Here is a 72089-nt window from a genome sequence, read left to right as displayed (position 1 = left end):
GATATTATCTCATAAATGCAACAGTATGTGCAGGCAAATTGAGCAAATTGTGTTAACTCCTACGAATAAAGTATGTTCTATTCACAGATAAACATTTTCAGATTATTTACACTGGAGTTAAATTTTTATCACAAATAGTCTATATACGTTTTGACAAATTCCAACCTAAACAAAAAATGATTTCTAAATCTACGTACAAGACACTTGTTAAAAAGTATGCTGTATTTTCTAATGGTTGTTTTTAATTTGATTAAATGCCCCGAGAAGAACACATGTTCATAGAGCGAGGTTTAAATTAATGAAAGCAGTCATCATTATCATTTATATTATAACAGTTAAATATACACTGCTCAAACTCATTTCATTAAATTTACCCCTTTGGGTTTGTTCGAGCTGTTTACAAAACAAATAAGATTAATTAAACGTCAAAAGAACGTATAATTCAATCTATCAATTATCCAAACACCTGGCAAAGTAGAGTAACATGTACATATAATTTTTCGTCACTATATACATGTACCATTGAAATACTGAAATCTAAAGCCTTCTTAAATGTTTTCCATGGCTAGTAACACTAAAGATGGCATAGATATGAAACTTTTGAAAAGAATATTTTTAAAGAATGCAATAAAGTTTTCAATAATTCATACCTATCTCCAACTGGAAGAGAGTGTGGCCCTTCATTTGAACAGACGTGAATTCCCTTCACCCAAGAATACTTTGTAGCGAATTTGATTAGAATTGATACAGTGAATCTTGAGAAAAAATATAAAAATGTGGAAAGTTTGTGGTTACAATGCCAAAAATGACAACAAAAACGACAGATAACGAAAAAAATTTATAAGAAAAAGCTAATAGTACACATGAGTCTTCGGTTCAGTTGAACTAAACATTATATCATATACATGTATGCTGCAGGTTTGTTCATACAGAAGTGCTATAAATCTTGAAGTTCTGACTGGATGTTTCTTCAATTCTTTTTTTCAACTTAAATCGTTTGACATTCTTTGGCTTCCAATTGGTATGATTCTGATTAACACGCAGGTCTTTCATAGCATCTCGTTTATAAACACTTCAGTCATTTTGACATATGGCCGAAATAAATACAGATTTTAGCATTTATACTTGCAGTTTAGAGGTCATCTATATATTTCAATGTTGCAAAGACATAACCAAGTTTAAAATCTTGGTTTAATTTATAATCCTTTTCAAAACTATATTTAGTTTATGAAAAGTGCTGCGAACCTATGTAGACATGGTAGATTCCTTTTTTAATTTCTAAAATTAATAAGACGGCAGGTTTAATATTTTGCTGGTTAACTACATTAAATATAGCTTTAATTTATTTATTTGCAAGATTTCTTGAGGTTTGCAGCACTTTTCAAATATCTTAATGCTTCTGGAGTTTATGTGTCAAAATTGACAAGATATATTGAGGGTATGCCTTTGCAATAAATCGATTTATTAGGGCCCTTCCATTACTTTTTCAATGAATCTGCATAAAAACACACGACAGTATTACCTGTCTGGAAAATGTACGGACAGTTTATAAATAAAATACTTATATAGACATTGCATCCAATTTAACGGCCTTTTATTCAATTGCAAATAATATTTTATTTGAGAACAAAAGACATTTTTCATTGTACAAAATGTGACTTAATTAATTAAGAAAGTCGTAATTTTAGCTAAATGATGAATAGTTGTATAACATGCAAAAAAAGTTGTATATATCTTTATACTACCGATTTATGAGAATTTGTTTTAAATGAACTCTAGAACTAGACGGTTTCGAATAAATATCTGATTTACACATTTTCTATAATATTCTGCAGAACATTGCGTGCCGTTTGGGGTTCTTGGTGAAATTCTTTAAAGAAAATACTATTTTTGTCAGGAGGAAGGTTGGAAGCTTAATGGAGCATATTCTGGATCCATCAATCTATCTCTGTTGAATTTATTCTCATGACTCTTTATAATCAAAGCAAACCTGGTAAAATCTTATGGTAATTTTTATTTTTAGGTCATCTGTAAGTGAAACAACAGGGAAGTAACAATAGAGACTTTTCCTATTCTGAATTTTGCCTAGGAGCTATTCCCTTGGCCGCAATGTTGTACGGCAAAGTAGTGAATTTACCGCTTTGAGCAACCAATTTTAAAACAAGCATGCATGAAATATATAAATATTTAAAATCTTTGAATGAAAAATGAATTGAAGCTTTAACAAAAGTATATTCATAAGGAAAATCGTGTTTTCTTTACCTCAGAAACCATTGAACTTGGTTGAAAAATGAAGAAGGGATCTTTGAATGTTGTCCTACAATATGGCGGCCATGGGGTACAACTCTTGCTTAAGGAGGCTTGGAGGTCAACAAATTAACCGTTATTAACCATAGAATATGCTAAATATGGACTAAATAAGAAAAGAATGTCCTGAAGGCAAACATATATTTAAAATATTTTTTTATTACTGAAAGACTAAAACTAGTGAATGGTGAAACTTTAAACTTTTCAACCAGAACTATGTATATACCGGTAAATAATAATCAATAAACGAAGAAATAAAATTAATAATGTGTTAGTAGATTTTCCAATCACTTTTAAATCTTCACAGATGTTTTAAATTATACGGGTTTCCCTTACAGCAATCATTATTCATTTTGATGAATAACATTTGTGTTATATCTACAGGTGCTAGAAAACGACCGAGCGAACTGTTGTTAAAAGAAATTAAATGTTACCCTGCTGTTAACATATTTCGAATTTAATTTCTATTTTCATTTTAATAACTCTAATTTAAATTCAAATAATCTCCTTACATTGTTATAAAATCAAATGCTAATTTCCAACAAACCATATTGATTTTAAGGCAATTTTGAATGAGTAAAAACTTATACATGTGCATGAATATAATAATTAGCTGTATAAGTACATACAATGCGTTGCATAGTTCATAGGGTGGGAATGGGAAGGGAAAATGTCCTTAAGATCTTGTAACAAACTTTACAATGACCAAATTCACGCCTGGAGCACTATTTAAAGTAAGCGCCAAATCACTTTTGCATGTAAATATTACTATGACTAGATCGTACATTTCCGTATTACGGAAAGTAAACAACATTTTAAAAATCAATTTCTTTAAATATGATATCTTAGATTCTTGATAGCTATAAAATTTATTCTTTAAATATTGTTTTTGTTCATTTTATTTTAGAAATAATTTTTTTAAGTTTTACTTATAAATAATTCTCACTTAGGCAACCAACTTATTTGAAAGTAAATTTTATCAAATATGTTTGTGTGCTGTAAACAGACATGGGTATTTTAGAATAAAAATAAAATAAAGTAAAAATCAGCTCACAAAAAATGATTAGGATAAGAATATTGACGATTTTATATGTAATTGATCTAATATTTCTCTCATGAAATAATTTATTCTCATCATTTGATGTTTAATGTTTATTTTAAATTTAAGGCATTAGAATTAAAAGTTGTACTATTGTTGTATAGTGATTACTTAATAGAAATAAAGAAAAAAAAGCGATGATATGAAAAATTATAATAATATAATGGTAAATAACAAAAAAATTAAGCACTTAATAATTTTTGTCTGTTACGATTTTCTGTCTAAATATAACAAAAAATATAGCTTTCTTATCCAAATGACTTGCATTCGGTAAAGGTTTTGCATCTGATTCAGTAAAAAACTAAAAACAAAAAACCCTCATCTTGCTCAAGGAAATAGAACACAGTAAAATAATTTAAACAACCAATGAAATGTTTGCATTATCAATATAATAGGACGAAAGTGATTAAAAACTGAAACATAAAAAAACAATCGATCAGTGAGATAAAAAGCTGAATTTAGAGGTAGGGTATTTAGATTTCTTATTTCTCAAAAGTAAAATTTAAACATATCTTAAGTAAAAAGTGTCAGGAAATAGAACGCTGACTGATGGTTTTATTGATGGTTTTAATACAAATTGCTGGTCTATTATTCACAAGTTCTATTGACGACGGATTTTTCCGTTATTTTCCCAAGCACATGGAGGGTGTGACCGGTCGGCAGGGGATGCTCACTCCTCTATTACACCTTGCAAACCTCTTGGTTTGGAAGTCCTTATTTACTCTGTTCCTATTTTGTATTGTTTTCTGAACTTTTTCGCTAAAACACTGCTCAAAATACTGCTACATTCTATACATCATGTTTGATTTTTCAAGTCCTATGAAATAAAATAAGATAACAATAATTTTTTCCAGTTCGTTTTTAATTTGACAGAAAAAATCACCGTAATTATTGTTGTGTGGGAAAATGACTCTTTTATTTTTCTTCTGTAAACTGTTATCCTGAAAATCTTAACGCTATGTTTGAGAATTTTCATATTCGGAATAAAGTGATTTTTGTTTGCTTAGGATACTTCAAATCGAAAACAAAATCCACAGCTTTTATATTTATCCTTACCGTCCAGTTCAGCTCAGTCGATAGAGCGCTCGCTCCGTGATAGAAAGTTTGTGAGTTCGAATCTCGGCTGCGAATGGTCTAAGCAGAAAATAAACGTAGCAGCTGTTAGCATGTGATCGGTAAATTAAAGTGACATTTTGGGTCCTTTGGATGACACGTTAAAAACTGAGGCCACATGTTTCGACAAGTGTTGGTACGATTCAGATTCCTCAGAGCTCAATTCTAAAATTTCACACCGTTCACCGATATATGCTAATATCTCTGTAAGTCTGAAAAATTCTAGAAAATTGTAGTAAAAGAGACATTCAAATAATAAATTATATAAGGCCGTCATCAATGTCGCTCTTTGCCTTCGCCCCCAAACGTGATTTTTAATTAGAATACTTCTTTACACTATGAATATTAAATACATCTCAAGATTATATCATTAAGACTAGAATAATGTTTAAGAAATTCATTAACCTAATGATATTTAAACATTTTATCTCTATCGTATCTAGAAGATATGAAAATATTTGAACATCTTGTTATTTTTTTTCAAATAAAGGATTAAAATTTATAATTTTTATGTAAAGTCACCTAATTCCCGGGATTCGTTATAATCATATGGCTTTCTTATAAAAAAATATTTATATTTTGCAGATGAAGACCTGTACCTTACTTGTTGTGTTTTGCCTTCTAACATTATTATTCATGGAACCTGTGTCCTGTCTTGGGGAGCGCTGTCGTCGTCGATGCAATAACAGGCAATGTATGAGGGAATGCCGAGGAAAGGGTTACATAAGCGGCGCATGCTCAAGATCACTACTCTGCCCAAGAAAAAGAAAATTCAAGTGCAAGTGTTATGGACGGTTTCGAGGTTGAAAAAAAAAAATCTTTTAAAAAAGGTTTATAAATAAATAAAGGATTAAATCATAAATCTTTCCAGTTTATTATTTTTTTCAAAAATGTGTATTCAACATTAAAGTTACTGTCTTTGCGTATTTAATTCAAATATATAGTGATGCAAGCATTATTCTATGTTTTATTTATATGTTCCGTAAATGAAGTTAAAAACCATGTTAAAGAGCTGCGATTGTTTAAAATGCTTAATAATCAGAATTGTATTTCTAAAATGTTTGTCCAGTAAAATCGTGGACAAGTTGTCTAAAATGGAAACAATCATGAATGCCGTGTAAAATTTTGAGCATTATTTACTACATATTTTACCAATATACATAACACGTTTCTATTAGATATACACATAAATAAACAAATTATTGCGCAAGATTTTAAAGTTAAAGTGTCTATATCAGCATTACGTTTCTTTAAAGAAGTTAAATAGGTTTCACGTACATTAAGGATTTCATTCAAATTAAATTATAACTAGCATAAAAAATAATTTTATTTTCCTAATCTACCTGAGACATGGTCGCCCGCGTGAAGCAGTGGATAGAGTGTCTGCTCAAGATTCGCGAAGTAAGGAATTAATCCTACGTCACGGGTTCGAATCTCACTCTAGCTTGTGGGGCGTTGTGAACGAGGTTCCGTAACGTAGAAGTTCCTGGAACGAAAAAGATCCTTCCCTACTCAATAGCCCTGAATGTTAAGTATAGGATAAAAATTTTAGCTCTCCACCGGCAAGCGATGACGTCTAAATATGATTGAAAAATTGTGAATTTACTTAATTACTCACTGTTAAAAAATCTTTTTGAACATAACTGTAAACATGGTTATTTTCTACTTGATTTCTTATTGATACCAATTGCATTTCATTATAAGCAGACTTTTTTTCGTATTAAAGTGAAGCAGAATTTTCCTATATCTTATCGTATAAAGGAGAAAGAACTTGCCTTGTACTGGACACTTCTGTACTGTATACAGGGCTATTTTGACTTCGTTGGTATTTTCTCCTTTTACTTTTGCTCACGTTTCAAATTCGCCCAGTCCAAATCTGTTTAAGAGTGTATATTGTGTTTTTGAATTTGCCCCGTTTTTAATAAGCCCAATTGTGAGAAAAGTGAAAGGGGCGAAAATAAAATGGGGGTGCAGTATTTATGAATAATTAATACAGTAACTATAACCTTCGTATTTCACAGGTGGATTTAATATGATACTTGGTTTAAAGAATATTGTAAAATGTAAAAAAATAATTTCAATCCAAATTTATACAGTATCAACCTTTAAAACACTCCAAATTTAAAAAATAACAAATCGCCTATCCCATGTTGTAAGTTAATATTCATGTAGTTTCAGTTGTCCACTCAATTTCACTAAGTACTGCATTAGAGATTAAAGGTAGGACAAGAATGATTAAAATATCTTTCGAAAACATATTCGACCAATCATTTTTAGCCTAACATGGAGATTTCCAAAATATCGGCTGTTCTTGCCGTTATTTACACATTGAATTGACAACACATTATTAACGTTATTAAATTCAAACTACCCCCCCCCCCCCTCCCCTTGTTATAGAGTCAATATTAACCACAGTCGCAATATTTATTTTGAAAAAAAAAGAAAAAATATGATTTTTAAAAGGTAAATGAGTTCGGATTTTTTTTACTTATGTTGTAACGAAAATCAAGGAATCTCAACCAAAATATTCAACGAGGCCGAGTGTAATTATTTCTGCCCTAGGGATTTTGATTATTTTTTGATAAGTAATTCTAAGTGTTATATTTATTGTTTTAAGATTAAAAATCGAATGTTTATCATCCCGATTTCTTTAAGGGTCATCTCAAAAGTTGTCGAATTTTACTATTGGACCCAATGGGAATTTGTTAGAAAAGTGCCAAATTTTCACATTTTCCCCTTATTTTTTGTATTTCTACCCCAGAGATTTCTTTTTCATTCAAGTAGATAAAAATTATCGTGAAAAGTCACCAAAATGCGAAATTTTGAAAAAGTTCTCCATCTTGTTTGCTCTAGGAATGAATTACTAAGTTTATTTTTCAATGCCCAATACCTCTAAAACTGCCGTATACCGGTATAAATACATATCACTGTAGATGAATTTTCGGCGCATGTGATTTTTATGCGCCCGGATCGATAGATCCGAGGCGTTTATTGTTTTTGTCCTGTCTGTCTGTCTGTCTGTCTGTCTGTTTGTTTATTTGTTAGTTTGTTTGTTCCCAAACTTTAACCTTCGCCATAACTTTTGAACCAGGAAAGGTAAAAACTTGATATTTGGTATGCATACTTCACTAATAAGGTGCTTTCCAATGACACCAATATTAATGACCTTGTGACATTGAATGTGACCTATATGCTAAAAATAGCATTTCTGTCTGCACACTTTAACCTTCGCCATAAAATTTGAATCATGAAAGATGGAGACTTCATATTTAGTATGCATACTACATTAAAAAAGTTCTTTCAAACGACACCAAGGTCAATGACCTGGTGACCTTGACTGTGACCTACATGCTAAAAATAGCTTTTTCGTACCTTTCTCCATAAAAAATTGCAAACTTACTATGATTTTCAAATTTTTACCTTTCTGTAACCATTCTTATTAACCTATACATTTTTTGTCATATTAAATCTCCTTGAATCCTATCTTTGTGAAACTTTTAATTAAGAATTCTTTCATATTTAATATGTGTATTTCAAGATTTTTCATTAGGTACCACAAAATGTAACCTTTGACCTTGACCTTGGATTTTGACCGACTTTTACACAAAAAACTTTTTTCTTTGGCTTTATCTTTTGAACAGTAGTTACCAGGACATTCAAACTTCAAACATGTATATGTTGTGGCAAAACCTTTCATTTGATACCATCAACCTTTAACTTTTCACCTTTACCTTGGGGATTTCCGTACTTATGAAAAGTTTTTAACTCTTGGCAATAATTGAATGGTAAGGGCTAGGGCTTTCATACTTCACATATGTAATTCTTGTGAGAAGACCCTTCATTTTAATACTAAGAACTCTGACCCTTTGACTTTGACCTTGGACTTTTAAATTTTAGAGCTAATGCTTTCATACTTAATTTTTTTTAATTTCTTTTGATTTGACTTTTCATTTAATATCAAGACATTTGACATTTTGACCTTGGATTTTGACCTACTATTAAAATGTTTTAACCTTAGCCATAACTTTTGAACTTTTAGGGCTAGGACTTCCATACTTCACATATGTATTTTCTGTGTCAAGAAAATTTATTGGATACCAAAAACATTGACCTTTTGACCTTGACCTTAGATAATTCCGGACTTTTGAAAAAACATTAACCCATGCATGACATTCTAACGGTTAGGGCTACGGCTTCCACAATTCACTCGTGTACTTTTTGTGGCAAGATCTTTTATTGGTTATCAATAAATTTGACCTTTTGACATTGACCTTAGAGTTTTCATGACTTATGGAAAAACATCAACCTTTGCAATAACTTTTGAACGGTAAGGGCAAGGGCTTTCATACTTCACACATGTAATCCTTAAGACAAGACCTTTTATTGAATACCAATAACTTTAACCTTCTGACCTTGATCTTAGAAATTGACCTTTTCTTAAAATGTTTTAACCTTGGCCATAATATTTTTGTGTTTGTGACTTTGGAAAGTTAAATAACGCAAATGACATTGCGGGAAGAAAAATGGCATATTAATTTTTAACGCACATTTGTTGTAAATTAATTTTTAACGCACATTTTTGTAAATTAATTTTTAAAGCACATTTGTTATATTTTTACTGGGTTGTTTGTTTAATCTAACTGTGTCAAAACAATAATTGCATTTACCGCCATGTGCGATACATGTTATTCCGTCTGAGTATTCTTCCGCGCCGAGACAAGGTTTCTCAAGTGTTATCGAAATTTGAACATCGTAAAATTCTAGTGGATTTCATTAAAAAATTCACTAAATGTTAATATATATTTATAATAATACCTGAATCAGCAAATCACTATAAACAGTAAAATTCTATTTAGAATTAACCTTCTTTTAGTGAACATTCTGCTTTGAACGAACAAAAATTACTACAGTGAATGTATTACATGTATAGTCGGCGTGTACGATATTTGGCGGAAATTGATCTTTGAACAATTTAGCATAGATATGATTTTGTGCATTTCTCAGTGTCGTTATTTATGTGTTTGTGTGCAATACATGTAGCGTTATACTTGAATTAGCGGAAGATTCAAAAGCGCTAAAAAGAAGACTCAGTCAAATGTAATAAGTTTACAGTATATTACATATTATATATAAAAAAAAATGACATGGAATCTGTTTACATAACGAAGGTTTGGAACTCTAAATTTGTCTTGTATCTTGACAACAGAAAATACCTAAATTATATATTTCTAAACATATACAAATGGAAAATGAATTTGGAAGTTATTGGCTGCAACTATGCCCATGTTTATTTAAAAGGAGCAAAACCAAATTCTGGGTATTTTTAAAATCTTTATTGAATAATTAAATTAAATTCCGTAAATTTTTTTTTTCTTTGAAGTGACAAATTCTCAATATCACTTCAACAACATCTCTTTCTAAAAGCATACACATCTATATCCTCCGGGAAAGCAAGGAATACAAAATCCAAAGCGGAATCCCCTGCGTCTACAATTCCTGGAGCACTGGGATGTCCTGCATGACCTCATACAGGGGCCAACGGAGTCCTGACTGACAACGTGATCCACCACTCCAAGGGTGAGAACACACAGCAAAAGAGCCAAAACACATGTCCTCATCTGAAAACAAAACAGCAGATAAGGATCTGTTCTAGATCTGCGTGTTGTATTTGATTTTCATATCCGTTTTCCTCCGTCCTCGTGCGTTGTGCATCGTGCCTTAACATTTGAACATTTTCAGTTTCTTCTCTACAACCACTCAACCAATCTCAACCAATTTTGGCATAAAGCATCTATGGGTGAAGGGGAATGACAAATTATAAAGTTTATTGTCCCTGCTCCCCAGCTTGGGCCTGAGGGGTGGGGCCAATCCCACTAAAATGAATGCAATCTTTAAAAATCTTCTTCTTTACACATGGACATCAAGCAGTCAAATTGTTTGCATGATTGTAGTAAGAAATGAGTCCTCCACCAAAATTGTGAATTTTATGGCCCCGTGGTCAGGGTTTCTAGTACAAAGGCGAGGCTATATGGATAATATAGTGAAAATGCATTGATAATCTTCTCTGCTTCTGGGAATTAAATAAACAAACCATGTTCATAGTTTTGTTAATAACGCTGCCTCTTACAAAATTTGAATTTTATGGCCCCAGGGTCAGGGGTTCTGGTGTTAGGGCGAGACTATTTTGATTATATGTTACGCGCCATGAGAATTTGGGCCCAAGTGTGGCATTAGTAAAACAATGAATCGACGTCATTAACAATGCACGCTTTTCTCCAGCTATTCCTTCATATTTTTACTTCATAATCGTATAAAGAAAAATAAAATAAAACTCTCAAACATTATCAGCTTTTTGGTTTCCGTAAACAAATTAAAAGAGGAAAAATTTTGAATCTTAATTCATTTAACATTTAATACTAAATATTCTATTTGACAAAGAATTATGTGGAAATCATGACGAACTTGAGTACACATAGATTCTTTTTTGGTGAAAAGCATCGAAAATGAAATCAAAAGTGAAACTTAACTTACTACGATGAGGTTTTCCTAAAACTCGGAACGGAAAACGGAACAAGTAACCGAAAGAAATTAGAAAAATAGATTTTTAATTATATTTTAAAAAGAAACAAGTTAATTCTTTCTTAGCAGCATGATTTACAAATTACATTGAGCAATGAGGGGGTTAAATTTGGCATGCCTATTTAGGCAATCAAAAATTCGACGGTTTTGGCGATTTTTTACGTTCATAAATCAGTTAACAATTTCTAATGAAAAGCTTTTGCACAAAAAATGTCTCGCTATAAAATCTTTTTAGCTTTTTTTTCTTTTTTTCAGGGGGGGGGGGGGGGGAGGGGGTACCTAGGAGTATATAGTGAAAATGCATTAATTCTTTGAAAATCTTCTGCTCTGCTGTTGGATGTTGAATAAACTAACTTAGTACAAAGTTATGATGGGCATGAGTGCCTCTTCCAAAATTGTGAATTTTATGGCCCCAAGGTTGGGGGTTCTGGTGTTAAGGCGGGCCTTTATTGATTATATTGTCAAAATACATTAATTCTTTGAAAGCCTTCTTATCTGTTCCTAGGTATTAAATAAACTAAGTACAAAATTATGATGGGAAGAGTGCCACTTCCAAACTTGTGAAGTTCATGGCCCAAGGGTCAGGGGTTCTGGTATGGGGGGAGGGCTCTATTGATTAAATAGTGAAAATGCGTAAATTCTTTGAAAATCTTCTTCTCTTCTTCTATGTATTAAAAAAATTACTAAGTACATAGTTATGATTAGCAAGAACGCTTCTACCAAAATTATGAATTTCATGGCTCCAGGGTCATTGGTTCTGGTGATAGGGCGGGGCTCTATAATGATTATATAGTGAAAATACATTTAATCTTTAAAAGTTTTCTTCTCTGCTCCCCCTGGGTATTAATCAGATGAACTACCTATATAGATATGATGACCAAGGCCCCTTTCCTCCAGAATTGTGAATTTTAAGGCCCCAGGGTCAGGGGTACCATGGAGGGGGGAGCTCTATTTACATACTGAAAATGAATTAATTGTTTGAAATCTGCTCCTTTGTATGAATCAAACATTTTGATAAGAAAGGGTGCATTTTACAAAATTGTGCAATGTGTGGACCTAGGGTCACGTTTTTATGTGTGTTAGGGTCACTACTAATTATTGCTGAATATTACTGATTAGTTGAAATGCATTTTTGTTCCCCTACCCTATGGGTATTAAGTAACCAAACTAAGCAATTGCTAAGTATATCAGTCCGGGAAATAAATGTTGAGAAAATAGTGTATAGTTATGATGAGCAATGGTGCCTCTTTCAAAATTGTAAATGCCATTTCATCTAGCTTAAAACATGAATCAAATTCAATCACTTTAAAGTTGTTACATGATGTTCAGGTGACCTATAAGGCCCATGGGCCTCTAGTCTCCGCTCCTTTCGCCCTACCTATTCCAAGTTCGGCGAATTTAAAAGGGAAGGATCTTGAATTATGTTTGTTATTTCTATATGTTTCCTTACACAAGTTAGTCACATGTCTTCATCAGCGTGTTAATATAAATCATCTTGCATGTCTGGGGGCAGAAACATGTCATTATAATGATTGTATATTAGAAAATAAAATACTAGACACTGAATAGTGCATTTATTTGATTGAAGTTTAATGTAATGAAAAAAGTCGACGATATGGTTATACTAGTTAAGAGAAAGGTATAATTAAATTTGGGGCTTTGATTCAAGATCATAATTCAGAGATGGCTCTTTATTGTGCAAAATCGTGAAAATGAACCCCGGTTTTCAAAATCTAATTCAAAAGCCCCATGACTTTGATATGATCCCATTCCTTTGATAAAAGATTATTCTTAGTTTTTATGTTTACATTTAAGGTTTGATGGAGCGCAGCATAGTAACTAAAACTTAGGACTCCCGATGAGGAAACGTTAAGCTTACCATAATGCTAAAGTGATAGTTATAGCAAAAATAATAATAATAATAATAGTATATAAAACAAATCAATGTTAAATCGATTTGTTCTCATATTACGTTTTGCTAACTAGAACATAAGGCATGGATTAAAAATTCAAAGGTTTTAACATTTTAAAAATCTTACCTTGAAAGGCCAGTGATTTTAAGATAATTATGATAGAGATAATAAATACCCCTGTGAACAACCTAGAATATCAATCCTTTATATATCTATTGACCTTTCATTTCATTGATTTAGCAAAACAAAAAAAAATCCTTCACCTTTTCATCTAAATAAGATTTTGATCAACATGCACATGCATTTTCCATGTTCGTTCGAAATCAATGATTGTAAATCAAGATAAATGACGATACAAAACATTGAAAACATACCTGTCTAGCATTATTCTGTTTGTTTAAAATAGAAAAATAATGTGCTTCTGAAATGCAAAATCATACTTATTAAATTTCTCTCAAGTCGTTCTTCTAATAAACAAAACATATAAATGGCAAATGGCAGTGTATACTTGTATTTTAAAGGAAGATTTTAAATGAAATAAATATAACAAATATTTACAATTTTGAATTTATTTTTTATGCACAGAAACATCATCCGAATGCTCGATGATTATCATATTGTTGCCATTTCAATGCCTTCTTTTAAAAAACATCAACCAATAAATAGTTTTTAGCTGATGTGCAAAAGCATGTTTTAAAACAAGACAAACTATTGAAAAAAAGATTAATGACATAGTGTGAAATTACCCATTTTTGTGGAGGGTTAATTTTCGTTGTCTACGATGTATGGACGAACCCACGAATTTATGACCACCACGAAATCTTAAATTTCATATGCATTATTAATTAACATTCTCCAACAACAAAATCAATTACCCACAAACCAATGTTTGTTTCCTCAAACCTCGAAATTTTTACCTCACGAAAATATGTGATTTTTCATTAAGCATGCAGTCTCGTTTATGGTCAATATGAAGGCTTTCTCGGACAATGCAATATTTTAATTTTGATTTTGATCGCTGACTGATTTTTGTTCTCATCAAATTAGCTTGCCTTTGTTTTTTTTATATAACTATCAAATCATAAGGTTTTCTTTAATGCGTTTGATCCATCCTCTGTAATGATAATAACTCCGTCGCCGTTTAATCCTATATGTCACATTTATTGTTCTAAATTAAAGAATATTGGAATTTTATTGCTTTTTTTATCGTGATATCTTTTTTGGAATTCCGTTTGAAATTCTTACGATAGCTGGAAGTCTTTTCTAATTGGAGCAGCTTTAAAAAAGTATTAATAACTTGCGACGTGGAAATTAAAATTGATAGGAATATCCTTATTTAATTTGACTAAACTTATGTTTCTTGACAAAATCGTCGTTTATATTTAGAAATTCTTTGTAAATCGATTTATCTTTAAAGAAAAGCATGTTTTACAGCAATTGAAATCTTCGACAAATGCTCATTTAAATAGATTGTTCAGATCAGATTGATCAGACAAGCGAATACAGTCAAAGGAAACCCTGCACTGGGCATAAACATTTTTCAAGGTTTGCTAATATGCTAATAATTGTCATTCGTACAAATGTGATCTAATTACACAACAGGATATAATACTACAAATATTATTTACATCGTAAATTCAAGATACGACCGCTATTAACCCATTTCTGGCAGGTTGGAACAAGAACGACTAAATGTCCAAAATGCCCAAATACGGGTTACCGCACTAACTTTTTGTCAAGATATTATGTAATATTCAACTTTTTCTTCAGATAGATAGACACATTGACAAGAACAGGAGTAAAAACCTATTGATGTATGTAAAATATACAAATGGACAGATTTGTTTGGCAAGTATTTGGTACTAGTATTCCTATTGTTTATTCCATGAAATATTTTCATATTTTTTTTCAGTGTAAAATGTTTTCAATTTTATAGTAAAATGAAGCTATTGATTACTTAAAAATTAAATAAATAACTCCATTGCTAACAAAAAAAGAATAAAAAAAGGAGACAGTACTTATTATGAGCAGAATTTCGTTTTCTTAAAATATTTTTTGAATAATTATTATCTACAGACTGGTAAAATATTAAATATGAATCATTACTGTAGTTCAAATGCAAGCATTTGGTATCATCGACAGCTGATTTTTAATAAGAATGGAACAAGTTACTTACCTTGTCACTGGGCATTTGATTCTTTTTTTTAAATTCTGATTGTACACACAAGTACTTTGAAGTTGAAATGAAAAAGATGCTTGAGTATTTGATTGACATTCTAATATTGATGCGACATATCCTTGTGAGGTTGAAATAAAAGATACCACAAAGTCTGACACATCTGCTTCATTGTTGGATATGATACTCAAAAAACGTTAATGGTAATCTAACAATCAAGCTCTTTGATAAACTAATGACTTTAACTTCTCAATAGTCAACTTTCCTTACTTTTGTATCAATATACCTATATCACCTGCTTGCGGGGTTTTTATTTCTTAATTGATTTGATATACAAGGGCATTTCTAAAAGGAGGTAAATTATTGACAAACACGTTTTTGAAACATGAAATGCAACATCATTGAAAATAATCATTCCTCCGGTTTTATTGTCGATACCACTGCTTTGTTAGCAGTTACAATTTTTCTATGATGCTGACTTAGGTTTTTCTTACTAATTGTTAATTCATTATTTACACGCAAACTTGATGACCCTGATGTCCACGTAGTCAGGCGGCATAGGCAACCTATTGTGCATTTTGTGATAAAATGTTTGTACAAATATAGACATTTATTGTCTGAACAAATCTGGATATTGGACCATCGCGGAATCATGACATTGCAGAAAATATATAAACGAGGTTAAACCGGATGATAGTGGCATATGTCATGTTACGCATTCGTGAAAAAAAACTAGAGAGTTCGCCCCTAAGACAACTTGCCTTTTGAATTATTCGCACCAGAAAAATTCGCCCTCTCTTCAAAATAGAATATGCCAGTCACTTGCAAATCTCGCTTTCAAATTGCATATTATATTTTTATAATAATTGACTCAGTCGAATTTATTTCTTATATATATACTCTTAAATATAAAGTAAACATCGATTCTATGACACATGCATTTCTAAAAATAGTAAGAACTTTTAGAATATAAATAACTTAACAACTTGAATTAGAAAAATATTCTAAAATTAGTTCTAGGTTTGAAAATAAAGAACCAAGTCTTTACCGGTATTTCTTTTTTGCATCAGGGCTCGCAAAATATACAACAATCTAAATACAGCTTGGGACAGGCCTGTAGTAACAGTTTTTCATTAGGAGGAGGGAAAGGGGAAGTCTGAAAAAAATCTTCTTACTACAGAGTTGCGCGAGAAGTGTACCATAAGATCTATATTTCCAATTATCAATTTCTTTCGTATAAATCCAGAATAGATGTCAAATCCAAGTCATAACTTATAACATGTACATGTATCAAAATAGCCTTATTTATTTCAAAATAACAGAGGTATTGGCCAATTGGAGACAAAATTTGACAATTTTGTTATGATAAAACTATAAGTCAAAGTGGGCAGATCATAAATCAAAAATGCATACGAACCTACATGAATATTCACTAAACTTAGAAATTATCTTTAATTGAATTTCGGTTAGAAACACATGCATATGGTCCACGTATTGTAGTCCTTTTTTTAAAGGACATGGACATGTTCTGTTATTTCTCCATTATGACAAGGGGCACACAATTGGTGTGATTGGTCAGCAGAGGATGCAATCTCTTCCAATGCACCTGATCCCACATCGTACTAATATATACTTAATGCATAGTTAATATAATAGTATACTATTTTCCCTTGTAATATAAAATGAAAAACTTATTCCTATACAGAAAAGATTTTTTGTATATATTTTTAAAATTATCATAAATGATAAAAATGACATTGTATTCTTTTCTTTGTTTATCCTTTATAAAATGTACTGTGAGTTACATGGAATTTTAATTTTGATGCTACGATTAATAAAAAATAGGTGTTATGACATTTTTGTCTCAGAAAAAGCATGCAGTTCTAAGTCATTATTGATATTGCATATTACACATTAAGATAGAAACTCATGAAATGAGGTCTCTATGGCCGACAAAATCTGAAATCTTTATGTTAAAAAAGATGTATTAAAAGGATTATCCATTTTTTTCCCCTTGTATAAAAAGGAAGTACTGGGATTTAGTACACTGAGGTTGTAGATATATTAAAACATATACAGCGTACATATACATCAGGAGTAACTGTTTTTGTAACTGTTTTCGGCAGGGGATACTCACACTACTAATTCCACCTCTGATTCCACCTCTTTCGTCTTTGAGGCCCGTTTTTGCTCTGCTCTTATTTTAATTGTTTATTTACTTTTGATCTTGAATACTGTTCGGTTTTATCTATATATATCACATGACAATACATTGTATGCTATTTTTACACGCAAGTGGAATTTGTGTAGCTATGGGGGTGTTCGTGTGCTGTCTTCAAGAGTTTCTTTCAAAAATGATATCTTTTTGTCCATTTTAGATATTACAGAGAAGATCAAGGGACGATTGCCTCCCAATGTCATCAGATCATCGGTATTATTATTCGAATTTCGTGTTACGTGACTTTCATTTTAAAATGTTTGAATTAATTTTGACCTTTTTTATTGTTACTTAACAGCATACTTCTTCAATAAATGTCCTTAGATATTTCAATCAACAGCTGTTTTTCTATTTTTCTGGGTTTTTTTTTTTTTTTGGTCCTTTTGATTTAACTTTTATTTATTTGTGCATCTAAAATATGTGCAGGAAAGAAAAAAAAAACATTATTTAATAACCTCGGTTTTATTTTTATGAAGTAACGTCATTCCTTCTATTTAATCTTTAAGATGCTCTAACCAAAAATTATAATCAATCAGTGTAAATTGACCTTTGCTTTAAAATTGCATTCAGATTAATGCAATACAATAATTGTTTTTTTTTTTTAATAATGAACACTAAGTTCATTATGTCTGACGCCGTACAGCAAGGATATACTGGTCGGTTATAATTACTATATATTAATTTCTTATTATTCTTTTCTTAAGCAAACGGAATTCAGGATTGATTTTACGAATTTCACACAAGCAATTATGAAAGTTTATAATCGTTGGACAAGATTGGATAAGGTGAATGCAAAAAAATAAGGCTTCTTAAAATATAAGACAGATTTTTGTTAACATGAATTCTTAAATGGATGCTAAGAATGTTAATAAATTTATGCATGAATTAAAATGTTTATTTTACATGCATGTTATTTATAATGCTGAACATATCGATTGACATAATAAAATTTCGACAAAAGATGAACATCTTTTTACGCATTAGAGGTTAAGAAAAAAAAATTTCCATTTAATCTAAATTATGTAAAAAAAATATTTGGTTGATTCATATTTTAATATATTTACATTTCCAATGTCTCTGCCCGAGATAAAATTAAAATAGCTAATGTACTTTATTTCTCCATCAATGTACTGGCTCATCAATTAAAAAAGAAATACACGCGCAGGGGGGTCAAATAGCTAGTCAGAATCAGGACTTGTAGCACGTGGATTGGCGGAATCAAGAGCATGTAAATATAAGGAATAACTGTCAGATTTTTCAATTTCATGACAATGATCAATCGATTGGCTTGTGTAAATTATCATGCAAGCCAATCGATTGATTACATCATGAAATCGAAAAATAAGACAGTTATTCCTTAATTAAGTAAATGTATTAGGTGTTTAACAAGATCATATTGGTCAATTTCTGTGTACTCATCTCTAACATTTTAAACATTTATATGGACAACATAAGATTTTACAGTTTCTATTATCGTGTCCGCGTACCAACCTCTGGAATATAATGAGATCTGTATTTAGTGTCCAGCTTACGACTTTGAATGATAGGTCAATTTTTTCGATCGATCAATCCTCGTTACTAGTATAATAACCCTTGAATACTAATAAAATATTTCAATGAGCTTTTGATTGCATATTTTTTAGTTATTAATACATACAGTCCCTGAAACGTTCTACTTTCCAATTTTTCCGTTCGCTCACCGTTCGTTCAGCATTCGTTCACCGTTCGTTCAGCGTGCGTTCACCGTTCGCTCTTCGTTCACAGTATTGCGTTCACCGTTCACCGTGCGCTCGCGTTCAGCGTTCACAAAACGTTCACCGTTCGCTCTTCGTTCCGTTTACTTGCGTTCACCGTTCACTTATCGTTCAGTCTTCATTGTCATTCGGAACTCCGAAGTGAAAGGACTTATCTTTTTGATGGTAAGGATTTACATGTTTTTAATTAAATAACTTAAATATCGTGTTTGAAGAATAATTACTTCATTGCAAAAATTATCTATGATATTTATATTTCTATTATTATAATTCAGCTGTTACTTATTTCCTGAATTTTCCCTGGAAAATAATTAATACATTAAGTTCCTACACGTATGTAGAACGATGCTTCATGTTAAATATTAAATTCAAAAAAGGGCAATGTACAAATGCTTCACGCACGGCATCAATTTGATGTAATTTTAAAGAGGACAAATTATTAATGGATTTATAATAGTTAATCAATTTTAAATTGGCAGGGAATATGTTTCACATTCAATTTATACCTTAATCCTACCATGTATATATTCGAATTATTTTTTTTTCTGCAGGAATGCAAAAGTCAGATCTAGAAATGATAGGGAAAAATATTAAAATTTCTTCTTTGCCTTCGGCATGTTCGGTGAAACGCGATTTCCACACCTCCACTGTGTCGAATTATTTTGATTGACAGCACAAGCACGCTACTACAAATGTAGCACGGACTTCCTGTGAAATGTGAGAACTTGATGATGGAAAACAAAAGCTAATGATTACTGTCAAATGGATTTGTTAATCTAAAAAAAAGATTACCTTTATTGCTTGGAATATTTAGGGAAAATAATTAGAATTTTTATTTGATACAACATATATCTGAGAATCGAGGGGGTTATCTCTCTCTCTCTCTCTCTCTCTCTCTCTCTCTCTCTCGTACATTTCTCTGTTCAATAAAAACTATGACAACACATTACTTATTTAGTTTTGAAAATTTAATCTACACATGTGCATGTATTACAAATAATTTGAATGCCTCTTTCCAACATCTTGACCGAGTATAATCACGGCCGGGAAATGTCTACAGATACATGAAGAAGTTAGCTAAAATAATCGTCATAAAAGAATAAAAAGGCACATAAATATAAAATATTTTGCAGTAGAATTTAAATAAAATGAGAATTTTTATGCAGTACGATAACATTCAATGTCAACAGATAATTGTGAATTAAAAAAAAAAATCCGTTATTTTACTCAGAATCGCTTTGGCACGGAAATACATGTACGGTTGTTTCAACTCCGTACATTGTAATTAATTCATTCTATAAGTAGTAGTTTTATCTTCAGAAGTCCACATTATTTTATTAGTGAAAAGAATAAGCATAATTACTTACTATATAAGTAGATTAATTTATTTTTTAAGTACACGCGGTAACAACACGTTTGACGGCGATTAAAATCATGTTATTAGAATATCGATTTAAAAACATAGGTACAGTGTATGTGCAGAAAAAATGTTTTTATTTATTTATCTATTTATTTATTTTTCTATTGTTTATCTCAGTAGTAGTTTTATCTTCTAAAGTCCACATTTTTTATTAGTTAAAAGAATAAGCATAATTTTTTACTATAAAAGATTAATTTATTTTTTAACTAAACGCAGTAACAAATACACGTTTGACGGCAATTAAAATCATGTTATTAAAATATCGATTTAAGCATACGTATGTGTAGATTTTTTTTTTTTTATTATTTATCTATTTATTTATCTATTTATTTCTCTTTTGTTCATCTATTGTTTATATATATTTAATTTTGACATTTGAATTATAGAATAAAAGAATAATTTCAATACAAGGAAAAGACCGAAGGCATTCCGAATAATTCGTTCATCTTGCGTTCACCGTTCGTTCACCGTTCACTTTGCGCTCGCGTTCGCGCTCCGTTCGCGTTCTGCGTTCACTCACCGTTCACCGTTCACACATCGTTCACCAAGTTGCGTTCACCGTTCGCACATCGTTCACTCACCGTTCGCTCTGCGTTCGTTCACCGTTCGTTCAGCGTTCGTTCACCGTTCAGGTGGGAAAGTAGAACGTTTCAGGGACTGTATACATGTTAATAAACACTGTAATATCGACACATGTGTATGAATTTTTTTCGTCAAATCTTCAAATCAAAAACGTACATCCTAAATGTCATGCAATAGTTCTCTGACGCCATACAGTGTACATGTCATATCATTTTATGTCATGCAAAGCACATTGAGTTAAGAAAACAAGAGTTTTTAATATTTAGAATTAGCACTCTTTTCCACAGAACTTATTAATATTGAATATACAGGATGAGCAAGTTTTCAAAACCTTTTACACATTTAAATTACCTAGACATTTTTTTTTCGCCGATTGTAATTTTCGACATATATAAATTTAAATTTTGCGCCATTTGAGAATAACAAAGCATGAGGGTACAGCAAAAGAAGTGAAAAAAGAATATAGGATTTTCTTGCATACACTCTGATCTGCAGAACCCCTTTTTACTTGTGACACAGGAGTTTAGGACATTGAGTTTTCAAATTAGATCAAAGGCCCAATTCTACGAATATGAAGCATTTTTAATTGCCAGTATTTCCGGGAGAAGAGAATTAAGAATGCATATGCATTAATTTTGAAAGCCTCTCATTTTTCAGCATCACCTTGATTTGTTGTTTTATTTTTAAATTAAAGTAGAAAGCATGGTAAAAACATTTTCTATACAATTGAAAAAAAGATAAGATAGAGAAATAATCTTAATTTTATTTTACATTTTAGTGAAAGAAAATAAAGCAAAATTTGCCGTAGTATTCATTCTTAAAAACAGACAGCCAATTAACATCAAACATACATGTCACAATAGAGTAAAATGACCTTTGTTTACAGCTTAGGGTTGTCATATCGGGAAGTAACGGGAAAATCTGACGAAAATTCAGTTTGATAAGATAAGTCTAACAATAAGGTTTAAAAGTGTCATTCGGTATTTGACTTAATGAAAGAATATATTTGCTGAAAATACAATGTCATTGCATCGACCATAAAATATCGAAATAGACCGGATGACTTTAAACGAGAATGTTAATATTCCTGCTTCATTAGGTTGTTTGTTAATAATTCGTCTTAGAAATTATTTAAGGGCAGAACATGCTTTTGTTCATGAAAACAACTGGGAGTTATACACATTCGTGTGCATATGATAGTTTATTGCAGCTGCATAAGCAAGAAAAGTCCTTCTTTGTAAAATGTCCAAGTATAAAACAGATGTATCATTGCTAATTGTTTATACGTATACGTTGTCAATACATTTTAAATCGTTGAATAATTGAATAAAAGGACAGAGATGCTGAAAGAAATCTTGAAAATATGTCTGTGTTAGAATGAGTAAAAGATATAGAATTTGAATAAGAACCAAATTTACACTTGGGAACGAATACATTAACTTGTAATCTTCTTAAAAAAACAAAGCGAAATGCGTTAGTTCTTTCCTTGTTTTCCCTATTGAATGCATTCATTAAAATGATATATATTGGTCTTTCGTTATAGTGACAGCTTTTTAATTTTATCTGACAATTTTTCTTTCTTAAGTCATATGCATCTGCGTGTTCCGGATTAACGCCTGACACACAATCCAGTCTACTAGTCTACATTGCCTGTTGCTCTGGGACGAAAAGCAGGTCCTCCAGCACAGAATGGGTTGACTGGCCACGGGATCGAGCAGTCCTAGTAAGAGAGCACACAACACAAGGATCAATACGCATGTCTTCATCTGAAATATAACGACAAGAAGTTTATGTCTGTTATAGATTTCCGTTTTCTGCATGTTTTTGCTGTTTTACAGATTCGAATCCCATTGTGGGACATGGTCATTTGGGTAAGAAATGAACAAACAAACATACCTGTAGACATCGTGTTCATGTTCTTCTTCACCATATAACTACATGTATAGTCATATCACACTCTATAATAGGTGACGTAAATACAGTTAATAATGAGAACTTTAAATCACTAATTTTAAAAGGTCCTTTATAAAGGTAACCTAATTTTTTCAACAGGCGTCAAAATCTCATAAAATATTATGGATTCTGTAGAAGATTACGATTATATAGGTGAAAATTGACACAGTTTGGCTATACAATTGCACGAGGTTGCATTCAAACAATTTTTTTTCGCAAACGCAAATGCAAAGTGAATGGTAAAAGAACGGAAAACGAATGGTGAGCGAAAGCTTAAAAAAGCGAAAGGTTAAGGCACGATGAATGCTCGCTGAACAAATGCCTCTGCAAGAGCGGTGACTTTACGGAAAATGAGAAAGTAGAACGGTTCAAGGACCGTATATTTTACCTATTTAATAAACAGTAATATTTGGAAATGTTATTGGCCAATTGATTGTGTTTTATATAATCTTCCATTCAAGAACTCAGCACGAAAGCCCACTTGCAACGACGAAGTTAAAACTTAAAAATAATAGTTTATTGATTGACATCAATTGTTTCCTACCATGACTATATACTAAAAAATGAAACCTGTTTTTTTTAATCTACGAGGGAAATTCTTACCTTGAAAGTCCAGGTAAATCTTAGACAAAAATGATGGAGCGATTAAATACCTTGTCTGCAACCCACTGTTTTCATTATTTACACATGTATAGTCCTTATTGTTGATTGGTTGGGCCCTTTTTAAACATGTTCACTTTTTTTATTTTTATTAACCAATAATTATTCATATAGGTTAAAACGTTAAACTCAGACTTCAATTTTTTTTTGGCTCGATAAAAAAATATTTCTTTTCATCTTGTTTACCTATCTGAAATATTTGTTGTTCTATTAACATATAAATACATAAAAATGCTATTTTTAAAATTTTTTCCATTCTTCAATTACCTTTTTTACTCTCATATTAAATCAAACACTGGTTTTAATATTTTTAGTAATGAAATATTTATTTGAATATTACATTTAAAAAATAAACACGATTTTCTATGCTGAAAAAGTTCCTTTTAAAAATATTAGATATCCCCTATTATGACTTATGATTTAGTTATTTTTTAGTTATTGATTGTTCATCTTTAAAACAAATTCAGGAATTGAACACACGCGGGAAATGTAAACTGCTTTTGTGACCAAACACGGACTCTGTTATCATGGTTATTGCCAATATTGCAAAGAACAAAGTTTACATTGTTTTAGTGCAGGATTTGTCAATGTAATGTATAAAGATAAGGAATAATATTCATGCTCAAAAGACAATAATTCCAATCTTCATTTTATCTATTGATTTCCTGTGTTTTGATTGGACGAGAACACGTTCCAGAAAATTTTTACACATCGATAAATTCTTTCAATCAGAACTACTTTCTTGATGACACTACTAGGTTATCGTATAAACAATGAAAGCAGTTATTTCTGGGTCTGTTCTGGCTAAATAATGAATACAAGAAACTTTAAATTTAATTAGGGCTTAAACAAAACTGGCAACATACTAGACTGCCTAACTGATGGACGCCGTGAAAATGTTTATGTCACTGTCCGATCACGAGTGTGAATTTTAAAAATCGCTGTCTCAACGTTCATACGTAGAAAATAAGCTCAGTCTGTATCGTTTTGACAGGGAAAAGAAACGTACCTCAAACTCTTGCCCTATAAGCATCAAATTCATATTAACTTTCTATATTGTTCCTCAATATTTGAATAAACAAGTGCAAATTGAAGGCGTCGTCGGTCTGCAAGTTTCGCTATGAGAGTTGTTGTTTATGTCAACATGGCCATGGTCAAAGACGAACTATTCTGAAGTAAACTCGTAATTACGATATTTGTTGACTTAAACAACATTCCATTAGTTGTTATAAGTTTATTTATCGATTGTTTTGACAATTTAAGTTGAACTCTATCGAAATTCATCTCGATTACGTTAATTCCTTTACGGTAAAATGTATTCCTACACCGTCCAGAAATAACGGATTGTATGGAGGCCTCAAAGAGAAATAATTTAAATATTTTTAAAAATTCGATATTGGAATTATAAGAATTAAACATTCTTTTTGAAAAATTTATCGATGTGTAAACTCTTGACATTTTACTCACAAACTTAACATAAAAGTGCTTCGCACTTTTATTTAGTTTTTGAGTAAAATGTCAAGAGTTTACACATCGATAAATTTTTCAAAAAGAACGTTTAATCCTATAATAAAACAATACAAATTTTGGACCAGAGCTAACAAGGAACACCATTACATCAGAAGAAGGTTCATGTTCCATGTAGAATTCACCATCCCCTTTGTAAAGGATGGTCTGACAGTTTTTATGGGAAGTCCCCATAAGACTTAATGATTGATTGTAATTGCTGACTATGTCATTGTATGGACCATAGAACGTACAGAATGATGCGTTGAAATCAAGAATAGATTTACTTTGAATCTGCACCCAAGCACGTTTCAGAAGCCAGAGTTAAAAAGGGGGGGTGCTACTTTCATAATGTGCTGTCATATCTATGTAGTCTTTTGAAATCATATTTTCAAAATAGCCGTAAATTATATTAAACACTATATCTGCTCTTTTATTAGCGTAACCTGTTTTAATATTTTTCTATAGGGTGATTTTATTTAAATCTATAATATGAGAATAAAGGAATGGATGCAGTTTTCAAACTGAGATTAAGATTTGTCGTTTTATCCAATCACAATATCATATAGCGGGTGTTTATAACAGGATGCAAGTTTTTTACTAATTTTAGAGGTTTTGCAGTAAGTTGCATGAAAATTATCGCAACATTTGCAATTTCCATTATCACAACTGAATACAAGAAAAAAAAATAATTAAGTAGCATTGATTAGACTTTTCAATAAGCAATATAACTCTCACCTAGTATTGTTTCTACTCCACCTTTTGTGATAATCGGTATTGAAACGAGAATAAATGTAATGAATCTTTTCTAAAATACGGAGTTCCCCTTGTGTGTAATATGAAGAACTCTGTAAAAAGAAAGTTCCGTCAACATTATTGACTCATTTTTAAGTAAGCAAAACCATATTTTACACCTGCTAATTTAAAAGAAACTCTCTATACGGTCGACTTAATGTTTATTTTTTTCGAATAAAATTATATATATTAGTGCAAAGTAAACCTAAAATAATGATACCAAACAGTCATTTTTGTGCAATTCCCCCAAAGGAACCTTATCTTTTCTCTCGACTGAAAATGACCAGCCAGCCTCAAATTACAAAAACGTTCAATTTTTTTTAATATATGACTTGATATATGGTACAGAATTGAATATTTTAAAAATGGAAGTCTGAAATGGTTTTTGCTTTGGATTGGATAAGTTCAAATCACTTTGTAAAAAGTCCACAGCTTCTATACTGAAATACTCAACTAATTCCTGGAACTGTTTTCAAGATTTTTTTTTCAAAAAATATTTTTGTCTAACTTATTAAAAAAACACCCTTTAACACTTACTAGAGACATAAGAAAAAGCAAAATTTTATTTCCAGAGAATATGTTTTTCTTAATATAATCATACAGATTGTTAGATCAAATTAAAAAAAAAAGCAATCAATACGTAGCTTAAATGTTCATTAGGACAAGGAAGTTGTGAACTCTGGACTCTTTCAAAACATGTCAAATGCGGGAAAATTTGGCACGGAGGTGAAAGCACCCCCTTTGATGATTACTTTTTTGTATAGTATTTTAATATATATATAACAATTTAAAATATCCTCCACGTAGTATATGATGCGTACTTGAATCTATATAAAATACCTATCTTATATAAATTTTAAAAAAATATATTGTTACGGTATATAATGACAGGGACTTATGTTCTTCTGTTCAAAACATGAAGACAGATAGAGATATCTTTTTTATTTTTTTCTCTTCTAGGATAGAATACTCAGACAAAGGGATGCTACCTGTAAGATAAAAAAGACATTATTTGAAACCATCAATATGTTTTTTTTCCTCTAAGAAATCTTTTTTTTTTGGTAAATGATGATTGGTAGTAAATTTTTCATACAAAAATAGAACTCCAAAAATTAATTAACTACTCCAAGTACAATCAGATCAGAGATCCTTGTGGTTATTAACATATATTGTTATGGTCATTCATAAATGTTTATCTTTTACAGCTGGTATACTTAGTAAGCATTACAAAAATCATCTGGCATCATGTCACATAAATAATTATATTATGTTTGTGTGGCAATGATCCATTACAACCTGCAAATAAATTGTTGTCTTGTTGTTTCTTATCTACAAATTATACACATTGTTCCTTGGGGAGAAGCGGGGCATTGGGGGGGAGGAGGGGGGTTTGATTAATAGAGTAGGAATGTCAGCAGTCGCATTACGATTTAATAATTCTAATATTTCATTTCATGGTTGTTGCAATGGTCTTGCTTGAGGAATCCGACGCTTGAATGTTCATGTCTATCAAGCAATATGTTTTCCTTGTATTTTTTCCTGTTTACACTGTACTCTATCTTGAAATATGCTCAGCAGATGTTGTCAGTCTACCCGAGATGCTTGCTCCTTTATGTCAAAGGTGGCCAACTTTGTTTTCGGAGTCTGGTGGTGTATAGTTTTTAGATGGGATTTGAGTTTATTTTTTTCCTCTGGTCATTTTGATTTAATATTTAATTATTTTGGTGACAGGGAAAAAAAATCGAATTTCGAGGATTGAACAAGAAGTAATCTCCCATCTCTTATAAAATCTTTCAACGGTTCCGAAACAAATTTTTACAAACTATCAAAATCCATTTTGACTTTTACCTTAAAATGCTAATGAGCTGTTCGCTTCTTATTTTTTTGTTTATTATGAAATACATATATAGTTTTTTTTGGTTCTATTTGTCTGTCATCACACGACAGGAATATATCTCTTTGGATAACTTTTAGTTTATTTATAAATGAATGAAATCACTCATATGTGTTATTTCATATGATATCCTAATTCGTGTAGTTCGAGCTAGTACATTAAAATGTATTTACATTTGTTAAAGGAGGGTAACGTAGCGTCTGATTTACATTCTTGTTAATTTTACTTGATCATATCATGTTTACAACGTCTGTGTAGATTACTGGCACGTAGCAACATAGACGGGGAGCTCGGAGGGCCAGGCCCCCACTTTCTCCCAAGCATAATTTGTAAGAAGTCAGTATTGAAGAAAAGTTGGTAATTACCCCCCTCCCCCTCCCGCCAACGAAACAGGATTTTCTAGTTTGCTCAATTTTTTTTGCTTGTCAATTTCTTCAGGTAAGTCAAATGCTTTGTCCATCTGCCCTCCCCCCCTTCCCTCAATTTCAAAACTGATGCTACGTCATGGGAGTATAAGTACACTGTATATCAATATTGACATTCTCAACAACGGAATGTTGACAATGTTAACAGGATATGGTTTTTTATATCGTCTACATTGTTTCCTTTCCCCATCATGTTGACATCGTCGAGATTTCAATGTTGACAGTGTTTTTGCGATATCGAGTTTATTTACGATGTACATCCTAAACATCGCAATGTATGTAATCAATTCGTGCTGACATTTTACATCGTTTAACGTTATGATAACGACGACGCTAATTATGTGTAAGAAAGGGGTTCAACGATGTTGTTCAACATTCGATGTAGACAATGTTAACGATGTTCTAGTACAAAAAAAAACACAATTTCAAGTCGATATCGTCCAACATCGCTATGTCGACCATGAGAACGAGGTAAACAAGGAAACATAATTAACGCAGAGTTGAAGCAATGTCATTTCATCTAATAGAGCAATATTGACAATGTAAACAGGCAAAAAGGTAAAGAATAATGAGACAACAATACAGTGTACGTAAACTTGAAATCGTCCAATGTTGGAATGCCGACGAAGTGAACAATCTAAACAATAAAAATTGATAAAATGCTGACAAGATTTCTACAAGTTTCTTTTAGTTTAACACTACAATAGAGATAAACAGATATATTGTCAAACTTCCCTTTATAAACAATGTAGCAAAAAAGGACTGCAATGTTGAAATGTCTTCCAAAATTTGGACGTTAAAATGGTTTCAGAAAAAAATGCCAGTTGAATTAGGCGCAGTGTCGAAAATTAAGAGGTATTTAGCAGTCTATGAAATAGGAGCCATTTATGCAGCGATATTGGCAATATCATAAAATCATCGTGCACTGTACATACGTACTGGACGTAACATGAATAGCGCCCTCACACACACAACGCATTTAATTATTTCTTGCATCTGTTCATTTTTGGACATGCAACCGATTAATTAATAAACGATTATTTTTATAACTTTGTGGTGTATTTCCTTTCTTTCTTGTTCATTTTCGAACATCAAGACTGACGTTAGGTCAGATTTTATAACTCTTCAGCATTTCCGTTGAACATTTAAAAGATCCTGGGAACACATATGCAACATTGAGGTACGGGAAAAGAAAAAATAAATTCTTTGCGCTTCTACCCAAAATTTCTTTGCAATGGAAAATTGCAATAAAAATACAGATAATGTCAAAATATAAATAAAGTTTCGACACTCCCGACTGACAAGAAAATATGATTTAACCAAACTGAAACAAAGTTGTTAAAGTCATTTGATCAGGGATATTGAAATTGAACGTGAAAACGAATGAAAAAGTATATACATCTTAATATTCCTTCACTTTCATTACAAAGCAGAACATTACACTCAACGAACTTGTGAAATATCTGGTTCTTGATATTACAAAAAAGAATATACAAGAATAGAACCATATAGAAATCCCGAAAAGTTTTCAAGTGGCTCAAACGTCTATTAAATAATAAGACAAGAGAATTATCAGTGACTTAACACTGATTATAGTTTTTGAAATAATTAAATGGTTGAAAAGGAATGATTTTATATTCATGACTCATCCAATCTTGGTCAGAAAACTACATGTAAAAACATTGATCTAATTATTGTATTAAACAGGCCAATAAAAAGCTCTTTAGTTTTTCCCGGCTTGACCTGTTTTTACAGGTTTAAGGTAAACATCAGAGTAATTCTATTGTACCACACATTCATATAATAAAGAAAAATAAGGTCAAATGTCATGTTTTGTGGTTTATTAATACTTGTACTCTTGGCCCCGATTAAGGATCTCATTTAATGTCAGTCTGTGCGAGAAAAAATATAAAACATCGAAATTCTTATTAATTATTAAAAATATTAAATATTAAAAAGTGTATTAAAGCCCATATTTGTAAAGTTGGAATATACCTTTGATCTATATTATTGTTTGTTGTATCCATATGTTCCATAGTTATATTAAGAACTAAAGTATTTGATTTAAAAACAACAATAAACAAATTACTTTTAGCTGCATTTAAATTGATATATTTTGAATTTATTTTGAGACATTTTTGTTTTTATGTTTCATCAAGTTCCAAATATTATGTCTTTTTTATCATTACATAAGGCAATTTGCAAAAAAATGTTATATTTTCTAAATAATATGGCAGTTAATTTGATAAAGTAACAACTAAGGTACTTAAGACCCTACTTTTTTATATGTTCGATTAAGTTCGTATTCTAGAATAAAAATCAATAACTGAACTTAATGGTGATGGGTCATTTCTCTTTTAAACTTAACATAATGACATATTTAATTTACCACAAATCACAACAGAAAACATAAACACACGGTACTTAAAACAATGATGGACATATTAATTTCATCATTTATCTTGTTTTATTTCATTGATTTAAAAATATCTCTTTTGGGGGTAAAGTGCAAGAAAGGGGGTTTCAAAAGTGAATTTCCAATCAGGAGTGTAAATGGAATTTCCTTTTTTCATTTAGCCAATAAAATATCGTGGCAAAAGTATAAAAAGATGATGAACTGTTAGATGTTCTTAGAAATAAACTTAAAATTATTACTTGCATCTGAGATTGTTCGATCTAGAACTTCAAGGTAAATTCTTTTCATTTCAATATCATGTCAATTCTAACTTATAATGAATATGAATATTATGATGATATTTATTATAAAGTCATACGTGTATAAAGAACGTTTGATTTTAAAGTCATACGCTTAAGGTCAGACGACACCTTCCTCAAATATATGTTTTGTATTTCTTAGTATTATATGAAAAAAATATGCATAATTGTCATCCTCTTGGGATTTCTACACCGTTTTTAATATGTCTTTAAATATAAGTGCAACAAAAATATTTAAATAGGTCATTCATCAGATTTCCCATATGGGTTAAATAAGAAATATCACCCTGTTGTATCTTGTCCAAATGCCTGGTAAGGTACCCTAATTTTTTGTGAGGAAACTTGTTTAAGTACCTAGACTTTTTTTTATTTAGAAAAAAAAACTATTTAAAAAAAAAGTGTCGTCTGACCTTAAATGTTTTTAAACGCTTACAAATAGTAAAGAAGGCTCATAAAAAATGAAAAACAGGAGAATTTCATAAAATTAAAAAGTTTATAAAGTAAACTGTAATCTCTCTTAAATTCATAAATATTTGCAATGTCATGCTTAAAGATTGTTCAACGGTTAATGTTTATTTGTTATTACTTTTTTACTAAAGTATTTTTTCGCAATAAAACCCCCTATATCCCAAATTTTCTTCATCATATATTATACCTTGAAAAACAGAAAAAAAATCAACATTATCTTAAAATATGCCTGATCTGCCAACTGGCGTTAAGGGATAAATAAACATCGGGAATCCGATTGTAGAATGAACGATGAACAATTATTCATAAATCATGTTTATAAGCAAGAAATGCCTGTAGAAATAAAAACATGCGTATTATATTTATTTTGGAGATCTTTAAATATTTGCACGGATTTTCTTTTCTTTTTTAATTTAGATAATTTAAAAAAATGATAAAATTATGAACATGTATATAGATATAACTCTTAATAGACAGTGTGTATGCTCACTTGTTATACGGCGTTATTTTGCATAATACCTTTCTGTCTATTTTTTATTTTGAGTATCTCAATATCTAAAATACTGTTTTCTTTCTAAAGAAAGGTTTTAAGTGCAATTTCTAAGCCAAAGCTAGCAAGCCATAATGGCTGAACGGTATAGCGTTCCTGTAATCGGTTACAGTGTATCCTAGGTCTGATGTTACCTCTCTAGTAAAACACCATAAGTGTGACTAAGTCACAGTGATTCTTGATTGTCCCTTTTTGCTAAAAAAGAATGGTAAAATCAGTGTGTGAATGAAAATTAATACTATTAAGCGACCAAACGTATTTACAAATTAAAAGTTACAATAATTTCTGGTCTTCTTGTAGATGTTTATTCGCTTAGGGTCCTACACAAAAAAAAAACTGATAAAATAAATTCTGTATTTCTATACATTTCATACAATATTTCCCTACAGATTTATTTTGTTTTGCTTATCAAAGCATGGGGTTGACTGCACTTTTGACCAATGGAAATCTCTGAAATTTTCATGAGAAGGTGATTTATATGTCGCCTTCACATTTTTTTTAGAAAAAGATCAAAAATTGTTTGTCATCTTCACTGTGTACACATTTTTATGCGTGAGTTAACATTCTTTTAATTTTGAGGACCTATGCATTTTTTTGGCAAAACTAAGAATGACAGTCCAATGATTTATATCCTTCTTGCAAACTAAAGGAAGCTTATCAGTTAATGTAGAGAGATATAATCTAGAAAGGATATAAATCCCTGTCCTTTATGTTTCAGATGAGGACTTATGTCTTGATCTTTGTGCTGTGTGTTCTCTCACTAGAAGTTGTCGATCCTGTCCAGAGTCAATTTTCATGCTCGAGAAGCTGCAACGGCCGGGACTGCCGCAGAACTTGTTGGCGCATGGGACGCCGTATAGGGGTTTGTCTCCCCTGTGGTTGGTTTAGAAGAAGATGCAGATGCTTCTGATGAGAACATACTCTCAAAGGAACAATGAGTCAATGTATTTCATTTGAAAGAAATAAAAAAGATCACGTTGCACTCTGGTTTGCTTACATGAGTTCACACCGAATTGCACATCCCCTTTAAATATTGTTGTATCGATTCCTAAACAAATTTATGAGCTGAAAATAACTTATATGTTCGTAAAAAATAATTCTTATGTAACTCTGAAATTTAATTAAATTTCATAATATGTAAATGATTTCATGTGCCATAAAAAGTAAGACATGGTTGATGATAGAAATTTTGATACTCAAAACTATATCAGAAATAAATTGCAGAAATACAAATAAGCCACAAAACAAAATATATTAAGTAATGCGATTTTTTTCCGAAGTTTTGAACATTTCATTATTTTTCACTTGTTGACTTAATTGACGCAAAAAATCACTATTCTTTTGTTTTTTTAAAACCATAATTAATACAATTATATGATGGTTGCATTCAACACAGCCCCCTGAAAATTGGAGTGGTTGGGTCAGCTGCCAAGGAAGAATAAGCATCCCCTATTGACTTGACACACCATTCGTGAGCCCTATGTAATGATAAGGTAGAAAATTCAAAATAATAAAAGTTGCTCTCTCAAGGGTTGTATGTGGGGTTGAAAGTACTTTAGAATGTACGATTTGCTGCACTTCAGAGAAATGCACCGCCGAGACATGTAAATCTATCGGCTACGGAAGGGGTTTCTGTGTCCCTTGTTCATCGAGAAAAGTGGCAAATGTGTTTGCGATGATGAAGAAGATCAACTATCATAAAATTATTCACTTGAAGAATAAGTTGTGCAAATTAAAAATTTGATTAAATTGTACTTCATGTTGTTTGCTCATAGGCGTTAACTCAGGAACAGTGAAATAATTTTTATCCTAAAAGTTTTTATATAGTTCGTAATATGAACATTTTGTGTTGGGAAATCTCTCTTTTATGCATTCTAACCTTTTACAAAGTGATAATACATATATATGCCTGTAATGGTGAAATAAATTACCTTTTTATATATGGTTACATTAATTTCAATCACCATACATAAACTTTTTTTTCAGTGCGATACAGAAAAAAAGACAAACATAAATGACATACATATATGATCACTTCAAAGATAGAGAATTACATTGATAACTAGGGCTAATTGTAACGGGAACCGTTACAGATGTTCCCCAAACGCTCCCCAACTCCCTTGTGGTGCCTTTTTCCCTGTAAGCTTCATTAAATAAGACGAACTCTATGCCTTTTAGACTATAACAATGTTTTCCCAGAAGTATATTAAGTATATTCAAAATTATGCATTGCACGCGTGCGCATTTGAATGCATGTGAGTTTTGACAATATCACGCGCATACACGTGCGCTGCAATCTGATTGGCTTAAACTTTAAATGGTAATAAGTTCCTTGGTTATCAACCAAACAGGATGGGATTTAGAACATAGATAGACATAAGGGACTCCTACAAAAAGGTATGATCATCATGCACACGCATGCACGTGCGTGCAAGTGAAATGAGTAATATTACAAATACACTAGATTAAAATTATTTTTTAATACTTTAGGATTAAATACTGTAATTTCTAGTATAGAAAATACATAAATAGTGTAGACAAGATGATATGTCAGACATGTGTAAGGAAGAAACCCTGCTGACCTTGTTTAACATTTGAAATTGTTGAAAACAGAATTAGAATAAAAGAAAAAAATATAGAACTATTTGACAAAAACAAAGCCAATAAATCTTTAAGTATTGAGATCACCCTAAACATTTCGTTTTCTGTAAATCAAGCAAAACTCCTGAAAGAAAAAAATATATATTTCAGATTTCAAGTCAAAAAGAGAGAAGAAGATTAATACACAAACATCATAACATTTAATTGGAGGAATATCTCTAATTAGCTTTGCATCTGTGAACATTTCTTTTTGTCCTTCACATACTACATGTAGTATGCGTATTTGTTAAACCAAATAATTTAACATCATTTGAATCTGTTTTTATATTGCTCCTCAACAATGAAGCAAAGAGAAAACATAGAATTTTGTCAATTATCTTCTGTTTTTAAACATGTTTAATATTCTACTAGAAACCAATAAGTTAATTTCTCTTTCTTACAGGCAATGTCCTTAAGCGCAATACGTTTTCAAGTAATTATTTACATAGAACACTTAGAATTAGATTTCAAAGTCAAAATTTCTGTTGTAGTAGATGTCATGTTTTAAACAAAATGCTGTTTTAATTCAAACGTTTCTTCAAATGTTTTAACAGCCGTTATTCACAAAAATGACGCAAGCTAAATTACATTTCTATATTTCAACTTGTATCATTTATTCCAGATGAGGACAGGTGTCTTACTTCTGGTGCTCTGCCTTCTCTGGTTGGCAGTTGTTGATCCTGTTGTCAGCCAAGCTACCTATCACTGTTCAAGGAGATGCAGATTAGTTGATTGCGTTTCAAGCTGTAGGCAACAAATGTTCTGTTTTGGATTATGTTTCCCCTGCCTGTTCAGAAGACGAAGATGCATATGTTTTTAAAGAGGGGATTCTTTTGGCTGACATGTGAAAAGATATCAGTCAAAGAAAGAACAGAAAGCATGATATTAATTGAATTCATTAGGAGAAATGAAAAATAAAAAAAAGAAGAAATGATATTACACTTTGTTCTTGATGGGATTTTACACATGATGGTAATAGTCCCAATTCTAGAGTTGCTTCTTAAACAATTAAATTCTTTTATTCTTACCGCTCCCTTTAGTATACATGTACTCTTCTCTGTATCTTTGGCTTTAAACCAAAGATATATTCATGTTTTTTATGCAGATTAAAAATAAATCATGTACATGTTGCATCGATGATGAATTGTTACGAGGCGAAAATGTAAAAATAAAGGAAGAAGTAAAACATTGATTATTACATTTTGTCTTATTAAACGTTTGTAAACATCAAAACAGATTGTAATAACAAAAAATGAAATAAGTAGGATTCTCAATTGTTTCAAATTTAACTTAATAAATTTGCTACACTTACACGATTTTTTTTTTTTTTTTTTTTTTTTTTTGAGTTTTATATACATTTATTTCCAATATCATACAACATATTTTGAGGTAAAACTTCCTCAGAAGCCCTCGGTTAATACCTCACCTGGGGTGCCAGGAGCTCCCTGGATCGGTATATTTTTCAATTTTCAATTTAAACAAGTTTACAATAGAGAAGAACTAATATTTCATTTTCACAAAAAGACATAAATATTTCAGTAAAAAAAAAAATTCATATTTAATAGATATATAGATAAAATATCAATTTAATTACAACGTATATAGAAAAATAAAGATTATAATTCGTCTGCTAACTTTTTCAAAAGATAGTAGTTAGATTTAACACTTTTTGCACACTTTGCTATTACATAATACTGATATAAAGACGATTTCAAAAAAATAACATTGCATTTTGATTTACTATTTCGTTTTGCAACCTACATTTCATTTTATATTTATATATTTTGCATCCCACAACTGACATATTATGACATTATTAAAAATCAATGTTTTGTTATTGAACTCATTATAAAATCCTTACACGAATTTTAATATTCTTTTTTTCTAAGCATTTTCAAAGTTTAAAACATAAAATGTTGTTAAATTTTTTTTTCCAAAATGAAGAAATCCTGAAATGATAATTAAAGATAATTAATCAAAATCTAGTTTAACTGAGTGTAAAACAAAAATTAGAATGTCTCTACATGTAATACATAAGTGAGCTGTGCCTTCTCCGCCCCCTTAAAAAAGAAATATTAGCGTATGGAATCTAAAGATATTAGCATAGTAAAAAGGTTTTTAATTCTTTAACCCAGAATTGAAAATAATAATGAAAAATAAATTAAATACCCAGAGTGTCAAATTAAGGTCATAAAATCTAGTTTTAATCAATATGCGTATTCGAAAATTTTATTTGATTGGGTCATCTAAAGAGTCTTATCCTGTGAATTTAAATCTCATCAGCTTTACATCATGAAATGCAATCGTACATTTGAGACAATCCGGCAAAGTTATTCCGGTAAAAGTGTTTATTGTTATGTTCCCGCTAGGTGGCTTTATTGGACACAAAGGGTATAAATATAGCTGTAGCGGCAGATTAAAATCAAAGTTCTGAAAGTACTGGGAAGCGCTATGCATATTGATTTGAAATTCATCAGAATTATTTCGAATTTAAATTGTCTGTTCTATTGAAGTTTAAGCAATATATTGACAGTGCGAAAGCGCTAGGGCGAGCACAATTGTTTGGTACATAATCAAATACTAGTATGTGAGTCCTGAAAAAATTCCCGTTGGATTATGAAATTCAACATTGTCTTAGCCTTTTTTATTTTAGGCATTTTACATATTCTTCTTCTGTCAAAAGATCTATCAATTTCAGAAACATCATATTTCAAGATTTTTTTTTTCCATGTAAAATATTTTCCCCCATCACCTTGTAGGAATCTATTAGAGGTAATATTTGCTTATGAATTGCAATTTATTGGAGACGATAATCAGGTTTTCCGATGAAACTTAGAGTCTAAATGTAGCTCTACATTTGATTAAAAATGTATATTTTGAAATAAATTTGAACACTTCAAAATGTCGCTAAAATTCCTCTCCTTTGTGTTCAACACTGAAAGCTAGTACAAAGTTATTCAACTTTATTTATTTTTACTAACCACTAGTAACTTGCCTCCAGTTTAAGATTTAAAACTTAATTATTAAAATCCCATTTGAGTTCTTAATTATGTATTTATTCAATCACTATATTACATATACACGATAAATAATATACTGCCTTTAATTACGTATTTGTGCCATAGACGCAGCAATTGTTAGCTACATGGTACAAAACTAATGTGTGTCGACATGATTTAAATAAACTCCAGTGTATAGAAAAGAGCATGATAAGAACTGCTCTTATCTACTAATTGTTAAATATTTATTTACCTTACTGATTGCCTCCTATTATTAGAAATGCGCGTAACACAGCATTGCACCAAAGTAGCATAAAGAGACTCGGGGATTTCCAGTTGCATATTCTTAGAACAAGAGGCACACGGGCCTTATAGGTCACCTGAGTATCATGTAACAACTTTCCAGCGATTGTATTTGGTTCGTGTTTTAATCCAAAAGCCATGAAATTCGCAAATTTTGAAAGAGGCACCATATTGCTTATCAAAGCGCAGATTTCAAAGCATTAATTTATTTTTAGTCAAAGTACCCCCTGGTACCCTGGCCCAGCGGCCCTGAAATTATCTATTTTGAAAGGGGCCCCTTTCTTCATTAGAAGGCCAGCAATTTTTTATGTTTAGGTTTAGTTATGAACATGAGAATAAAAAAGTCCTAAAGGAGAAGGAAATAAAAAAAAAATGATAAATCAATTATTAACATTTGTACATTCTTTTTTATGCCATCCTAATAGGCTCCTTACCACTGGACACATAATGCTTAAAAATAGGAAAGTAGAACATTTAATTGCTTATTTCATCATCTGCCAGTTTGGGCCAGTTATATAAATTTTGTGATGTTGATCAAAATATATCTTAAAAATCAATTCTTTAAAAGTCTTTCAATATATCTTCATTTTTTAAATATGTGTTAGGTGAATGTGTAGGCATTGTTCGAAAATTTACTTGATCCCTAAAATTATAATTCCTATCATAAAACAGACAGGGAGTATTGGGGAGTAGGGTGAACATTTTTTCAATTAAGTGTAAAATAATTTTTCTGGCTCATACAAATGATACTACATGTCTGTATATATTTGTATATTCTTGCCTTTTAATAGTTGAATTTTTTTTATTTCTTCAGGTTATTGTTTATTTCTTCCGTTGTTATTGAAATGCACTCTCAAACACTATTGATATAATTATTTCAATAGTGGTTGTATTTCAACAGTGGTTACTAACTATGTTTGCTATTGAAATGCACTCTCAACAACTATTGATATAATTATTTCAATAGTGGTCGTTATTTCAATAGTGGTTGCAACAATGCACTCTCAACCACTATTAATATAATTATTTCAATAGTGGTTTTATTTCAATGGTGGTTACTAACTATGTTTACTATTGAAATGCACTCTCAACCACTATTGATATAATTATTTCAATAGTGGTCGTATTTCAGTAGTGGTTACTAACTATGTTTGCTATTGAAATGCACTCTCAACCATTATGGATATAATAATTTCAATAGTGGTCGTTATTTCAATAGTGGTTGCAACAGTGCATTCATTTTGTAAATTATTCTCATATGGGCTACATTCCACCTAATTAGATATTTAATTGTTTTTATTATGCTTAAATTATTATTGTACATTCAAATAAGTTATATTACTAAACTTTAAATATAAAATGTAAGTAGGAAGGTTTATTGTCTGATAACTAAGAATTAAACTTTAAAATATAACAGAAGACTACTTCACCTCAAAATCACCATTAAAGCCACATGTTGGATGTTAAATGAATTAGAGGGAAGGAATTTAACTGTGAAAAAAAGTCATCAATCCTTATACTAATCACTCTTTGTTACAAATTTAACGTTGAACTTGCTTACAGACATCAGAATGTGAAACACTAACCTACAGACAACAGGTGGGAGGAATCAGTACAGTGATTTAGGGAAGGTCATGACTGACAAAGCACTGTGTCTTAACACATTTTTAAATACAAAAGTGTATTGTAATAATGATAAAAAAAAAATTACTGGTCAGAAATATTTGAGTGAAAAAAATATATTTAAAAAGTTTATAATCTTTGCATTAAAACGGTACTTTAGTTAAGATTCAAACGGAAAATACTCGGATGTTAGATTCAAAGTAAATTAAGCATAACATGTCAATTAACTTTTGATGACGTTAATATTTTTAATTGTTTGTTTGTTTGTGGTTTTGTTTTTATGTTCATGACAAAATATTCAATAAGTATAATGTTTAAAAAAATAGAACTTCAGAATGAAATGATTTCCAATTACATAATCATCAATCCTTTACATATCTGTACTCCTGTATGTGTTTTCATTGGCTCAAGGCAAATTGATATGGCGTTTTTGTTTTTACGTAATTTTCCATTGCTTGTGTCAGCCAATGAACCATTTACGCGCAAATTATACGTATAAGCGTCGGAGGTTGCCAAAGTTACAAAGTTTACTTTAAGGATATAATTCCTCAGATTGGAAACCTGTAAGGGTAAGAATTCTGAATTGATGGCTAATTCTCTTTTTCATCAGCTGATTCCTCTAAAATGCATCGTGAATGTGCTTCAGTTTTAATGTTTGCTTTTAAAACAGTGTTTATATATTTCTGCACTGGGAAACCTTCAAAGATTAAATAGGTTTGCATTCGGCGCTTATTTGTTTACTCGTTAAACCTCCCTTTTGAGAAATGCTTACTCATAACGAGACGCCATCGTTTGCCCGCAAAGGGCTACAAACTGAGATATATGTACTCGGTTTTGACGGCCATTGAACAATAAGGAGTCTTTTAATATCAGCAAGTAATGAGAAATAGGACCTCAGTTTAAAAGGTCTCATCCGACGTACCTTTTTCTATGTCTTGTATTTGAATCTGAAGCCGCGACGTAAAAATCAACAATTACTAAGCAAGTCTAAAACAAACAATCTTACTACTGTGCCACACGGGCGATTGTATTGTACTGTTTTTTTTAACGTCCCTCTCGAGCATTTTTCACTTATCAGGAGACGCCACCAATTGCCGTTGGAGAGCTCCAAAATTTTGTCCTATACTCGACACGTACGACCATTGATCAGTAGGGGATCTTTATCTTGCCAGTTCCAACAGCAACACAAGACCTCAGTTTATACGGTCTTATCCGAAGGACCGGCCCCTCTGAGCCCCTAATTTGAGAGGTCAGCCCCTTTTTTGTGATTCCAAATGAAAGATCTTGTGATTTTGAAGATTTTTTCTTATTTAGAGATTTTTTTTCGTTGTGGAGATATGCTGAATGGAAATATTTAGGGGTCATCGCTCAAGGTCCTCAATGGGACCATTTTACAAAAATTCAAAGTATGTATATTGTTTAGAACATTTTTTTGACCATATTTTGTTCAATATTGCTTATCAAAATATTCCCCCAATTTTGAGATATAAAGTATCAAAGATTTGATATTCTGGCCCCTTGTGACCCTTATTAGGTAACATATGATCCAAATTTTATCATATATTGTTGCAAATCGTTAAGATGAAAACCTTTGCTTCTGTAATGTATCAAAAAATTGATCATTTAAGAGTTAAAGATGAAAGACTTTTGGCCCCTCTGAGCCCCTAATTTGAGGAGACGGCCTAAAACGATATCAAATGAAAGGTATTGTGATTTCAATGACTTTTTGTTCAACACCTATTCAGAGATTACTTGCCGTTATAGAGATATGCTGTACGGAAATATTTAGGGGCCATCCCTACAAGTCCTTAATGAGGCCATTTTACGAAAATTAAAAGTGTGTATATTGTTAAGAACATTATTCTGACCATCTTCTGTTCAATATTGATTATCAAAATATTCCCCCTTTTCTAGATATAAAGCGTCAAAAATTTAGAATTCTGGCCCCTTGGGACCTCTAATTACGCAACATATATTCAAAACTTTATAATATATGGTTGCAATTCGTTTCAAATGTAAAAATAAAAAGCGATAAAATATTTTGGACACACGGGGGATCGAACCCGGGTCGCCCGAGTGAGAATCAAACGCGCAAACTATTTAGCCATTTGGATCCCCGCTTCAATTTTTCAAATGCAAATATCTCGAGATTGAATTTTTCGATTTTAAAACAAATTACATGTTTTAATTCTGCAAAAGGGTCTTCATTCAATTCGAAAACAAAAATATAAAAAAAAAAGTTAAAAAATTGCGTTTTTTAATTCGCTTCCGGTAGCGACCGGAAGTATTGACGACACACGGAAAGGTGATTTTGCAAACCTATAAGTCATGAACTATTATCTCCAATAAGTACCCAGTTCATATCTTAATATCTTATATCATGTTTTGCTACTAAGTTAAGACAAAATCGCATTTTAAAATCAGGAAATTGTCGATATCTCACGAGCAGAAGTGACGTCATCGACAAAACAAATTTCCGAAATCGCGTGCACAAAATCGGAAAGAATAATAATAATAGGGAAAGAGAAACCGAACAAAAAACAATAAGGTCTTCCGTTGGAAACGGAAGACCTTGATAAAAAGAACTACGAACGATAGTATTATTCACCCGCCTACATCTAATAAATTTTTAAAAGTTAACATATTTGAATGATTTTTATACTTTTATAGATATTTGTATGATTTTTTGAAAATATTAATTATCTGGGAAAACAGAGAGAGATAACTCTATTTTTTTTTTCAATATAGAAGTCAACAGAAAACGGAACATATTTTTAAAACATACCCCCACCACGTGAAACAAAAAAAACAAATAGTAAACATGGATTTTTTGCATCACAAATCGATACCAATACTTTTGTGTTTCACGGGGAAACATTTGTTTACAAAATACGCATTTTTTCATCAATTTCGAAGGGGTTTACAACTAAAACAGTTCATTTATCAATAACATATGTTTAATTTCATATGTGTAAAACATAAAGAAAGATTTAAGGAACCTTCATCCATATCCAAGAATATTTCAAAATATGCTGCTGCTTTCAAGCCCAATTTCAATGGAAACGTCGTCTACCCCCCATAGAAAAAGAATTGGAATTAAAAGTAATTGACTGTTTAACACTGGTATTAAAATTATAAATCAATTACTGTTATAATGTTGAACTCTTTTTAGCATTCAACAAAGATTTTATGGCCAAATTGCCATTATTATTGCATCAAATGGTTGTAAAATGTAGGCGGAAATCTGGAGTTAGCGTACGTAGTACTTTATAAAACAGGTGTCAGTTAAACATTTTGAACAGATGATAACTCTGACTGGAGTACCATTTTAACCTTATTTCATTATGCTGTTTATTCATAATTTTCCAAAAGCTATATGTAATATATCAGAAACAACACCGGTATATATTTTATATAGTTTATCTAATAAGCACAAATATATATACAGCCTGACTACATTGGATATCAGTTAGCAAGTAAGTGTCTTTTGTACAAAAATCGTTTTATATTTTATAGTCTTTGGAGCCTGGGAAACAGGAAATGTAGGTGACTCAATTTCAGAATAATGTCAGTAGGTTACTGAACTTCGTGAGAGTCAGAGAGCTAACTTTGCTTACGTGTCAAATCAATTATAAACAGATTGTGATACAAATCTAGTAAACTCCTAAACATTACAATCCTCCCCTCTTTGAATTTATACTTAACAGATGGACATATAAAAAGTTTTAAAATGAGGTTAAACATTTTCTCAAGAGTCAAGTTCCTTCGCTTCAGCAACAAATGTTTGTCTAATAAAACTGTCATTGTCGCGTGCCGTTAAAGGGTCGCACGTGGTTGATGTTTCGATACGTAGCTCTACCATTAATGTCAATCCTCACAGCACTGCCCTCGTGGGATATAACTGTGAACGGTCCATTCCATTTTGTGTCTACCTTGGATTTTGGCATATTGTTCCTTATCAGCACTCTCTCCCCCGCAAGCAATTTGACAGATTTTGCCTTGAGCAATCGGTCTGCGTATGTTTTAATTCGAATTTTATTTCTTCTGTCCTGACGGTTAAGAATTCTGTTCCTTTGAATTTGTGGCAATTGTGGAATTCTTGTTCTCAATTCTCTGCCGAACATTAATTTTGCAGGTGATTCTCCTGTTGTGCTGTGCGGTGTATTCCGATAATTTTGGAGAAATTTATATATTTCAAATCTCCAATCCTTGCGCTCTACTTTTGCCATTTGTGCAGATTTCTTTAGTGTTGCATTAAACCTTTCAACCTCTCCGTTAGCTTGAGGCCAGTACGGTAAAGTTCTGTGATGTTTAATTCCGTTCCGCGCTAAGAAATTTTCAAATTCATCTGATATGAATTGTCTGCCGTTATCTGTGAATATTTCTTCTGGTAATCCATAGGTTGCAAAAATTCTCACTGGTCGTCTAATAATAGCTTCTTAAGTTACAGTCTTCATGATTTCGATTTCTGGGTATCTGGTATAGTAATTAACTATTACTAATACTTGTTCTCCGGTTGGGAATGGTCCGCATAAATCCATTCCTAATTTTTTCCAAGGTCCTGTGGGTAGGTCTGTCATCGTAACGGGTGCTCTTTGATTTGATTTACATACCATTTGACATGCATGACATGACAATACAGCGGTTTCAACATCTTCGTCCATTTTTGGCCACCACACTTTTTCTCGTAAAAGTGCCTTCGTTTTAACGACTCCTTGATGTGACTCATCTGCGATTTCTAGTGTTCTCTTCCGCAGGGATTGTGGGATGATCATTCGAGCCTGTTTTAGTACAATCGGTCCTCGAACTGCTAGCTCTGATCGGATATGGTAAAAAGGTAAAATTTTGTCCGATTTGGTCCAAGTTCCTGAAGTGATGTTTTCCCGTACTTGTTGCAGCGTAGGGTCGTTTTCGGATTCGCGCTCAATTTCCTCTATGGTCATTGCTTTTGGTACTGCGTGTTCGATTACGAAATTGACATAGTCTTCTGCTCTTGTTTGTTCTTGATTCGGAGTATTATTGTTTGCATTTTCCTGGCGTGAAAGTACATCAGCTGCGTTTTGGCTTTCAGGAGTATAGATCACAGTAAATTTAAATGGTTGTTGTTTCATGATCCATCGTTCTATTCTAGCAGGTGGTTTGTGTTTTGGTGTAAATATGTAGGTAAGGGGTTTGTGATCTGTCAAGATGGTAAAATCTACTCCATACAAATACGTTTGAAATCGTTGGCATGCCCATACGATTGACAGTGCTTCTCGTTCTGTTTGAGAGTACCGTCGCTCCGTGTCAGTGAGGGTACGACTTGCGTAAGCCACTGGACGAAATTCTCCGTCTTCTTGTTTTTGTTCTAATATTGCTCCGAGCCCATAAGGACTTCCATCTACACTTAGTCTTGTTTCTGCGCTTAGTTTATAGTACGCCATAACTTCTGATGATGTTAATAACTCTTTTAGTTGGACGAAATCTTTTGTTTCCGTGTTTCCCCACTCCCATTTTGTTGACATGCGTGTCAGCTTACGGATTGGCTCAGCTATTGTTGCTAAATTCGGAATGAATCTTGCACAGTAATTGACAAGTCCAAGAAAACTGCGGATTTCTTGTACATTACTGGGTTGTTTTGCTCTCTGAACCGCTTTGACTTTCTCTTGGTCGACTTTAATTCCTTCTTTGGACAGTATGTGTCCCATATATTTCAGCTCTGTCTTGTAAAATTCGCATTTCTCTTTGTTCAGAGTCAGATTACTCTCTTGAAGTTTATTGAAAACTTCCCGAAGCGCTTTATCATGTTCTTCTTTTGTTTTGCCGAAGACAATTATATCCTCTGATATATTCTTACAGCCTGTGATCCCTTGTAAGACTTGCTGTATTATTCGTTGGTAAATTTCCGGTGCACACGAAATTCCAAACATGAGCCGTTTGTATCTGTACAAACCTTTGTGGCAGACAAAAGTTGTTATGTTTCTTGAATCTGGCTCTAATTCAATTTGATGAAATCCCGATTTAAGATCAAGTTTTGAGAAACATGTTGCTCCGTTCATTTCTTGTAGTGTTTCTTCTACATTCGGAACAGGAAATCGTTCCCGCATTATCGCATTATTTGCTTGACGCATATCCACACAGATTCGCACGTCGTTTTGCTTCGGTTTTGGTATGCAAACAAGAGGTGAAACCCATGGTGTCGGTCCCTCAACTTTTTCAATTACATCTAAATTTTCCAATTCATCAATTTTGTTTCCAACAGCTTCACGCATGTGATATGGCAGACGGCGTATGGGTTGAGCCACTGGTCGTACTGTGTTGTCTACATGTAACTTGAGTTGAAATTTCTTTAGTTTTCCAAGCCCAACGAAAAGGTCGCTGTATTCCTGAACTATTGTTGAAGCTTCTTTTGTTATCTCTTGGATGAAATGCTGCTCCAATTTAATCAACTTTAATTGCTCAGCTGTTGTTTTGCTGATCAAGTTTCCATATTTTCCGGGAATGACATGGAAAGTTGTTCGAATAGATTCGCCGTTATGTTTCAACTCTGCCGTAATGATACCAAGTTGTTTCAGTGGTTTTGGTGATCCGTATGCAAAAATTTCTGATGTTGGGTGTTTCAAAGCTTTATTGTCCGGGAACAAGGTTCGAAATGTTACTCCGTCCAGAATGTTGACACTAGCTCCAGTATCAATGACAACACTTACATCTTTGTTGTTGATTTTAACTTTGATTGAAGGTGTTTTATTATTAGTTACACTGAAGGCAAATTCAGGGGTAGTATTTTCAACAACGCAATTAAGGCACTTGGTGTTGCACACTTTTGCAAAATGACCTTCATTTCCACATTTATTGCACTTTTTTCCCCGTGTTATTCTGCAGTCACGACCAAAATGACCTTGATTTCCGCATCGGTAACATCGTTGGTTGTTTCTAGGGGATTGGTGTTGCCCTCCGGGTCCTTTGTATCCAGGAAGTTGTTTTCCATGACCTCTGTCATTCCGTTCCCATGCACGACTAGGTTTTGGTTTTTCGAAATTTGGAAACTTTTTCTATTTCATCTGTTGGTTAATTTTGTTGACCTCCTGTGGAATAGCTGGATTTTCTTCCATTTTCTGTGCTTGACTATCTGACATTTCTACGGCCCTTGATATTTCCAGTACTTTCACTAAGTTGAGTTCTTTTTCTCGCAGAAATCTTCTTCTTAGTGCTGTTGATTTGCATTTATCGATGACCTGATCACGTATATTGTCATCTTTTGCCGCTCCAAAGTCACAAGATATTGCCAGTTTTTGCAATCGTGTCACAAAATTTGTAACTGTTTCATTTTCATTTTGTGATGCCTGACGAAACATATGTCTTTCGAAAGCAACGTTTTTTCTTGGTGCAAAGTAGGTATTTAAATTATTAGCTATATCATCGAAGTTCTCACCTGTATGTTCAATAGTATCATATATGTCCTGAACTTCAGGTCCTGCTAAATGTAGGAGAAGCGCACGTTTTTGTTTCTGAGTAGTAACTCCGGATGCTTCCATATAATAATTGAATCTCTTCATCCAATCTTCCCATCTTTGGGCTACATTTGTTAGTTCTCCTCCTATCACGAACTGAGGTACACAAGGTAAATCGATTTTCGTTGCCATATCTTCAAATTTAATTGAATCTCAGATTTAACTTCTCCAACAAATTAAATCACAGAGTTAACATGTTTTGTACATCCTCGTCGCCATTGTAATATATCAGAAACAACACCGGTATATATTTTTCATAGTTTATCTAATAAGCACAAATATATATACAGCCTGACTACATTGGATATCAGTTAGCAAGTGTCTTTTGTACCAAAATCGTTTTATATTTTATAGTCTTTGGAGCCTGGGAAACAGGAAATGTAGGTGACTCAATTTCAGAATAATGTCAGTAGGTTACTGAACTCTGTGAGAGTCAGAGAGCTAACTAACTTTGCTTACGTGTCAAATCAATTATAAACAGATTGTGATACAAATCTAGTAAACTCCTAAACATTACAATATATATATATATATATATATATATATATATATATATATATATATATATATATATATATATATATATATATATATATATATATATATATATATATATATATATATATATATATATATATATATTACATCTGATTCGGAACTGATAAATTGAAGCTTCTATTTTTTTTTAATATTCTGTGTATGTTAAAGTAAAATATTCACTTTTTGTATGATATTTTGGTAAAGTATGAAACATGTGATAAACATCAACTAAGTGAACAGCAAACAACCAGTAAATTATAAATTTATTACTTTATCGTGTTAAGCAGAAAAAAATATTTTAGATAAAAAAGTCTATTATCCTTAAAAATTCCAAAAAATTAATATATTCAATTATATTCTGAGCGAAATAACTAAAAGATTAAAAGTTGAAACGCAGCACTGTTAAGGCCTACTATGAAAAATCAACGGAAAATAGACTTGCAAAAAAGGGGATTTTTTTTAAAAACTGAATTTATTTTGATCAAGCCGTTTTATCATCACAGAACTTAAATACTTATGGAAATAACACAGTATGACCCACTCTGTACTGTATGAAGTTTGGTCCCATCGGTGGACAGTCACGTGATGAATGCATAAGTCGTGTACCGAATGTAGGTCATTAACAAATTTCAATATCGCAAGGGCATACCCTAGTTGAAATTAGAAATTCAAGCTATTAATTGTTTCTGCATACTTCATAGCTTCTGAAAAGTGCTGCTGCTTTGTATAGAATTCGCGTTTTAATAGTTAGATTTTCAAGTAAATAGACCAATGTCGAATTATGTTTGACTTTTAGCAAATATTTTGTGAACTTATAAAATCACGCCCTCGATTTAAAGAAAGCAGCAGCACTTTTCAAGTTAAGGAAAATATCTTTTATCAATATTGAAAAAAATGGTTAAGATCTATTCAGTGTATGCCCTTGCGAAAGTACGATTTTATGAGGCATCTCGATGTAAAATATATGTAACCTGTACATAAAAATACGACATAATTAATAAAATACATTCTCTTAATAGTTAATGAATAATCGCTCTAAATAAAGGATATACATTGGTATTAATCGACTATTAAAAACCTGTAAATAATATTCCGTTTAATAATAAAACGCATTTTTCATTGTTAAATAATTCCTTAATCTGCCTCTCACAGTACATGAGATACGTCATTTTTACCAAAATGACGGCATGTTTACAAGTTCATCCTGATCAGTGCTTTCTTTATAAGCAGCTACATGGGATTTAACTAGGAACTTTTTTTAATGCATTGATAAGATTTATTACTATTTATTATGCTAATACAGTTAGAAATTGCAAATTATTTCATTTTCATGTTTTATTAGAAATACATAAAAGTCATATTTTTGTGTGACTTTACAGTAAACTTTTCCCGTATAAATTAGGCCCCGCCCCCTTTTTCAAGCCTTCACAATGCTGCGAAATTAAAAAAAATAATCTCTTCTGTTCGTTTTAGATGAAGAACCTCACCTTACTCGTCCTCTTTTGCTTTCTGTCCCTGGTAATTGTTGACCCGGTCGTTAGTCAGGGTTATTGTTCAACGACTTGTCGAGACTGTAACAGGTACTGTAGGAAGCAGGATTACGCCAAAGCAATCTGCCGACGATCAGACTTCTGTCCGCGAGATATCCCAAACAGATGTGATTGCTTCTTTAGAAAGTGGCATGCTTGATGAAACAAGGAATAACATGCAATATGAACATTGACTATATTATAGAATATAATAATATTTATAAAAACAAATGTAAATCGTGTTTTAAGAATAAATGCATAATATTATTCAATATTGTTTGTTCTTTAGTGGTACCCATAACTTTTGGCTGTTATAACTCTTATTAGCAAATACAAACTATCAGAGTGTTGCATTTCTTAACTGAAATTTTACGTACAGAGGGCACTCAAGGGAGCAGTTCAAGCAGGCACTCAAGTAAAGCTATACCAATATTAAATTTAACTGCGGATAGATATGTACATGTATGTCCCCTACCAAATGTAAATTTTGGAATAAATGACAGCTGAAAACCTTAAAAACCATGAAAACAAAATCCCATGAATTATTAGGAAACCATGACAGTTTAACAGATAAGAAGAAAAGTAATCACTTTATGTTCACACTAAAAGACATAATATTATGTTATTGTAAATCATTTTTTTTTATTTAAGAAATAAGGTATCATTTTTTGAGTTTTATTGAGATGTAAAACGGGTTGGTCACGTGATCAAATCCCGTAAAGCCCGAAGGGCTTTATGGAAGATTTGATCATGTGCCAACCCGTTTTACATCTCAATAAAACTCAAAAAATGATACCTTATTACTTATATTTACATATGTGACTAATTCATACTTTAAATTTGCCTGATTGTTATTTTTAACGTGTGAAATGCATTGATTTTTCAAACCCAACGGCATGTATGTAATCCACTAAACGCGTGTTGACCCTTTATGACGTCACAGAGAAATTACGTCGAACGTTTATCCAAACGCACATCTTTGACCTCTTGACCCCATACCTGTATTTACACAGTTATAAAAACGCTTGCCTTCAGTAGTGTTATATAAAGGAAAACATTTGCAAATGTAAATATTTATGGTTAAAGGTACATTAAAAAAATCAAACATATATATTAGGTTAAGTTACTTATTCAGTAAAAATGAGAGCTAACAGACAAAAAATTCACTCTCACTTGCTGTGTGAAATTAACAAAAATAATTTATTTAAAATAAAAGAAACAAAATTATATACAATAAAGTATAAAAGAACATCAAAGATATAGTAAATTAATGAATAAATGAATGTAAAGCAATCAAAGTATAAATTTATTACAGACTGTTCATTTTGTATTATCTTTCTTTTGCTCATTTTTTATATAAATCACGTATGTTCCCTTTTCATTTCACTTAATACTTTTAATACAACATTGCAGATAAAATATAACAAACTCTGTAAATACATGTACATCAATGGAACAATGTACCATATATCATAAATAAATTATTTTCCGATTCATTTTTATTGCACATTGATAGCCTTAAAAAAAGATTTAGAATATTTACAAGTATGATATCACTTCCTTGTGGACATAAAAGGGATTATAAAATAATTTTTATTTTTCAAAAGGAAAGGTCATTTGATTATGTCAATATTTGAAAGACCCCACATGCAGAGTCATGAATAGTCGTTTTCAAAAACCATCAACAACTACGTTTTTGATTCTAATTGAATTTCCTAATTTCGCAGAGCACACGCTGGGTGTGAACAGTCGGGAGGGGATGCTCACTCCTCCATGGCACCTGATCCCACCTTTAATGTTTAGAGGTCCGTGTTTGATCTGCTCCTTGTATTGTTTAATGGGCTTTTGAGCTTGAATACTATTTGTTATCTCTATACATTTCCCTTTACATCACCTGTCCCTCATTCTTCTAAAAAAATAACTCCCTAATTATCCCTTAGGGTCTAATTTCACTTTTGTCAAAGGAATCAATGATGAAGCATTCGACTGAACATACCTATCATTTATACTCAGGAAACAAATTTGTCATGGTAAACTAATGCTCAAAGGAAAAATAGACCTGAAACCAATCTATAGAGCACAGGTGTCCATCCCATCTACAAATACAATCAAATTGCATGGTCTGATATATGCACTTAGTTTTTATTTTCGAAACATGGCAGTTTATTTATTCTAATTAGAAAACGTTTTACTAACACTTCCATCTTAATGTATTACTGTTTTCTTAAGATTTAATTGATTTTTCTTTTATTTTCAAATGTTGATATAAGGGTATTGAATCTCATATTGATTAGGTCTTAGTTTAAAAAAAAATTGGATAAGTTTCATTTTTAGTTTTTCCATCTATCACAGTTATAAATCATGTTATCTTAAATAAACCCATCATACGGTTAAAATTAGAAAAAAAAATAGAATGCTTGAAATTTCGGTAATTTTACCTCATATTGTAGATGTTCTATGAACAAATCACAATTCTATTGCAATTGCCAATGTTCCAAAGTTTATTTTGGGGTATGACATGGTTATTCTGGTGATCATTTTTTTTATTACAATTCATATTCATTTTATTCTGTAGTATCTAAGGTACCCTAGATTCTTCCTTTCCTTTCATTAAGAGACTAGAAAGATAATTTCATCTTGTAAGATACCTTCTGCACAATTTGAAACCATTAAAACTACGAACTGCCATGTTTCTTTTCGACTTTCTATTATTCTGCAATTTTTCAGTAACATTTCTCATTCCAAGACAATTATTTTTTCTCTCAAGGTATATCTATTTTTTTTTTCATTTTGATAAATTAAAAAAAAATGAGGGAAAATTGAATTAAGCTTAAATTCTTAACTTCTTGTGACGTGTTCAATTCATTAACAGAAAGTTTTAAATCAATTTGACATTAACGTATTCTTAGGTTGAGACTTCAGATTTACGTCTTTATTTAAAAATGAATCGTTTTAATACAACCCTCTTTTGAATCAGCCGCTAATGAAATAATCATCATAATATTTATTGCAAACGAACTGCACAAGATGTAATGGGAAATCAGTTTTTACAGTCTCTGTGTTACAAAGACAAAGAACGCTATTTCTGGGGTGAAGGTAAAAATTGAACATATATTTTTTCTCCATTATGTTCTAAATTCAAATTCTACTTGGTTATTTTAACTTAATTGTATGGTTGTAATATCATATGCAAGATAATCAATATTTAGAGTGTGTACGATATCCGGTGGTCGAATCAGATATATATTTTTTTGAATTTAGAAATGACATTCCCATCTATGTTTAGTTTATTACCAGATCGTACCAAAATATAATCTATGTAACAACATATACATTAATTTCAACTCTATGATCTGGAGTATGTGTTAAAATTCATTAATGGATGAAAACTAACCGACAAAATATTCTATTCATTATTGTTAAAAATTGCGACGCTGAACAATAATGAAGTAAACCAAATTAATCTTCAGTATTGAGTGGAGAATGACACATGTTCAAATAACAAAAGAGATGGAAGCGATGGAACAACATGTTCAAACAAGTGTCCCAGACACCAGTTTATATGAGATTCAAGGGTAACTAAACTAGTTATTTGATGGTACAGTTGTTTGGGATATTTATGGAATTAAATGACGAACTAAAAGTCAGAAGATTCCAATCATATATGAATATTGTATATGTAGTATAATAACTCCAGATGGCTGGAAAATTGTCTAAAATGTATATATTTGAAAATCGTTCGAATTCTAAGGTTAGTAGTTCGTTGAGTATGGCTTACAAACAAAAAATAAAATGTTATGTTAATTCTCTACGTCAAGAAAATCTAAAAATCTACCATTGCGTATCAAAAAAGAGTCCATGAATTACATTTTGATGTTTGACACTGACAGCTAATCAGTGAGATTGGTCTAAATGAAAAATATTATTTAAAGAGAGATTTCGTTTAGAAAATGCTCGCATTTTCTTGGAAAACCGTCGTTATTTATTTGAAAGCTATTAAATCTGCTTGGATTATACTTGTATTAAATGAAAAAAAAAGTAAATAAAAAACTAACCAACCAAATCGTCGGTTGGGTTTCTTTTTTTATTTCAAGCTGAGTGAAAGTGATAAATTCAAAATTGCATCAATTCAAGATTTAAGAACACAATATAAGTTAAAATCTGCTTTATCATGAAATAAAATCGATGGTTTTGGTAAAATCTACCATTGATTCCTAGGCCTTCAGTATTGAATTTGTATCACATGTGTAGTCTGGTTATCAACTGATTTTGAATTTATATATGCATAGTGTCAATGATTTTTTTGAATTGTTCTTTAAAACAATTATTTTAATTTTAATAATTGAAATGAATTTGAAAATATAGTTCAAGGAAGTTAGCTACAATGCGTTAATTCTAAAAAAAAAATATATCTCTATGCATATTTCCAATGACCATTTAGATGAAGACAAAGACGATTCTCGTGATGTTGTTCCTTCTCTCTCTTATGGTTCTGGATTATGTTCTCTGTGGGGAACTGTTACAATAAGCGAAGGGACTGTACTTACCAGAGCTGTTATAGACGATGTCTGCGGGACAATTACATAGGCGGATCCTGTGAGTGGTCGGGAAGGCGATACAAGTGCAAATGTGTGGAAAGTATGGGATGAATCGGGGTTGAAAACACAGATACAACCAAGAGCTTACAGCTGAAAAGAGATAAGAAATCACCTTTTTAAAAAAGAATAAATTCATTCTGGTTAGGTTTAATTGTTCGTAGATTTTAAGGGCAACACAAGGAAATGTCAGCACACTCATTTTTCGCATATATGGGTAGAGGGAAACGAAAAACATTTCTACATTGGAGACGTGGGCTAATAATAAAAGCAATAATTTTGAAATATTGTATTTATTTACATGTAAAAGATAAAAAGAAATTAAAGAAAATTTATCAGAACAAATGTTTAATGCAAATTAAAGTTCATTCTTTTTAAACAAAAATAAATATAAATGCTTTAAGTTCGCGTTAGGCAAATTCTATGATAAATGCAATGACCTTGTGAGCAAATTTAATCAATACGTTTATTTATTCAAACGTCGATTTATGCTTTTCGTACAAAATGTTAGACTGTATTTTACCCACAGAATTGTCTATGTGTTTTTCCATTTGCCTGATCAGGACAAAGTGGTTTCGGCGGGTCTGATTGGTTGACACGGAGGGTTTTCCTCTATAGCACCTATACCCACCTCTGATCTTTTTAAAAGTATTTTGTCTTCTGCTCCTAAATTGTCTCAATTTTTGAGTTTGATAACTGTTCTTTATCTCCATATCAAATTACAGTCAAAGATGTACCCCTATTGGTGGTCAGTATGTTCCCGTTGATTCTTCTATTCATGACTGAGTAGAACACAATATTAGGAAATGATTCTAGTTGTATTAAAGGTTTCAGACCATTGTGAACATACCTGTACATATAGAAAGTTTAATTGGTGATCCTCGGCTAATACTCAGGGGTATCAAACGTATGCTGTGTGTGTGTGTATATGTTCCGGTTCTTCGTTTTGATATAAAATCAAAAGTTTGTGCAAAAAATTAAAGGTAGGTATGTTATAGATATATTTGAGTATACTTTTTTCTATCCCGTCATCTATTTCCAAACACTCTAAAACGTTGGATGTTTCAATAACAAGCTATTCTTTTACAAGTGATCTTACTGGAAAATGTTTCTCTTCAAACACTTTGGAAAATATTTGAAAAACAGCAAATTTCCAAATGTTAATAGAATAGATAGAGGATATTGAATGTTTTGTAGTAAGACATGAATTTATTTCAAAAGAGAGACAGTATTCTTTAATTTATATTTTCACTCTTAATTCGCACACGTGAAAATATGACAGAGTCCTACTCAGAGATGAAATAAATTCCATATGTATAAAGCGTAATATTTTCTATCTTTTACATTTTCTTTGATTTCCCCATTGGTGTTGACTTTTTGTTATACTCATATTACATAACGCCATGGGTAAAAACACAAAAATTTAGCGCTCATTAAAAAGTAAGCAAATGTAAGCGTAGTCATGGACATTTGTCTTACAATAGACATTTTATATACGAGATGTCTTCTCATTCAATAACAAGTTAGGTTATCACCATTCTTTGCCCTCTTCATGAGAAAATTAGGTATATCCTATTTGAACAGATCAAGGAATGTTATAAATTAATTTGTTTACTTGTTTGTTTTTTTAACGCCCCTAGAATACATTTCCACGCCACAACTTGCTGGTGGAGGTCGTTATAATTCCTTTACGTTTTACCTTGTGAGTTCATTTGCTGCAGTCATTTTAAATGTAAATTCAACACAGATTTTTGTTGCATTTTGAATGACATATTTGATGTCATTTTTTATGTTATTGCTTCCATAGTAAAACTTTACTACAGAATTTGTTGTCAATTTTATCAATACATAAGGCTTACTATGACCGGTCGATAGGGCACGTTTACTCCTCCTACGCACCTGATCCAATCTGTAGTGTTTTCAGAGACCCACTTTGTCATGTAATAATATGCATACGCGCTCTTTCTTCCTGGAAACTAATCCGTTTTGTAAGCAAATAAGATAATGTTTCCTTCGACCCTGTTTTGTTTAAGAGAAAAAGAAACTATAGGTGTGCATTTTTGACGTGCATATATTGTGTAGCTGTATTTTATCCCCCGAATATAACAATGAAAAATAGGGAATCAATTTTTATATCTCAATTAGAATGAAAGAAGACATTGATTTTGTTTCTCTTGTATTGTAAAGCTGGGTAAATGATAAATAACTACAAAACCAAACTGGTACATGTACATTGTATGTCGATTCAATATTTGACACATGCTAAAACATTCAATAATTTTGCATACATTAAAGGTTTACTTAGACATAATTATCATGTGGAAGAAAGGGGAAAAATTAAATTGCTCAATCAATAGGTGGTCGATTGGTTGACATAAGAAGATAACAATAGGAAATATAGACATAAATTTCTATATGTTTTACCTTAAAAGACAGAAAAATCTACATTATGCTAAAATATGCCTGATCTGCCAACTGGCATAAATAGATAAATAAATAAACGTCGGGAATCCGATGGTATAACTTGATGAACAATAACTCATAAATCATGTTTAAAGGCAAGAAATGCCTGCAGAAAAAAGAACATGCGTACATGTATTATGTTGATTTTTGAAATCTCGAAAATTCTATGAATACGAGCACATGCACGGAATTTCTTTTCTTTTGTAATTTAGATAATAAAAAAACGATGATTTAAAATTTTGAACACGTATATAAATATAACGCTTAATAGACAGTGTATATGCTCAATAGTTATACGACATTATTTTGCATGGGACTTTTCTGTCTATTTTTATTCAAAGTATCTCAATAACTAAAATACTGTTTTCTTTCTAAAGAAAGATTCTAAGTATAATTTCTAATCCAGGCTTTTTGATATCATTGACAGCTGCTTCTTCAACAAAAATGGAACTCGTAAATTTACTTACCTCGTCATTGGTCATTTGAAAAATTATTTTGTTAAAACAGATTCTGATTGCACACATAAGTACTTTGAAGTTGACATCAAGAAGATGCTTGAGTTTCTGATTGACAATATCTATGTGGTTTTTGGAGACCAGGTATTCCAACAATCTATTGGAATTCCCATGGGTACAAATTGCACTCCGTTATTAGCAGACTTATTTTTATATTCATATGAAGCAGAATTTATGCAAAATCTTATGCGTGAAAAGAAGAAAACACTTGCTGTGGCCTTCAACTCGACATTTAGATATATCGACGACGCATTGTCAATTAATAATGATAATTTCCATTCCTACGTCGACACGATATATCCTGGTGAGCTTGAGATAAAAGATACCACAGAGTCCGACACGTCTGCTTCATACTTGGATATTTTACTTGAAAAGGACACTAATGGTAATCTAACAACCAAGCTATATGATAAACGTGATGACTTTAACTTTTCTATCGTCAACTTCCCTTACTTATGCAGCAATATACCTTCATCACCTGCATACGGAGTATATATATCTCAGTTGAATCGATACGCAATAGCATGCTCTACCTATGAACAATTTCTTAAACGAGGTAAATTATTGACAAGCAAGTTGATGAAACGAGAATATCAACAGTCTCGTTTAAAGTCATCATTTCGTAAATTCTATGGTCGATACAATGACCTTGTCAGCAAATACAATTTATCATTGAATGAAATGCTGACTGACGTTTTTCATACCAATTGTTAGTCCATAATTTATACACTGAATTGACGACGGCTTTTTTCCGTTATTTCCTGATTATGACAACGAGCACACGGCGGGTGTGACCGGTCGGCAGGGGATGCTCACTCCTCCATGGCACCTGATCCCACCTCTGATGTTTCGGAGGTCCGTGTTTGCTCTGCTCTTATTTGTATATTGTTTGATGGACGTTGAGATTGAATACTGTTCGTTATTTCCATATCCTTCATAGCTTACAAGCCATATTGGCGGAATGGTATAGCGTTCCTGTAATCGGTTACAGTATACCCTGGGTTTGACGTTACCTCTCTAGTAAAACAACATAAACATGACTAAGTAACAGTTTTTCTTGGTTGTCCCTTTTTGCTCAATGTGTGAATGAAAAATAATACTATCAAACGCCCAAACGTATTCACAAATTTAAAGCTACTATGATTTCTGGTCTTCTTGTACATGTTTTTTCGCTTAGGGTCCTACCCAAAAAAGCTGATAAAACATATTCTTTAATTCATACAATATTTCCCTACAAAGTTATTTTGTCTTGCTAATCAAAGCATAGGGTTCCTTGCACGTTTGGCCGGTTTACGTGAGTAAGGGATGCATACTATTCCTAGGTACTTTATTTCATCTCTGAAATTTTCAAGAGAAGGTGATTTGTATACCACCTTCACAATTTTTTCTTCTAGAAAAAAAGATGGAACACTATTGGTTATCTGAACTGTGTAAACATTTTTATCTGCTTCTAAACAGTTTTTAGGATCTCTGCTTTTTTTTAAAAGGTGAGAGTGACAGTCCAGTGATATCAATCCTCGCAAACTTAGGGAAGCATATTAGTTTTATATTATGTAAAGTAACATAAGATATAAATTTCATGTCAGTTATGTTTCAGATGAGGACTTATGTCTTGATTCCTGTGCTGTGTGTTCTCTCAGTAGTTACCTTAAGTTTCAGATGAGGACTTATGTCTTGATCCTTGTGCTGTGTGTTCTCTCACTAGGAGTTGTCGATCCTGTCCAGAGTCAATTTTCATGCTCGAGAAGCTGCAGCGACGGGAATGCCACAGAACTTGTTGGCGCAACGGACACCATATAGGGATTTGTGTCCCCCTGTGGTTGGTTGAGAAGAAGAGGCAGATGCTTCTGATGAGACCATACACTCTACAGAGAAATGAGTCAGTGTATTTCATTTATAAGAAATAAAAAAAATCACGTCTTAATTTGGTTTGCTTACATGAGTTTACGCCGAATTGCACACTCCAACGATTGTTGTATTGATTCTTAAACAAATTTATTAACATAATTAATTGCAGTGTTTTTGAGAAATATTTTGTAACTATGTCACTCTGTTTTTTTCCAGTGACACATGATATAAATGACATCATGTGTTATGAATGATCATATTCGATGAAACCCAAAACTCTATGCAGAAATAAAACACACACACACACACACACACACACCACACACACACACACACACACACACACACACACACACACACACACACACACACACACACACACACACACACACACACACACACACACACACACACACACACACACACACACACACACGTCCTCACACATACACATACACACACACCCTCACACACACACACACAAAGCAAAAGAAGAAAATTAAACGAAAGTAGATTATCTTTAGTTCTACATTTTGAATATTTTTAAAAATATTTTTCACCGATTGACCTAATTGACGAAAATATACTGTTTTTTGTGTTTCTTATGGGAAAACAAGTCCTTTTAGATAATGTATATATGTTAAAAAAGGAAAAACAAAAGCAGGAAATAAAGACAAGAAGTCAATATCAAATCCAGAAAAAAAGGCATAGATCTTTAAAAATTCTTTACCTGCTTCACCTGTTAACAAGTAGAATTGGTATAAGCTTCCCTTATTGACAAGTCTCAAGAGGACAGGGGTTTTATTTATCAGGTACATGGACATCCGAAGTAAGTTTTGGCAAAAAATGGCAACCTGAGCAGACGTATGGAATCAGTTTAAAGACAGACGATGAAAATTGTATGGTTCGCAGGGCATATAGAATCTCAAAAGTCCTAACAGAGCAAAAAATAATCACCTTATACATGTACTTCCACTTTGCTACTTATCCCTTGGTATTACTTATATTAGTATCATATAGATTTGAAATTGCTACTTATCCCTTCGTTTCGAGGTCTCAATGTTCATAAGACGCTATTTCATTTTATCGATGTATTTTTAAATACAAATTTTAAGCCAATCCAAATCTTTGTGCGGCATTAGCACATACCGTTTTATGGTTAAGTTCGCCGCTGTTTAGGCAAATATAAGAAAACAAGGACATACATGCCATGTATGCTTGAATGTGTAAATAAATTATCGAAGAAAATAATGATACTAAAATTTCTAACAGTGCATTACATCTGAATGTGTAAATAAGTGTGTTTCTCAAGAGGGGACACTAAGTGTAATTCGGAGTTAGATACCCGGTGTTATTACTAAACTATGTGTAAAAATGTATTTTCAAAACAAGTGTCTGTGGATCGTTACTATGACTTTGCCAGAAGGATATGGAGATAACGAACGGTATTCAATATCAAAGTCTATAAAACAGTAAAAAATAGGAACAGAGGAAACACGGACTTCCGAAACATCAGAGCAATTACAATTTGTTATTGAATCAAATGCTGACTGACGTTTTCGTACAAATTGTTAGTCCATTATCTATACACTGCATTAACGACGGACGGATCTGATCATGACAATGTGATCATGACAATGGATGCTCACTCTTTCATGGCACCTGATCCCACCTCTGATGTGTTGGCAATCTATTTTTCTCTCCTTTTTTGTATTGTTTTATGGAATTTTGATCTTGCATGCTAATCGTTACCTCCATATGCTCATTTGCTTCAATTTCCAAAGAGATATCAAGCTTGCATAAGAGAAAAAAAAACTTAAGGAGCTCTGCTGAATAATTGTTTCTATTATTATACAATTGATGATTTTAAAATATTTTGGTACGACACATATTATATAATATAGATTAATATCTTATGTAATAATATACATCGATGATCATTATCTGCTGAAAACTGAAGCAAAATTTTAATGTTAAAGAAATGTGTTTTTGCAGATACTTGTAATTATTCACTGTACTAATCATATATACCCGGCTGTTTTCGAGAGCGATTGAAATTTCTCTCTTCGTAAACGGTAATAAAGATTGTTATGATACTTAACATGTGCAGGACTTCATAATAAAAAGAAATCCAGAGGGCTTACATCGGGGGAATGAGGGGGCCAAATGTGAGTAGTTTTGAAAGAGATAAAATTTCCATTGAATGTTTCGTGTAGCCAATCAGTAACATTTCGAGTTGTGTGAGGCGTATCTCCGTCCTGTTGGAACCATATATCCTTAGGATTAAAACCCCTTCTTACTAAGCATGGCAAGAATTTCTTCTTCAAAAGTTCCAGATAGGAAATAATGTTAACAGTCTGAGTTTCGCCTGTTTCATCTTTAAAGAAAAAAGGCCCGATTATCCCTTTAGAGCTCATGGCAGCCCAAACTGTTATTTACTCTCCATAAACAGGTTTCTCCAGATAAAGATTTGATTTTTCGCTACCCCAGTATCGAGAATTTCGCTTGTTTACTATCCCGTTTAAGTAGTAATGAGCTTCATTTGAAAAACAAATGACATTGACTATATTGTCATGCTCCCTTACCCATTGAGCAAAAGTAAGGCGGCTCTCAATGTCACTTTGCTTAAGGTGCTGCATTACAGATGTTCTATAAGGCTTTAAGTACAGGTCAAACCTTAAAATTCTGTGAACACTGGGTCAGCTACAAGACATAGTGTTACTCACATCGCTTAAAACTTTCCTCACAGATCTTTGTGGTGTTTCCTCTATAAATTGCTGCACTTGTTGAATACTCTCTGGAATTCTCACCGACTTCGGTCTGCCTCCATTGTTCTGTCTGTTGTCTTGAATAGATTCTGTTTGCTAAAACTTTTTTACAATTCTTATTATTTGCTGCTTGGTTACTCGTTTTTCCTTTTGAAAATCCTTTCTTAAAATTCTTGTTACAGTAACTGGAGACTGGGTTCGGTAATAAACATGTAGTTTTATAATGAGAGTAGCTCGCTCCTTTGATAAATCCATTTTTATCCAAAGGCAGTTTTCATTGCAATATCATGAGGTTATTTTGTGACATCACAATTCCAAAAAAGTGAGAAATTTTCCCGCCATATTTTGATGCTATAAAATTGTATTTATTCAATTAAAAACTTAGACAAAAATCAAAGAAATTGGTCAAGGCATTTGTTTTTTATGGTAATTCATATGGTATCATATATTTTGGGACACCCTGTAGTTATCACTTCCTTAATATACCCAATTTGAATCGACAGACAATATTATGAGAGAAGTGGTTGGTGCACCAAAAAAGAAGAACAACCGATCGGGAGTGATGGAATATATTTCATAATGCTATGAATAGCGTTATTATTTTTGGGATATATCAGAGCACGATTTGCGTGAGGCTTTCCTTTAGGGTGAAAATAAACATTGTTTCAAAACGTCCGTATATGCAACATGTTGGAAATAAAATAAATAAAATTTGTTAATTTCATAATACGATAAATAGCGTTATCATTTTTGTGATATATCAGTTCACGTTTCGCCTGAGGCTTTTCTTTAGGGTGAAAATGAACATGTTTCAAAACGTCCGTATATGCAACATGTTGGAAATAAAATAAATAAAATTTGTTAATTTCATAATACGATAAATAGCGTTATCATTTTTGTGATATATCAGTTCACGTTTCGCCTGAGGCTTTTCTTTAGGGTGAAAATGAACATGTTTCAAAACGTCCGTACATGCAACAGTTTGGAAATAAAATGAATAAAATTTGTTAAATATTAATTGTTCCAGACTGATAGTGAACAGACATACATCAGAGTGTCACAATAGAACACAAAACGAGGGACGTATCCGGAAATGAGTGTGAATGGGTGAGGCGGGATGCTTCAATGATAAACAGTTATAAACAATTATGTTAGAAAAAAACATTAAAAACCATATATACTAATGTTTAAAATATTTCATGCGTTAATTACTTTTTATTCACGAGAGCCTTATTTTCGCAAAATTTTCATTATAGTCTTTATTTGCTTGAGTGAGTAGTCTTTTACCACAAAATTCATATTTTGAAAAAAAAAATCTGTCCCGCTATTAATATTGACACAAACTTATTTGATGGTTACCTATTGTTATAGTTTTTTATTGTTAGGCCAGATTTCTTTACCAATAAAGAAATGCGTGTTTTTTTCAAATGCATAAAAGGTTGGTGTCTCCAATATGGATCGATACGCATGATATTGTTCTACAATTTCTACAATATATCAAAAATACAAGCTATTGACAACAAAATTCTCCTATGCTCAAATTAATGATATTTTTTATCAGTAAATATATTTTCATTAAATTAAATGCCAAATGATTTTTCCATATTAACTGCAATTATTCGCAATATTATCCAATTCCTTTTTTATTTGCCTGATCTAAAGAAATGATAGGTGAAATCCTTTTACAAGGGAATGTTCCTATTCACCTTATCCAATCTCTAAGGTTTAAAGGTTTTTTTTAGACTATTCTCTTGATTCATTTTGAAAAAAAAAATCGACTTTTGAGATTGAACATTGTTCATTATCCCAATAAACATGTGTGAGTTATTGTATCTAATTATAATTTACATTTCAGGACTTGTATTTTTATCTATTATTCCGACAAAGTCAAGTTTTTAAAGCTCCAGGTTGCAGTGAAATGCATTTCATCCAATAATTCATATTTTTTTTGTATTTTGAAAAAATTGTTTTTGCTTTAGGCATGGAACCTGCTGAATTTAACGTGATATTCCAACCGGATTTGTCTGAAATATATGGATATGGAAAACAATATATAAACATGTATAACAGTTGCTACTGTTAGCCTTAAAGCTGCGTTGGACTGAAACCCTAAACATTAAAGGTAAGACATGAATGTTAGCCTTAAAGCTGCGTTGGACTGGAACCCTAAACATTAAAGGTAAGACATGAATGTAAGAGGTGAAGAATACGAACAGTTATCTACTTCCAAATAATACAGATAAATGACGATTGTATGAACACGAAACCCTGGTAATTGAAAAAGTACGATCAAGGGTCCCCTGCTTACCAGACACACCTTTTGTATGTATGACATCTATATATTGACCAGGGATACAATGACATTAATTGACGTGTATCATACCAAAATATAAACGCGGTAAAAATAGCATTTTTTTTAGAATTCAACCAATTTGGTCGTCGAAATGAGGTTGAATAATCAAAATGGTATATTTCTCTATTAATAGTGGGGACAGGTTGAGAGACCGACAGAGAAGGACAATCTCGTTTTTGCACGAATGATACGTGATATGATTTGTCGTTTCAAGAAAATTGCCCCCCCCCCCCCAATCGATTTGATGAAGATTTTTGTATCACAATAATATTAGTGTATACTTGCTTCACCAAAATAGAGAGAGAAATACTTTGTTAATGTATTAATGATATAAATGTAGAAAATGTAGGGAAACGACTGAGAATTTGTTGAAATTATAACGGGTGGATAAAATAAAAAACACAAACTTCACAAACTACGCAGTTAGGTTAGGGACTGTATTACTTATTTCAGCCTCTGCAGAGCTTTGGGAAATCGATTGTGTCGTCCCGTAAAAACTGTTTAAATAAAAATACATCGAAGTTAATCCTATCTTATCATAATAACTTTATTTGAATATAGAATTAAAGCCAAATTGATCTCGCTCAACTGCAGCTTTCAGCGATGATATAACGAGCTAGTTTGACACACACTTCCTCTAAATTTTAACTATATATCAAGTCCTCATCGTAGCTTGTAAATAGGAAAATCTAAATAAATCTAGCGGGATCTGATCACTATATTCTTTAATGTATTAATAAATATATCCTTTTAGATTCAAGTTTGGTCCTACCAAAATGGCCGACCCAAGTCTTATATAGGAAAAATCTCCAATGCAAATGTGCACGTAGTCACAATTATACATATACATACTACTATAACTAATAAATGTTTGGAATATAAAAAAATCCTTAAAATGCTTGCACTGATATATATATATATATTTTAATTAAGAAATAGAAAAACAACAAATAATCAATGATTATTGAAAATTATTAACATGCATTTAAAAATAACACTTAACAGACAGTGTCTATCCTCACACGACGGTTTTTATTTTGCATTATACTTTCCTATCTTTTTTTTTAGTATCTCACTGTCTTAAATCCTTTTTTCACTGTATAGAAAGGTTTTCAATATGTAACCGAAAGCTTACAATCCACATTCAATTTGGCTGATTGGTATAGCGTTCCTGTGATCGTTAACAGTGTATCCTAGGTCTGACCTCTCTAATAAAATACCATTAACATGTCTAACTCAAAGTTAGTCTTGGATGTCCCTTTTTGCTCAGATTGATAAATTCTTTTAAACGACCGACGTATTCCCAAATCAAAAAACTACAACATTTCTCTGCTTCTCCTGTAAATGTTTATTCGAGTTAGTTTCCTACAAAATAACGGATTAAAAAAATATGTATTTTGAAGCATTTCAAACAATATTTCTCTAAAGATTATTTTGTCTCACTGATCACTTGCACGCGTAGCCGGATTTCGAGGGTTGGGGATGCATACTATTCCTAGGCACACAATTTTAGCTGTGAAATTTTTAAGTGAATGTTATCTATCTGCCGCCTTCACAATTCTTTTTGATTATTGAAATAGATCGACCATTGTTTGTCATCTTCACTGTTTTAACATTTTTATCAGTTAGTTTACAGTTGTACATGTACTTGATTTATGGATATTTGCATCTTTTTTTGCAAAACTAAGAATGACAGTCCAATGATTTATATCCTGCTTGCAATCTAAAGAAAGCATATTAGTATGATACATGTATAGTTACATAATCAAGAGTAGATATAAAAGCCCTGTCCGTTGTGTTTCAGATGAGGACTTATGTCTTGATCCTTGTGCTGTGTGTTCTCTCACTAGAAGTTGTCCATCCTGTCCAGAGTCAATTTTCATGCTCGATAAGAAGCTGCAGTAGCCTAGATTGCTCCAGAACTTGTCGACGCTTGAGACGCCGTACGGGGATTTGTATTCCCTGTGGTTGGAGAAAAAGAAAATGCAGATGCATCGGATGAGACCATATACTCAACAAAGCATTGAGTTTATGTATTTTCTTCAAAGAAATAAATAAAATCACATTTTAATCTGTTTTGCGTTCACACAGAATTGCACATCCACTATTTACATTGTTGTATCGATTCTTAAATAAATTAACAGAAACTAACTGGAGTGTTAATGGAAAAATATTTTTATGCAACTCTGATTTTATTTATCATTATACATGATATAAAATACTTCTTGTGCTATAAAAAATCAGACTTGATTGATAATAAATCTTGAAACACAATCCTCTATCAGAAATGCTATGCACTGCAGAAATGCAAATAAGCAATCAAACTAAGGTAGTTCCACTTTTTTTTCAAAGTTTTGAATATTCCTTTTACTATTTATCATTTATTGACCTAATTGATCAAAGAAAAACTGTTCTTTTGTGTTTCTTTTCGGAATACAAGTCCTTCAGATAATGTATATATGTAAAGAATTGAAAAGTAAAAGAAGGAAATAAAGACCAAACATCAATGTAAACTTCAGAAAAAAGTATCGGCCATTAAAAGTTCAAAAAGAACACCTGCAAAAACCAGATTTATATATATATATATATATATATATATATATATATATATTAGGGCTGGGCAATAATATCGATATTTCAATATATTGCAATACAATGACAAAAAATATCGTATCGCAATACGATTTTGTAATATCGATATATTGGCAATATGCTTAGATTAAGGAATTTTGTCATTAAATATAAAAATGGACTTATGAATGTTTGTTATTAAGCCAAACATTAAGACAGAAGTTGTTTTGTGGGAGCATTTCAGAGCATAACTTAAAGAAATCAACAAGATTTTTTTCCGTGTAGGTTATTTATCTTGGTTATGTACATTCTGCGTGTAAATTAAAGTAAATATAGTGAAAAAATGCCATTTTTATTACGTTGAAAATATTGCAATACATATCGCAATACAGTTCAAAATATCGCAATATATCGCAATACGAAATCTCCGGCCAATACCCAGCCCTAATATACATATATATATATATATATATATATATATATGTATTGGATTCCAAAACTCCATAAAAATCCTATAAACAGAGATACATTGCGGGTTCTGGTAAATGTACAACAAAGCCCCTTTCTTTACTCCTCATTAAGATATTGACAGTAGTGAAGGTAAAACATCAAGAGTTTTGTGCAGCAATATATTCAAGAAATGGTGTGAATCAGATGTGGATACTCAAAATTTCCTAAGAACCTTTGGACAATTTAAATTCACAAGATTTTACAAAAATCAACAGATTAATACATGTAACTTATGAATTTTCAACTTTATACACAACCATTCCCCACGATAAATTAAAGTCCAGGATTTTTGATATCATTGACAGCTGCTTTTAATGGCATTGTCATGTCAAAAGAACATAATTATTAATTATTGCTACGGGCCTGTATAACTCTGAAGAATCTATATCCCGTACAGCTGCTTTTCAATAGAAATGGACTCGTAAATTTAATTGGTCTTTTGCAAAATTACGAGGGGTTATCAAAAAGTTCGTGGACTGAGACTATAAAATTAGTACTATGATGTCTGGGCTCATAAAATTTTTAAGGAACATAAAACAACAAAAAATAAAGAAATGTTGAAAGTTTTAGCTTGATATGTTCATTATTTCCCAAATTATTATAAAATAAAAAAATACATTATATGGTCACCCGGCGCTGTCGCCGTTTTGTTTCATGACGTCCGAGAACGTCATTATTTTTCAATGCCCGCTTCTTCTACCTTAAACACTTATTTTAAAGAGATTCCCTAGAGATGAGTAAGGACCTCAACTCATCTTATTTTTATGACTCTACAATGTCATAAACAGAAAATTTCAATGCATATATTATTGCAAATGGATTTCTCCATTGGGAGAGATCCTCGCTTGATTGTGCCAGCATACTTTGTTTTTTGGAGTTCAATATAGCTAAAATACATGATCAACGTCATTATTTGACGTAATAGACTTTTCAAACCTCTACTACAAATCAACATCAACTTTGCACCCCTTTTCTTTCTGAATCTTTTTTGGAATTAAAAACAAGTAATATGGATGTATATTATTTCCACAGCCAATTTAAACATTTCCTAGCTGTATACCAGTTTTTCCAGGGGCAAAACCTTATAGAATTTTGTAAAAAGAAACCCGTCCCCCTTTTGACATCATTTTCAAGGCCCTGTTTGTTTCGATATTCCGGGTAAAATTTACAATAGAATTTCAGAGAACTTCCAGAATTAAATAAAATTTCCATATTTTATGGAACAATAGTGTCCCAACACATATCTGAATTAACGGGATTTTTGGATGTCAAATGTTCATACCAAAATAGTAGGTTGCGCCTCCTGGACATACCATTGCTCACAAAAACTTGAATATTTAATTTAAAAATAAAATTCATTAGGCCTATTTGTGTTTTACTCTATAGAAAGAAAAGATTATGATAAATAAATATTTTAAAATTCATTGATGTATCTAAAGCGGTTTTGAATTGATGGCGTTAGTCCACGAACTTTTTGATACCCCCTCGTATTTTGTTAAAACACATTCAAATTGCACACAATTGCTCTGAAACTGAGATAAAAAGGATGCCTGGGTTTGTATTGTCAATATCTATGTGGTTTTGGAGACCAGGTCTTCGAACAATCTATCGGAATTCCCATGGGTACCAATGGGCACCAATCGCGCTCCGTTATTAGCAGATTTATTTTCGTAATTATTTGAAGCAGAATTTGCGCAATATCTTTTTTGTGAAAAGAAGATTGATTGATTGATCAATTGTATATTGCTTAACGTCCCTCTCTAGAATTTTTCACTCATATGGAGACGTCACCTTATGCCGATGAAGGGCTTCAAATTTTGACCTTTACTCGGCACTCAGTGCCATTGAGCAGTAAGGGATCTTTATTGTGCCAACGCCTGCCGCTGACACGCGGCCTCGGTCTTTAAGGTCTCATCCGCAGGACCCGCAACTTTCACTTCAAAGTGCCAAGCGCATGGCGAAGGAACAATTGCTACCAATTTTTATCGACTTAGGTTAGTCGCCGCCGAGATACGAACTCACATTCTCCCGATCAAGGAGCGAGCGCTCTACCAACTGAGCTACCGTGAACGGTACACACTTACTGTGACTTTCAACTCGACATTGAGGTATATCGACGATGTATTGTCAATTAACAATGGTAATTTCCATTCATGTGTAGATACGAAATATCCTTGTGAATTTGAGATAATAGATGCCACAGAGTCTGACTCATCTGTTTAATAGTTTGATATTTTACTTGAAAAAGACGTTAATGGTGATCCAATAACCAAGCTCTATGAGGAACGTGATGACTTTAACTTTTCTATCGTCAACTTCCCTCATTTATGCAGTAATATACCTTCATCACCTGCAATCGGAGTTTATAACTCAATTGAATCGATACGCAAAAGCATTGTAAACGTATGAACAATTTCCTAAACAAGATAATTTATTGGCAAACAAGTTGATGAAACATGAATATCAGCAGTCTCGTTTAAAGTCATCATGTAGTAAGTTTTGTGTCGATATGATGACCTTGTTGGCAAATTTAATCATTATTGAGTCAATTGCCGACCGATGTATTTTATATTGATCGTTAATCCGTTTCTATACACTGGATTGAAGACGGAGTTTTCTGTTATTTCAAGATGATGATTGATTATTTGATTGCTATATTGTTTAATGTTCCTCTCGAAATTTTTTTACTCATACAGAGACGTCAGAGTATGCCGGTGAAGAGCTTCAAATTTAGACCTATACTCGGCACTCAGAGCAATTGAGCAGTGAGAGTTCTTTATCTTGCCAACGCCTTCCTTGACACGGGACTACGTTTTCAAGGTCATATCCTATAGACCCGTGACTTTCACTTCTAGTGCTGAGCGCTTTGCTAAGGAACTGTCACTAACTAAGTTTACGTCTTAGGTATGAAGCAGCGCCGCGAACGAGAATGAAACACGGGCCCGGGCCTCCCGATCTCGAAGCAAACGTTCTACCAATAGGCTACCATGACCGGGCCAAGGTAATGACAAGGAGCACCCGGCGGGCGTCACTGGTTGACAGGAGGTGCTCACTCCTCCATGGCACTTGATCCAACATCTGATGTGTTGGAGGTGCGTGTTTTTTCTGCTCTATTATGTATTGTTTCAAGGAATGTTGATTTTGAATGCTGTCCATTATCTCTTTATTTCTCATTATTTCAATTTCGCAAAAGATATCAAGTTTGTATAAGAAACCAAATACTAAATAGTTCTGCTGCAGAACTGTTTCTTGTTTTGATATACGATTATGATCATGATCTGTTGCAAACTGAAGGAAAATTTTAAAGTTCAAGAATTTTTTGCAGATTCTTGTAATTATTCACAGCAGCAATTGTAGCTATTAAGCTATTTTCGAGAGCGATTGAAAGTTCCCACTCCGTAAACGGACATGAGAATGGTAATGATACTTAACCTATGTAGAACGTCATGGTAGGCATCACTTTCTAAATACAATAAATTTGAATCGTCATACGTATGAATATACAATGAGAGGAGTGGTTGGTGCATCAAAACAGAGGAACAAGAGATCGGTAGTGATGGAATACATTTCATAAAACGATAAATAGCCTTATCATTTTTGTGATATATCAGTTCACAATCGCTTGAATCAATCCTACATAATTTTTTTTTTCAAGGGAGCATCCCCCACACCCACAAACACTCATTTCCGAATATGGCTCTTTGGTTCTTTTATTGCACTTTGATGTATATCTATTCAACAGACGCTTTAACCAATGCGCCACTCGGGCGACCAGTTATGTAAGAAAAAATACTTATATCAAATATTTTTATTTAGGAGATCCTTTTTCGAAAAAAAAAACATTCTAATTTTTTTTTTTTTTTTTTTTTTTTTTTTTTTTTTTTTGTGGTTTTTTTTTTTTTTTTTTTTTGAAACACAAAATCCATAGTTTGTTAAATTCTGTCTCGCATTAGATATTACCAAAATGGAACTAAATCGATTATTACCTTTAATATTGTTTTTGCTAGGCCAGCTTTCTTTACCCATAAGGTAATTGTGGTTTTCAAATACATGATAATAATATATCGATGTATCTAAGTTGGATCGACAACAAAGTTTTTGAAACAAGGATATAAAAACTAATCTTTAGGGAAAAAAACCAGGTGGTAAGTCCTATGGTCAAAACAATGATATTTTTAATCAGTTAATATTTTTTTTTAATTACATTGAATGCAAAGTGTCATTTTTCATAATAATTCGTATTAAATTATTCGCATTATTAACTGATTTTCCGTTTCATTTGTCTGATTTAGAGAATTGACGAGTGAAACACATAGACAAGGGAAGGATAATGTTTCAAATCACCTGAGCCAATCTCTAAACATTTAAGTTTTTGAGACACATCTAAGGATTCATTTTAAAAAGAAAAAATGGTTGAATATTTCTCAATCATCGGTTGTTAGTTGTATTTATTTCTAAATGACATTTCGTGTCGTGTCTTAAATTTTTATTTATTTTTCAAAAAAGTCACGTTTTTAAAAGTCAAGTTTACAAAACAATGCATTTGAAGCAATCGTATTTTTGTATTTTGAAATATCGTTATTGCTTAAAGGAAATTTACATGGAACATTCTAAATTTAACGTGATATTCCAATCGCTATTGTCTAAAATATTTGGATTTGGAATACAGTATATATATACGATTTGTTACTGTAAGACTTAAAGCCACATTTAGACTGGGAACCTTAACATTTAAGTTAAGACTAAAATGTAAAGAAGCAAAGATTGCAAACACTTATCTACTTACAAATAATACAAATAAATGAATATTGTATAAACCCATGGGTAGTGAAGGTATGGGATTAGATGCCAAGGAGAAAAAAGCATGCCCTGCTTACTAGACACACCATTTGATTGTATGTTTCTTATATATTGACCAGGGGGAGGTGCATATCTATTCAATTGTATCATATTAAAAGGTAAACGCAATGTAATAATTTTTTCTGCATTATGGAGGATTCAATCAATTGTTTGTCGATATGAGGTTGAATATTTAAGATAGTGCATTACACTGTTAATAGCGAGAGTTTGAGAGACCAATAGAGAAGGAGAATCTCGTTTCGCACTCATGATGCGTGATACGATTGTCGTTTCTTTATGAAGATTGTCCCTTCAAATCTACCCACCACTCAATTTCTTGCAATGCTTGAATTTGTCTTGGATTACGAAAACTCGT

At 31.9% G+C, this 72089-nt stretch overlaps 3 long non-coding RNA genes across 3 annotated transcripts; all 3 read left to right on the top strand.

The window, feature by feature from the left end:
- Positions 1-3828: 3828 nt before the first annotated feature.
- Positions 3829-5381, top strand: LOC134271652 (uncharacterized). The gene is made up of 2 exons (XR_009993064.1): positions 3829-3870; positions 5105-5381. It is a non-coding gene; the product is annotated as an uncharacterized LOC134271652 (long non-coding RNA).
- Positions 5382-31037: 25656 nt separating this feature from the next.
- On the top strand, positions 31038-65864 carry LOC134271653 (uncharacterized). Its single transcript, XR_009993065.1, has 4 exons — positions 31038-31083; positions 32846-32989; positions 63420-63562; positions 65598-65864. It is a non-coding gene; the product is annotated as an uncharacterized LOC134271653 (long non-coding RNA).
- Positions 40191-49523, top strand: LOC134271654 (uncharacterized). The gene is made up of 2 exons (XR_009993066.1): positions 40191-40261; positions 49196-49523. It is a non-coding gene; the product is annotated as an uncharacterized LOC134271654 (long non-coding RNA).
- Positions 65865-72089: the final 6225 nt, after the last annotated feature.

Source organism: Saccostrea cucullata, unplaced genomic scaffold, assembly GCF_032062105.1.
Source record: "Saccostrea cucullata isolate Sc308-1 unplaced genomic scaffold, CSIRO_AGI_Scuc_v1 ctg2103, whole genome shotgun sequence".
Lineage (NCBI taxonomy): Eukaryota > Metazoa > Mollusca > Bivalvia > Ostreida > Ostreidae > Saccostrea > Saccostrea cuccullata.
The sequence above is the reverse complement of the archived record's forward strand: the minus strand, read 5'-3'. Positions and strand labels throughout refer to the sequence as shown.